Genomic DNA, 72,089 nt, shown 5'->3' on the forward strand with positions numbered 1-72,089 from the left:
ATCACCCTGTACCAGAATCAACTCCAAATGGACCAAAGACCTAGTAATCAAAGCAGACACCCTAAAAACATTACAGGACAGAATTGCACATACCATAGGTCTCCTTGGCAGAGGCTGAAATTTTTTTTTTTTTAAATTTAATTTTATTTGTGAACATACTGTCCAGAGGAGTTACAGTTACATGGGCAGGATAATGCGTACATTTCTTACCAAGCATTGCAGCCTCCTCCTTTGTATATCCTTCACATCCCTTCCCAGCCTCCCCCCTCCCCCCCTAATCCCAATCCTTTTCCTTCCCCGCCCCCCCCCCCCCCCGCACCAACGTTGTAAAGCTCGTTTCGGACATGACAACTTGTACTTCTCATTGTTGCAACAGGTCCACCTGTATCCTTAAACAACTGGTTTTTCCCCATCTCCTCCACAAGTTATACTGACATCAAATATAGTGAAAGCAGGGGTTATACTGTGGAGGAGGGACATACAAAGCAACAAAGAGATAATCTTATAAATGTGTTAGAAACACATGCATGAAAGAAAAAAACATTAAAATACACATCTAAGGGTTCATTTTCCTGACATCACATTATCTGACCTTTTCCGCTTGACTCATACATATACTAGATATTACAAATAAGGGAAACCATGGGACCTACGTTTCTTTGGGCCTGGCTTACTTCACTTAATATAATTTTTTCCAAGTTTTTCCATTTCCTAACAAATGGGGCAACGTCATTCTTTCTGATGGAGGCATAGAATTCCATTGTGTATATATACCACATTTTCTTGATCCATTCATCTACTGAGGGGCATCTGGGTTGGTTCCATATCTTAGCTATGGTAAATAATGCTGCAACAAACATAGTTGTGCTGGTAGCTTTAGTGTGCTCTTGTTTGTAAACATTAGGGTAAATGCCCAAAAGTGGGATTGCTGGGTCATAGGGGAGCTCTATGTGAAGTCTTTTGAGGAACCTCCATACTGCTTTCCAAAGTGGTTGAACAAGTTTACACTCTCACCAACAATGGAGTAAGGTTCCTTTCTGTCCACATCCCCTCCAGCATCTGTTGTTGTTAGAGTTCTTGATTTTTGCCGTTCTAACTGGAGTGAGGTGATATCTCAATGTTGTTTTGATTTGCATTTCTTTTATGGCTAGGGATGTTGAACATTTCTTCATGTGTCTATTGGCCATCCTTCTTTCTTCTTCAGAGAAGCTTCTCTTTAAGTCTTTCGCCCACTTACTTACTGGGCAGTTGTTTCTTTGAGGATTTGTTGTTGGGTGATTTAATTTTTTGAGTTCCAAGTATATTTTAGATATGAGACCCTTTTCCGTTGTATGGCTAGTAAAGATCTTCTCCCAGTCCGTGGGCTTTCTATTGATCTTGCTAGCTATGTCATTTGCCCTGCAGAAGCTCTGCAACCTTATACAATCCCATTTGTCCAACCTTTCTTTGATTTGTTGTGTTTCCGGGTCTCTATTCAGAAAATTTCGGCCTGAGTCAAGGAGACCCAGGGTTTCTCCTATTCCATCCTGTAATGTTTTCAGAGTGTCTGCTTTGAGTTCAAGGTCTTTGATCCATTTGGAGTTGATTCTGGTGCAGGGTGATATATAAGGATCTAGCTTTAGTTTTCTACATGTAGTTAACCAGTTTTGCCCGCACCATTTACTGAAGAGGCTGTCTGTCTTCCATTCTCTTGTTTTAGCTCCCTTATCGAATATTAGATGGCTATAGGTCTGTAGGTTCATTTCTGGGTTTTCAATTCTATTCCATTGGTCCTGAGGTCTGTTCTTATCCCAATACCAAGCTGTTTTGATTACTATGGCTTTATAGTAGAGTTTGAAATTTGGTATTGATATTCCTCCAGCAGTGTTCTTTCCGTTGAGGAGCGTTTTTGCTATTCGGGGTCTTTTATTGTTCCATATGAATTTTTGGATTGCCTCTTCTATTTCCTTGAAGAATGAGGGTGGAATTTTGATAGGTATTGTGTTGAATTTGTAGATAGCCTTGGGAAGTATTGCCATTTTCACGATGTTAATCTTTGCAATCCAGGAGCATGGGAGGTTTTGCCATTTTTTAAGTTCTGTGTTGATTTCCTTTTTCAAGATTTTAAAGTTTTCATCATAGAGGTCCTTCACTTCTTTAGTTAAGTTAATTCCTAGGTATTTTATTTTTTGTGGGGCTATTACAAATGGAGCTGCTTTCCTAATTTCAGCCACACTTTTCTCATTGTTGGCATACAGAAAAGCCATGGATTTTTGGGGGTTAATTTTATAACCTGCTACTTTGCCAAAGTTTTGAATCAGCTTGAGTAATTTGGGAGTGGAGTCGATGGGATTCTTTAAATACAAGATCATGTCATCTGCAAAGAGGGAGAGTTTGATTTCTTCTTTCCCTATTTGGATCCCCTTTATGTCTGCATCTTTTCTTATTGCTGTAGCTAGGCATTCTAATACTAGATTGAAGAGAAGTGGAGAGAGTGTGCATCCTTGTCTTGTTCCTGAGTTAAGAGGAAATGGCTTTAGTTTTTCACCATTGAGTATAATGCTGGCTGTAGGTTTGTCATATACAGCCTTTATTGTATTGAGGAATGTTCCATGGATTCCTAATTTTTCCAAAACCTTCATCATAAAGGGGTGTTGGATCTTGTCGAATGCTTTTTCTGCGTCTATTGAGATAACCATGTGGTTCTTATTCTTGCTCCTGTTGATGTGATGAATAATATTAATTGATTTGCGTATATTGAACCAGCTTTGCATCCCTGAAATGAATCCTGTTTGATCGTGGTGTATGATTTTTTGGATGAATTGTTGAAGTCGATTGGCCAAAATTTTGTTGAGAAGTTTTGCATCAATGTTCATCAAAGAAATGGGTCTATAGTTCTCTTTCTTTGATGAGTCCCTGCCTGGTTTTGGGATGAGGGTTATGATGGCTTCATAGAATGTGTTCGGTAGTGAGCTTTCTCTTTCAATTTCATTGAAGAGTTGGAGGAGTATTGGTGTGAGCTCTGCTTTGAAGGCCTTGTAAAATTCCGTTGTAAAACCATCTGGTCCTGGACTTTTCTTAGCTGAGAGGTCTCTTATTGCTGTTTCTATTTCAATGCTTGATATGGGCCTGTTAAGCTGGTTTAACTCATCTTGGTTTAGTTTTGGCATGTCAATATTTGCTAGGAAAAGGTCCATTTCTGTCAAGTTCTCAAACTTATTAGCATAAAGTTTTGAGAAGTATTCCCTTATAATGTTCTGAATCTTGGTTGTTTCCATGGTGATGTTTCCATTCTCATCTCTGAGTTTATTAATTTGGGTGTGTTCTCTTCTTTTTCTGATAAGATTTGCTAAGGGTCTTTCAATTTTGTTAAGTTTTTCGAAGAACCAACTCTTTGTTTTGTTGATTCTTTCTATAGTTTTTTTGGATTCTAATTCATTTAATTCTGATTTAATTTTGATTATTTCTTTCCGTTTACTGGATTGGGGTTTATCTTGCTGCTCTTTTTCAAGGAGGTTTAGATGTGTCATTAAATTGCTAGTTTCAGATCTCTCCAATTTGTTGATGTAGGAGCTCACAGCTATAAACTTGCCTCTGAGTACTGCCTTTGCTGTGTCCCAGAGGAGCTGGTAATTTGTGTGTTCATTTTTGTTGAATAGCATGAACATTTGAATTTCCTTTCTAATCTCTTCCATGACCCACTCTTGATTCAGCAGTGTGTTGTTCAGCCTCCATGTGATACAGGACTTTCTTTGGTGGCTTTTGGTGTTGAGTTCTAATTTTATTCCCTTGTGGTCAGAGAGAATGCAAGGTATAATTTCAATGTTTCTGAATTTAGACAAGTTTGCTTTGTTTCCTAAAATGTGGTCTATTTTAGAAAACGTTCCATGTGCTGCTGAGAAAAACGTGTATTCTGATGCTGCTGGGTGAAATATTCGGTAGATGTCTGTTAAGTCTAGTTGATCCATGCAGCTGTTTAGATCTGCGGTTTCTCTGTTGAGTTTTTGCCGAGTTGATCTATCTAGTGGGGAGAGTGGTGTGTTAAAATCCCCAACAATTAATGTCTTTGGATCTATATGGGATTTGAGGGAAAGTAGTGTTTCTTTGATAAATTTGGGTGCTCCATTGTTTGGCGAATAGATATTTAGAATTGTAATATCCTCCTGAAGGAGAGATCCTTTAATTAGTATGTAGCGACCTTCTTTATCTCTTCTCACGAATTTTAATGTGAAGTGTATTTTATCTGATATTAAGATTGCAACTCCCGCCTGGTTATGGGGGCCGTTTGCTTGGTAGATTTTGTTCCAGCCTTTAACATTGAAAATGTGTTTGTTTTTACGGGCAAGATGTGACTCCTGCAGGCAGCAGACAGATGGGTGTTGTTTTTTAATCCAACTAGACAGTCTATGTGGCTTAATTGGAGAGTTCACTCCGTTAACGTTAAGAGATAGGACTGAGAGGTATTTGGGAGTTCCTGCCATGTTATCCACCTTCTTGGGGGCTGCGAAAGCTGGGTTCTTCCTATGGTTCTTGGATTCTCAGTTTGGGTGCAGTTTCTTGGCCTTTGTTGCGGTCTTGTTGGTTTTCTATGTGTAGGACATCTTTAAGAATCTTTTGTAGGGCTGGATTGGTGGAGATGTATTGTTTCAATTTTTCTTTGCTATGGAAGGTTTTTATTTGGCCTTCAGTTATGAAGGAGAGTTTAGCTGGGTACAGTATTCTTGATTGATAGTTGTTTGTTTTTAGGGCATGGCATACATCATTCTAGGCTCTTCTTGCTTTGATTGTCTCTGCTGAGAAATCTGAGGTGATTCTAATTGGTTTCCCTTTATAGGTGATTAACCTTTTCTCCTTGACAGCTTTAAGGATCTTTTCCTTGGTCTGAGTTGATCCTGTATGGATTATAATGTGACGGTGGGATATCCTATACTGGTCTGGTCTATTTGGGGTTCTAAAAGCTTCTTGTATCTGAATAGGTCTATCTTTTTGTATGTTTGGGAAGTTCTCTGCTAGGATCCTGTTAAACAAATTTCCTAGACCATTAACTTCTGTTTCTAGGTGCTCCTCTACACCCATTATCCTTAGATTAGGCCTTCTGATGGTGTCTTCCAGGTGTTGGATAGATCTATCATACTTCTTGGACTTGTCTTGGATGGTTGTATGTTCTTTCTCTATAATATCTAGGCTGTCTTCAATCCCTGAGATTCGATCTTCTGCATGGTCTAACCTGCTGTCAAGACTCTCTACTTTGTTTTTATCTCTTTTCCTTCTAATTGGTCAACTTTGATGGCTTCAAGTTCTTTGTTGAAGCTCTGTTTTAGGTCTTGTATGAATTTCTTTACTTCCTTAATTTGGTGTTCAGTGTTTGTTCTCAAATCACTTAGTTGATTGGTTATGGTTTCTTTGGACTCCCATTCCTTCTGGTGGGTTCCATTCAGCATTCCCTTTGTGGTCTCCCTGACTTCCTTCAGCTCTTTGTTAGTGGATTCCATGAATGCCTTTAGTGATCTTTGTGTGTTCTCTACCTGGTCTCTCAATTTCTGAATTACTCTTTGATTAGCTTCCTCCCGTTTGTGGGATTCCTGCAGTTCTCTTTCCTCCCGTTCGTGGGATTCCTGCAGTTCTCTTTGAGTGTTCTCAGCCTGCTCACGCCATTCCTCCCTTTCTCTTTGAGTATTCTCAAGTTGTTCACGCAAATCCTGTATCAGTTTTTGAGTAGCTTCCTCACGCTTATGATATTCCTGTATAAACTTTTGGGATGCCTCCTCTCTCTCCCTATCACGCTCATACAGAGTCCTTTGTAAGTTGTCAAACTTCTCATTTATCATGTTTGCCACCAGTGTTTGTAGAGCTATTTTGGAACTCTCCTCTGGATTGTTCATTATCTGATCTGAGCCCTGATTATCAAGATTGGGAATTGAGATACCCAGATTTGCCATTTTTCTTGTGTTTATCCGGCTTACTCTGCCCATTTGAGATTAAAATAGCACCAGTTTTGTGCTAGAACACTATCTTAAGGCAACCATCAACCAACGTTTGCATTTATACAGTCAATAGTCTACAGATACAATCTAGTTCAACAGATACATCTATTCAACATCAAACAACTATATGTTAATGGGCTTCGAACCGCAGAGAGGAATTTGGAAAACCAGAAATTTTTAGGGTTAGGGAGAGATGTGGGTAAAAATTAGGTATAGATTGGTGTGGGGAGGCACAGGGAGAGTTAACTATGTCCTAATCTCAATGCAGGAAATAGGTTGGGTAGGATGCAAGTAGAGAGGGAGAGAAAAAGAAGAAAGGGAAAGGGAAATGAAAAGAGACCAGAAAAAAAATTAGAAACGTAAAAATTAATATAGTTATGGAGATTGAAAGACCATCTATTTAGGGAGGAATGTGAATATAATGAGAAAACAGGAGGGAGATAGAGGAGATGTGAAAAACTTAAAAAATGCTTAAAATATTATATAGGTATAAAGAGGTAGTACTGCTATTAAGGAATTTAAGTCTCAGAGGTTTTGGATTGAGTAATAAATTTGTGGATTAAGTGTGTACACAATGGGGGATAGGGTCTACTAGTTAACTATGGGTTTATCTGAGGATGTGCAGGACAAGAGTTAAGTCACATACAGAAGAACAAAAGAAAGGAAAAGGTGAAAAGGATAAGAAAGGGAAAAAAAAAAGATCAGAAGTTCAGTAGAGCTAGACAAAAAACAAAAAGATAATTAAGAAAGAAAGAAAAAGAGAGAGAAGACAAGAAAAGAAAGGAAAACGTACATTCACGTATTCCTAAAATAAAAATTATAAGAGGGAAAAAAAAGTTACTGGAAAACAATTATTTTTTCAAAAAAGGCAAAAATTAAAGATTAATTAAAGTTTTAGAAAAGGAAAAAAAAAATTTTATATATATAAGGTACCAAAAAAAAAAAAAAAAAGAAAAAAAAAGAAAAAAGAAAAGAAGAAAAAAAAGTTCTTTGATTTTTTTTTTTTGATTTTTTTGGGAGGGGTGGGAAGAATCCTGTATCTCCCTTTTGTCTGTACCCAGCATCTTGTTGGAGTCTCGGGTCAGCTTGCGGTCCTGTGGCTTGATTGGTTTCTTGAGTCAGTTTGTTCAAACAGGCAGAAAAATGCTCTGCTTTACCCAAGATTTTGAGATCCCCCTCCCAGGTTAGTTTAATGGGAGGGTGATCTGCTTTGAGAATCACAAAAGAGGGGTGATGAGGCTAGGTTCTGGTAGAGTTGAGGACTTTCAACAAACAGTAGCTTTTCCCTGGGGCTATTTTGTGAAAAATTCACAGAGCCCACCCTGGAGCCATTCTCAGGGTTTCTGTTTTTCAATTTATTGTGGGGGCTGCTAGAGGGAGGGGCAGCCTCTGGCTCTGGTTACCCAGTGAGGAAAGCCACTCCAATGGCTGGTGCCTGAGCTGGGTGACTTTTCCCTGGATGGAGCTGAGTCTGGCAGGTCACTTTGCCGTGAAGTTCTTGTGACCTGTTATATGACTCGTTTTATTCCAAGGCCTGAGTTGGAGCTAGCAGCTCCTCCAAGCTTTGTTGGTATCCAAGATGGAGATCACCGGTGCTGGGGGGGGAGGGGTGGCCTTCCCTCCTCTGCTCCCGGAGAAAGAGTGAGGATGTCGGGCTTCTACTCACGCCGAGTCTTGGATCCTGGGTCGTCTCTGGTCTGCAAACTGCAGGATGAAGATGTCCGCTCCTTGTCGGTTCTTGCTGGTGTTGAGTAGAATCCTCTCACCCGCTGCGTCTGGCTCCTTCGTCCCGCACTCTCTGTGTTAGCGCTCAGGTATGGCCACGGCTGCTGGCAGGCGCTCTCCTTGTCTTGGCTTCCCCTCTCTTGTCTAACTCTCTGTCCTGTGATGGCACACTTGGTGTGATTCTCTGGCTTAGGACTGTTCACTGGAACTCTAAACCTGCTTTCTATGCGAGAGCTTGTTCAGATTCCAGCTTCTCCTCCGCCATCTTCCCGGAACTCCTGAAATTTTCTTAATAGAGACCCAGAAACACAACAAATAAAGAAAGGTAGCACAAATGGGATTGCAAGAAATTGCAGACCTTCATGGCAAAGGACATAGCTAGCAAGATCAATAGAAAGCCCACGGATTGGGAGAAGATCTTCACTAGCCATACAACAGACAAGGATCTCATATCTAAAATATACCTGGAACTCAAAAAATTAACCCCTCAACAACAAATCCTCAAGGAAACAATGGCCCAATAAATAAGTGGACTAAAGACTTAAAGAGAAAGTTCTCTGAAGAGGAAAGTATGTCCAATAGACACATGAAGAAATGCTCATTCTCCCTAGCCATAAAAGAAATGCAAATCAAAACAACATTGAGATACCATCTCCTCCTAGTTAGAATGGGTATAATCAACAACTCTAATATCAACAGATGTTGGAGGCAATGTGGCCACAAGGGAACCGTATTGCATTGTTGGTAGGAGTGTAAACATATTCAACCACTTTGGAAAGTAGTATGAGGTTCCTCAAAAGACTCTATGTACAGTTCCCCTATGACCCAGCAATCCCACTTTTTGACATTTACCCAAATTATCGAAAATAAGACCATACTAAAGCTACCAGCACAACTATGTTTACTGCAGTATTATTTACCATAGATAAGATATGGAACTAACCCAGATGCCCCTCAGTCTATGAATGGATCAAAAAAAATGTGGTATATATACACAATGGAATTCTATGCCTCCATCAGAAAGAATGACATTGAAGCATTTGTTAGGAAATGGAGAGACTTGGAAAAATTATATTAGGTGAAGTAAGCCAGGCCCAAAGAAACAGAGGTCCATGGTTTCCCTTATTTGCAATTGCTAGTATATGTCTGATGCAAGTAGAAAGGGTCAGATAAGTTGATATTAGGTGAAATGAAACCCAAGATAAGGACTCAAATGGTTTTTCTTCCTTGCTATTTTTTTCTAGCATACTTATATTATGATTTCTTTGTAGCTTTTTATATCCCTTCCCCATGGTATAAGCACTCTTTTGATGTTGCTACAATTTGGGGAGGGGAAGGGAAAAATAAATTGTTCAAATAGAGAAACTGGTGGACCCATTGCAACAATGAGATATATAAGAGCTTATATCAAAAACGAACTTTACAACTTTGGGACGGAGGGGGGACCAGGAGGTGGGAGTGGGGGAGAGATGGGAAGGAATGATTAGAGGAAAAAAAAGGAGGAGGCATAACACTTGATAAGAAATGTACTCATTACACTGCTCATGTAATTGAAACCCCTCTGTACACATTTTCACAAATAAAAAATCATTAAATAATAAAAATCCATGTCAGATTTTTTTTTGTTGGTTGTGGGGTTGAATCTCTGGGCCTGCACACTGTCCCTCAGCTATTTAGCTCAAGGTTACCACTCTACCATTTGAGCCACAGTGCGGTTTCTAGTTTTCAGTTGGTTTATTGTAGATAAGAGTCTCACAGACTTTTCTGCCCAGGCTGGCTTTGAACCACTATCCCTAGATCTCAGTCTTCTGAATAGCTAGGATTATAGACATGAGCCACTAAAGCACATATCCAAGTCCATTAAAGAAAACATACTTATTGAAATTTCTGGCTTTTTCCAATAAGCAATCTTAATTTTTCAGCATTAGTTTATAACTATGAGTTATTTTTAGATGTAACTGTGAGTTTTTTAAATAGAATCAAATATAATTTTACTGTTATTTATTATCTCACAGAAATCCACTGTAATTGATTTCCCCAAAGTCCATTATTACAGACTATATTAATCACTATTATTATTACACTCTATATCACTATTATTACACGCTATATTACATATAGCGTGAAGTGAAAATAGTTTGGACTATTTCATATAAATTCGTAGATGCTTTTTTAGCATTATAAATTCGTATCTGTGATTTTAAATCAAGGAAAGAAGATTTTAGATTTAACATGAAATTTGAAAGTGTAGTGTGTCCCAATTAAACCAAAATTCTGAGTTCATACAGAAAAAAATTATTTTCTTTCCAATAAAGTCTTTGAAGTAATACTATTGGAAATAGTGAGGCAAAAGGAGGAAGAATTCAAATCATGTCAAACAATGTCCCTGTCATTCTGTTATCCCCTCCATGAAGAAGACCTGCCCATTCCTAGCTGTAACAAAATTTCGAGTGTCTATCTTAGAATTCTATTTGGAAATTTCTAAATCACTGAGTCTTTTTGTACTTTGTGTTATATGAAATAAAATATAGACACAAAAATTTGAAATAAAATGCACACATATGTTGAAGTCATCACAGCTGGAAAAACAACCAACAAAGTAGAAAGAAAGGGAAAAAATGAAAAGAATTACAAAATAGGACCAAAAGTTCCAAGGAGATTATTTTAAAAGCACACACACACATATACAGCTAAAATAAAAATTATGAGAGGAAAAAAAGGTTAATAGAAAACAATTGTTTAAATATAAAAATTTAAAAAAGCTTATAAAAAGAGTTCTTTGAATTTTGGCTTTTTTTGGTGGGGAGATGGAAAGATTATGTATCTCCCCTCTATCCATAACCAGTCTCGTGGTGGAGTCTCTGTTCTGCTTTTGGTGTTTGGTTTTCGTGTGGCTTGATTGGTTTCTTAAGTGAATTTGTTTGAGCAGGCAGAAAAATGCTCTACATTACCCACAATTTTGGGATCCTCCTCCCAGGCTAGTTCAGTGGGAGGGATATCTACTTAGAGTCACAAAAGAGGGAGATGGCTCTTTCCTCTAGTTTGGAGATGCTGTAATGAGGCTAGGATCTGGGTAGGGTTGAGGCCTTTCAGCTTACAGTGGCTTATCCCTGAGGGGCTAGCTCCTGAGACTCTCACAGAGCGCAGTCTGGAGCCATTCTTAGGATTTATGTTTACTGAGTTTCAACAGTTTGTCCAGGCTGCTGTAGGGAGTGTTAGCCTCTGGAACACTAAAACTGCTTTCTATGGGAGAGCTTGTTGAGTCTCCAGCTTCTCCTCCACCCTCTTCCTCTGAAACTTCACTCACTCTTTTAATGTGAAGTGTGGCTCCTATTTTTTATAAGCTGAATCAAGCAGAGGAATCCGTTTAAGATGTGAAAGAGCCTGTGAAAGAGTCTTTGACGTTGAAAATTGTCCTGGGTATGAATTTTTGGACAAATATCCCCATTCAAAGACGAATGATTTTTTTTTAGTGAGCTGGTAATGGGGTTTGAACTCCTGGCCTTGAGCTCTGGGCTTTAATTCTCAATGTTTGGACTATATCACCTATACACCTTCACTTCTTCCTTTTACCAAAAGTGAAAGAAAGAATCCCTTAGATTTATTTATTTGGAATAGCTTCGAATATCAATTGTCAAATTTGAAGCTAACCAGTAGCTAGGTGTAAGCCACTGGTTCTATTGTAGAACTAATTTCTCAAGAGTAAATAATCACAAAAAAGAGAAAAAAATTCAATTATTTATGTGTTGTCTGATAAGCCATATTACTTCCTACTAGAAGAGAAAAGAGAGCAAGTAAAGATGAATATGTAGGAGTGAGACACAAAGAAAGAAGGTAGGGGAGGGTAAGTGAGGAAAGGGAAAAGGAGGAGACGAGAGGAGTGGAGAGATGAGTAGAATTGTGTATTCCTCACTAAGGTACTGTTGGACAATCAGTGCCTTTGCATGTATGTAGCCAAAGATTTATATTTATGATAGTAGTAAGTTGAGATATAAAATAACAGTTTATAGGTAATATCCTGTTAGTGTGCTTCCTCCTGCACCAAGGGCACCACAGTTAGATTGTTACAGATAAGGCAAGAGTAAGCAGTTTTAGTGATTCTGAGAAACAATAATTGACATGCCAGGAATGCTCCTTTGTATGGTGAAGTCAAGCATCACTCTTGTGCCCTTCTCCAGTCTTCCTCTCAACAAGAATAGCAGAAAAAGAAGAAGAAGGAGATATCTGAGTAATGATCACCTCTCTGTTTTTTCTTCCTTTGGCCTCTCAAATAATAAAGCCCAAGGAGACTTAAAATGAAGTAGTGGGGAAAGTGGGGGGAGGGAAGATCAGTCTAGCTTAATGTGAAAGTTGTAAAATAATTGGGACATAAAACCATTGTAATTATTAATAAAAACTAACTCTCAATTTATTTGAAAATGTAAAAGACTACAGGACTCACTACATAGTGGAATCTGTATAATCAAACATACTCAATCGTCTATCATCAGAAATTGAAGACCGTTCCTAAACTTTCAATACTAGGTTAATTACCCTCGATATTCACTTAAACTGTGTGAATATGATGCAGAAAACATGACTTTAAATTTAGATTGCTGAAGTGATAAGCAATGGAAATTCATGATGTATAGCACAATGCGAAGAGCATGGAAATTATTTTCCTTCCATCTTCAGTGCGTAGGGAAGAATAAAAGCTCCAATTCTGAATTTAGGACTGAAGGTGAATAGTAAAGGAGACCTATTTCAGCCATTCAGAGATTAGTAATGTGGAGAAAATTCCTCATTTATGTAGGCCAAACATGGAAGTGAGGATGTGGCAATCCCAAAGCCAAATCCCAAAGTCAGAGATATTTAACAAAATACTATGAAGTTCAAACAAGACTTAAAAGGGAGAGTTGGGCTTAAGGGGAGTAGGGCATAAGAATGGAGAGGGAAATGGTGGACTAATACAATCATACATATGTGAGAATATAAGTAGGAAACTTGAAGGAATAGATGGGGTTGGCGTAAGGGAAGGAAGAAAAATAGAAAGTTTGACAATGATCCAGATGTATTGAAACACACATATACTCTATTCAACACTGACATGGTGAAGCGAAACTCCTTTGCACAACTAGCTAAAAATTAATTTTTTAAGTTTTAATATTAAGAGACCAGAAGCATAAATCTTTAGAAATAAATAAAAGGATAGCTTTGACATATTACTGAGGCTTGTGCTCCTTTCAATATGCAAAATTTAATGTGTCAAGCCTGTTGCAAATATAAATCTTATTTTGCCAATCCTTTTTGCAAATTGCTTAAAATATAGAGAACCAAATGCCACTATCCCTTCACTTTCAATAAAAAAATCTTATACACCTTTAGGTTTCTCAGGTGTTTATAAATATTTTAATGTAATGCATTGGAACTAATTTTATTCTACATTTAAGTTTAAATTTTAAATCACTTAATTCTTTTAAAATCCTCTCACTCGGGCATAGGTCTGGATAGATAACTGATGTGGGCAGAATCAGAATTATTCAGAAGGCTATAAAAGAATGTTTACCTAATTTTCTCTCTGCAGGATCATAGAATACAGACTGTCCTTATTAGGAAAATGGGAAAGGTATAGGACAGACTCAATAATCAATGGGAGATGATTGTTTATTAAGGAACAGCGAGAGGCATAGCCATTCCAAAGGGTTTGAAGGTTGTGTGAGGGATCTGGGACAGGATTTGTGTTTTTATAGGAGGTCTGAGCAAGGAGAGGTTATTGAAAAACCCCTAGGTCAAAAAGGTGGGGGCTTTTCAGTTGGGCCCACAATGGAATATTTACAGCTAGGCCTATGTGGATTGCCCTGCCTTCACTTCAAAGGAATTCACACATACCTGGAATTTTGCCTGGAATCTGTATTGGCCTAGGACAATAGGATGGGGTCAATACCTCATATTCCATCTTTAGATACCTAAAATGATAGGGCCAAGAGGGGAGAGGCTATTCTTCATATAGGATCTTTGGAAACAAAAAGAATTGGGCTGAGAGTGAAGTATCATTAAGTTATGAGAACAAAGCAGATTCCAATGGTTTTAAACCCTGGAGTATAAAAGGTGGAGGTCATTGTGGTCATTTCTGGCAAAGTCCTGCTGCCATGGGAATGTTGAGGAGTCATTGGGGCTGGGGCCTTCAGGTCCAGGTCTGTGCTGGGTCTAAGCCAAAGTCTCTGGTTGCCTGCAGTAATAGGATGGCCTTGACTTGGTCCCAGGTCTAAGTGAGGGCTGTTATCCTGTTAGAGAGAAAGTTGAAAATGCTGAGATCAGCCAAAAGGCTGACATGGTGGCAGGACTAGATACGAGTGACACAGGAAAACACACCCTGGACACAAGCCAGAAAAATTCCATTTGGATCATGAGTCGAAAACCAGTCAGAAGCCAGACCTGAATTGGAGTAGATAAGGGCCTGGTGAGAGAGCTTGATCATATCCTATAAATAGCAGGTAACAAAGGCAAGAATATAAATTCCTGTCCAGTTAGAAGTTACACAGATATGGACATTAGATGGACAAGCTTCTCAACTTGTTTCTATTGACCTCCTGGCTCTGGTTAATTCTGAAAGGGCAGGCACAAAGTGGCTGATGTGACATCATCTCCTCTTACTTTTTTCCACCTTGTCCGGTGGTCTAGGTGCTTGTGGGTGGGATATGGGCTTTGAACTCAAAGCGAGAGCATTTTCCCTGAGCACTTCTGCTCGAGGCTAGTGTCCTACAACTTTGAGTCGGAGGGCCATATTTAGTATTTTGATGGTTAATTTTTGAGCCAGCTTCCAGACTGCTCTTTGCTGGTTAGCTGGGAGATAGAGTATCTGAGGGATTTTTCTGCCGGGCTGGTTTGAACTGCAATCTTTGCCACAAAACCCTTTAATATTTCCAATTAAAGCAACAAGGAGATCAATGGGAACAAGCATAGCTTACATGCACCCTGTCAAGAATTGATCAACAAATACTTGCCAGAACACTGCAATGACACAACTCAATAGATGGGATGAGAGTTTCAGCATAGCTTGGATGCCTGTGAAACCTGAAAACCAAAGTTTACAAGAGGCTTTCCTGGCCTACATATGTTTCAATAGCAAAACAACATAGCTAGCTTTTTCAGGTCAGGCTGTGTAAGGTTTACAGAGAGTGTTCCACAAGAGTCTTAAATTTGTAAATATAAAGCAGTCTTATATCAAAAATCAGCTGTGTGTGATGGAGTCAGACAGGAGTCCAGTTTCCATAGTGGAGGCAGGATGGTCTAGGCAGGATCTGGGCTAGACTGCATCCCTCAGATGAATTCTCAAATCTCCTGGGAAGTTGCTTACATATTTATATACAGACCGTTTAAAGACACTTGACTTTAGATGGACATAGAGATTGACATGCTAGATTTAATGTAAATCAAAGCCAACAATTATATACCAACTTTATTCATAAGGTATCTTTTAAGGCATACTCATACCATGTGCTACATACTTGAAATTTCTGAGGACAGAAAGATGTGAAAAAAAATTTTTAACACAATTTTTACCTGTAGCAAATAGTTTAAAATGCCTACTCTCATTCTTTCAATGTAGTAACATACATTTCATATTCTTTCTGTCTCTTCAAACAAGCCTGAAATCACTATTTCACAGTAACACAAAGAGCAAAACAAAAATAATTTGATACAACAATCACAATCCTAAATTACCTGAAAAAATCAACAATATATGAAATAAATCTGAGGAAGAGGAAAAACAATGGCATAATAACAAAAAAACTACCCTAGTTCTCTCCAGTGAAACAGAGATTTAGGGTCCTACCAGGTACTCCACTTATAGAGGATCACATCAAGTCAGCTATAATTATATATAGATACACAATTCAAAAGAAGATTTTATATTGTCTTCACAAGAAAACAGAAATCTATGAAAAGTTGACCAGGCAGGCAGGTGATTGCTGTGACTGGGTTGGCTAATATATTGAAAAGCACAGCTGCAGTGTGGAAATAAAAATGCCACATGGGAAAAAAGTAGGAACAGTGACAGCCCATCAAAACACAGACACAATTCACCATAGCACTGACAGAACTGTCACTGGAACCACAAGTATTAACATCAGAACATCTCACCACACTAATTTCTATTCCTACACTTAATGGTCTAGACAAAAACCTAATTCCAGAAAAACAAATCGCAACCCAATATCAAATCAACACCTTGCAAATCAACCAAGAACATAGAGAATCACCTATTAATATCATAGATCCCTTAAAATAAATCCTCCAAATGGATGAGAACGATTCAGAAAAATACAAGAAAAGTGATGTCAAGGTAGTATAATTCACAGTAAATAACCAGGCACTAGAGTACCCAATCAAGAACACAGAAGATTGTTTTCAAAATACAATACAAATACTGCTAAACAATGTGATTAATGAAAAGATACAAAACCTCTACAAGGAAATTTGTGAAAAAGATGAGACCAACCAAAGATTAGTAAAATAATTCATGGAGACTACAAACAAAATGTTTAATAAATTCTGGAAGTCAAAGGAGTCCAAGGAAAAAATGGATGCCTACTTAAAAGATATAAGAGAATGGCTAGGAAGGTGGCTCAGTGGTAGAGCGCTTGCCTAGCATACATGAGGCTCTGGGTTCGATTCCTCAGCATCACAGAAGCAAAAAAGAAAAAAGCCAGAAGTGTCGCTGAGGCTCAAGTGGTAGAGTACTAGCCTTGAGCTGAAGAGCTGAGGGACAGTGCCTAGGCCCAGAGCTCAGGCCCCATGACCGGACCCCCCCCCCAAAAAAAATGATATAAGAGAAGACACATATGAAAAATCAACCCTCCCAACCCCCTCCACTCAAAGAAAGATGTAAAGAAAGTCCATACAAGACCTAAAACAAAGCTTTAATAAAGAGATAGAAGCTCTGAAAAATGACCAATTAGAAGACAGGGAAATCAAAAACAAAGTAGAAAGCATCCACAGCAAATAGATGACATAGAAGATAAACTCCAGAGTCAAAGACAGAATAGGTCTAATAGGAAACAGGAAATAATCACTTAGAACAAATCCAAGAAATAAGAAGTGATCTTGCCAGAACTTGAAGACTCAGAAAATCAAATTTGGGGGAGACAGGTTCAAGAAGGAGAAGAGCAGGAAACTAAATGCATGGGAAACCTATTACAGAATTCTAGCAGAGATCAGGCCAAACATCCAAAGAAGCTCATTCAGAGAAGAGAAGCTTTTAGAACACCAAACAGAGAATTCCAGAACAGAACAGCCCACCACCACATCATAATCCATTAGAAGATCATTAAAGGTCAAGAAAAGCATTTTTAAACCTGCCATAGTGAAAAGATTGATTATTTATAAAGGATATACAGTCATAATAAATATAGATTTCTTAGCTGATATGGTAAAAACAGAGCTTGGCATGATACATGTCAAACATAAAGGCAAACAACTACCAAACGTGAACTTGCTACCAAGCAAAAATCTCCTTTATGTTTAAAGGATATATAAAAATATTTCATGACGAAGAAAATTTGAAAAAAATGTATCTTCACCAAATCAGCAGTATAGAAGTTAATTAAATATATCTTACATAGAGAAGATCAAGAACAGTAACTGGTTATATACAATGCTCCCTACCAAAGAATAAGGTAAATATATTAAGAGTAGATGAGGCATAGCTGTTAAGAGCAGGTGTATAACATAGCAGGAATTATCAGATATTTCACAGTCTTACCTCTCAATATCACAGGACTTAAATTTCCAAATAGAAGACATAGATTAGATAGCAGCATTAAAAAGCAAGACACATCCATCTACTTCCTACAAGAGACACATTTTATTAACAAAAACAAACCCATACTCAAACTGAAAGATTGGAAGTAAAATTTTCAAGCAAATGGACACCATAAACAGACCACAGTCGAATTGCTAGCATAAGATAAAATAAAATTCAAACTGAAATTAGTAGGAATAGACATTACATATTAATAAATGCAACTCCATTAGCCATGAATCCTGGAGCACCCCACTTCATCAACCAAATACTACTTAACCTGAAAACAAATCTCAGCACATCATTGTCATCCACAGATGGCCTATTCAGGAAAAACTCAACCAACAAACTGAAGACCTAAAGAATTACATTGACAACCTAGCCCTAACAGACATCTACAGAATATATATCAGAATGTACATTTTTGACAGCAGTTCATGGAAGATTCTCCAAAATACAACATATCTTATTTCACACATAAATTCTGTCCAAATTGAAAGAAAAATTATTTGAATTCTCATATCTTGTCAGACCACAACAGAATAAACTTAGAATTACATAACTTAAGCAAAAAAATTCTCAAACCCATGAAGACAACCACACGTTGCTGAATGACCAGTCAGACACTGAAGAGATTAGAATAGAAATCTGGAATTTTGGGGAATTTAACAAAAAGGAAGTCACAAAATACCAGCTCCTCTGGGATACAGTAAATGCAGTACTTAGAGGAAAATTTATAGCTCTGAGTGCCTACATCAAGCAATTAGGGATATCTCAAATGAATATTTTATTATGTACCACAAGCTCCTTGAAAACAGGAACAATACAAAACCCAAAGCAGTAGACAGAAAAAAATAAAAAATTAAGTCAAAAATAACTAGAGACAAAATAAAACTTAAAAAGAATCAACAAAACAGAATTGTATCTTTCAATAACTTAACAGACTTGAGAGTCCCTTACCAAATATAAGAAGAGAAATTATATAGATAGATAAATAGAAAGCCAGCAGATAAAGATCTTTACTTGCTCTGCAACAGGTAATGGTTCTCAAATACATTTAAAGCCCCAAAAGTTAACCCCCCACCCAAAAAAAAACAAATCCTCACAGAAACAACAGCCCTGTTAATAAGAGGGATAAAGATTTAAAGAGGAACCTAATTGAAGAAGAAATATGAAGGCCAATAGACACATGAATGAATATGCAACATTTCTGGCCATAAAAATGCAAATCAAGGTAACGTTGAGATTCCACCCCACGCCAGTTTGAATGACCATTATGAAGAAAACTAATAATAACAGATGCTGGGCTTGTGGGGATGTGGCCAAAATGGAACATTAGTACACTATTGGTGGAAATTTAAACTTGTTCAAATAATCTGTGAAGAAGTACAGAGATTCCTCAATAGTGCTCACCTATGACGCAGCAATGATGGATCAAGAAAATTTTGTATATATTCACGACAAAACTCTATGCTTTCATCAGAATGAAGGACATTGCCCAATTTGTTAGTTAATGGAAAGACTAAAAACATGATAAGTTTAACAAGCCAGCCCAAAAGAAACATAAGAGTACATGTTTTTACTCATTTGGAAAAACTAGAATGTGTTTAGGATATTCTTAGGAAAGATCACAATAGCTCTAATAGCTATATGCATATCACCATATAAAATGATGCTTATAGGAATGCGTTCCAAAAATGGATACAAGATGATTGTATAGTGAACTGTTTTAAGTTATGTATATTTAGTTTTACCCTTTGGTATTCACTGTTTTTGATTTCTGTATCCTTTCTCTTATACATAAGTTAATATGATTTGGGGAAGGGAAGGAAAATCACAGAAATGGCGGGAAAAAGTTTAACCAAAGCAACAGTGCTATACACTAGACACTATGTTAGAAATGAACTTTACAACTTTGGGCGAGTGGGTTGTCGGGGTTGGAGGAAGCAGGAGAAAATAAGGAAAGGTAACACTGTTAAAAATGAACTCATTACTTATGTAAATGTAACCCACCCCTCAGTATATCACCTTCATAATATAAAATCCAAAATAGAATAAGAGAACTCACCCAAATAGAGAAAATTAGAGACAAAAATGAGATATCACAACAGAAATAAGCAAAATTGAGAACGTTATAAGAGCGTATTTGAAAACCTTATGCCAATCACCTGGAGAATCCTAGAGAAATTAATGCTTTCCTGTACTCGATCTGAACCAAGAAGTAACACACAAGAAGTAATGAAAATGAAATGTCAATAAACTACTTCCCATATCGGAAAAACTAGGACTCAATGAATGAACCATGAAATTAAGGCCTGCAAAGAACTTACAATACACAGATCTAACTCTTCAATGGAATAGAAAGGTAAATGGAATTATTAAACATTCTATGAAGCTAGAATTAGACTCATTCCCAAATCAGAGAGGAACTCACCAAAGAAAGAGAACTATAATTCTACCTCATCCCAGTTAGAATGGCCATTATCAAGAAAACTAACAATAGCGTAAGCTGGAGTGGATGTAGCCAAATGGGAACTCTATACGTTGATGGTGGGAGTTTCTTCAAAAGACTAAACATAGATCTCACATATGACCCAGTAATTCCCTTCATGGGCAGTAATCCAATAAATAACAAACAAGCTCACATTAAAGCTACCAGCATAACCATGTTCAGGGCCCAGGCCCAAAGTTAAGGACTGGAAAAAAATTACCACTGCTATTATTTGTTTTTGCAAAGATGAAACTTTTGACATAAGGTACCAATTCATTGTATTACAGTAGCTAGGATAGGACTTAAATGTAGTGGGTGATATAATGGCCTCTTTGTTGAATATCAGGAAAAGATGTAGGCAGTCCAAGAAAAGGGAGATTTTTTTTTGTTGTTATTGTTTGTCGAGGAGCTTGAAGTCTGGGCTTGGGCACTGTCCCTGAGCTCTTCAACACAAGGTGAGTGCACTACTTTTTGAGCCACAGTGCCACTTCTGGTTTTCTTGTAGTAAAATGGAGATAAGAGTCTCAGGGACTTTCCTGCCAATGCTGGCTTTGAACCACAATCCTCAGATCTCAGCTTCCTCAGTAGCTATGATTACAGCTGGGATCCACTGGCACCAGGCTAAAAATGGGGGATTTTTAGAAAATAAAATCCACCTGTTCACCTTTGTCTAAACCTCAGATATCACTATTAGAACACTTCACTCTCAACTTATTTCATCAGACATTTGTAAATTTTCTCTTTACCTTCATGTGAGAATACTGCAGTCAATATCAATTCAGCTATGAGACTGGATCAATTGTATGGTAATGGCTATCACATAAATCAAGAACTGTTACATCAAAACAAATGAAACCCTCATTTGGAAAGATATTTTTCTCTTTTTATTACAAATATGTACTTGATTATTCCTAATTTGATATTGGACCTCCTAACAGAGTGATGATATTTTCTTTCTCTTCAGCAATTGGCCTTTACTCACAAATGGTCAAATATTTAAGAATTCAAAGATTTCCATTGATAATTCATTAAGCTGACCTCTAAGAAAATGTGCATTTCTGGAATTTGGTCTGATGTCTTGTTCTCACAGACACACGCTTTTTATGATTTACTTGTTCTACAAGGAATTCTATTTTTAATCAATGAGTGTCCAATTTTAGTCTCTCTGATTAGTCTTTCAGACTCTCTCTCGAGTCTCATTTCAGTCTGCCTCATAAAATTATTTAGTTATCTGCTACATGACTCTGAGCTTCTGTTTTTTGCTTGACTTCATGTACGCTGTGATGGCAGCACTGCCTGGCTGTGCTTACTGGAATTTTGTTGTTGTTGTTGTTCTGTTTTGTTTTGTGGGTTTGTTGTTGGTTTTTTTGGTTTTAGTTTTAGTTTTTAAGAGATCTAGGATTACTATTCAATGTAATAGCTTCCCTGGGCCCTAGTGATTCCCTGGCTTAGAGTCAAGGCGTTTTTCTCCTAAGGGTACAAAGAATAGCTGACTAAATTGCTGTTTTAATTGTCACAAAATGAGGCAATCTGGCTTCCTTGCAAAGACATAAATGATCCTGTGTAACCACTTACAGAAATGATCTATCAAGGTGGCTTTTCAAGGTTGACTGTGAAAGATGTTCATTTCCAAGTCACCACCATAGAACAGATCATATCCCTTGGAGCATACTTTTGGAAGGAAGGTTCCCCTTTCTTCCTTCTCTTTTGATAGATCAAACCATAATATTCTGCAGTCGTGGTCAGCCTGGAGCACCTTTTCCCAAGAATATTCCGTCGTGTAAAAGAGGACTAACTATCAAAATAAAGGGGAAAATACTTGTCTACTACAGACTGATTCACCTGGCTTATATCTGTTGTTAATTTCATTACTTCAAACACATGGATAATTTATATTGGGATTAGACAAGTGGCAAAATATTAATGGAATAAACATTCAGTTTACCTTTATATATCCAATATTATACATTTAACCCCTTATGAAAAATTACATCAAATTGTAGAAACAATGTATACTCTGGCACACATACACCATCATCTACTCAGAAATTCAGTCTCTCTATAAATATTTATTTGGTTCAAAATAATAAAAAAATTAATTAATTAATATGACTTTAACTATCATCTGAAATACTCCTCGTTTATATAATTGTATATAAATTTAACGATGTCACCTAGAAAGGAATTTAACATGCAAGTAGAAATCAAATTTCTATAACTTAAGTGATATGAGAGGAGTCATACCCTCGTGTACTATGAGGCGTGAATTTTACTATAGTGATGAACCCTACCACCTAATACAAAGAGTCATGTGCAATAATTTATTATTTGATGTTAAGATGAACGCTAAGTGTAGGATACACTTTGAAATATTACATTAATTCACAGAAATGAAACAATAATGATATATTATTTGTTTAAATTTTAATGCTTCTCAATTTTTCAATTCATGAAATATATTATTAAAATTAGTTTCACTTTCTTCTTTTCTATAGCTACTAAAATTATATACTAAATATTCAATATTAAGAAATCAGTAATAAGTAACCTATTATTAAAATGATATACTATTAAACTATGATTTGAATTATAGTTCTAACAAATTGTGATGTAAAAAACATTTAATATAATTATGGGCAATATTTTTTAAACTTACCAGCTTGTTATTTGTTTCCTAATTGTGTCATTTGATATTCTTGATCCAAGTCATTCTTTTACCTTAATTGTTTAGTTTTCTATTTTATCTTTCTTGGTCTACTGATTGTGCATTTTGTTTTCCATTTTTAGTGACTGACATCTGAAAATCTGTATGCTAGTTTATTGCTTCCTATATTAAAGTAAAATTACTGCTCTCATAGCTGTTGTACTCTTCTTTGTATAGTATAGTATTTCTCCCACTCCCATCTCCTGTATTGCTGCTCTCATTTATTTTATTTTATTTTTAATTTAAATTTTATTGTCAAGGTAAAGTACAGAGGGGTTATAGTTATGTAAGTAAGGTAATGAATTCATTTCTTTTCTCACTTGTTATCTTTTCCCCCATTTTTCCCTCTTCCCTCCCAACACCACCCCCCCACCACCCTCAAGATTATGTCCAACATATTGTCTTGTGAATATCACTGTTGCATAGGTTGCCGTTTGTCTCACCATTTTGTTTTTTTCCCTTTCCTTTCCCTGGTTCAGATCAACATATTTACAATATCCAGGTATCAAATCAAATACAGTGACTACATGGGATAAACTATAGGTGGGGAAAACACAAAAGGATAAAAAGAAATCACATAACACATTAAGAACCACAACAACAAAAACATATCTTGGAGTTCACTTCACTTGGAATCACCTTATACAGTCATATGTACATAGCTATTGAACTATTCTGCTCATCTACTAAGATTATCCTTGATGTACAAAATAATGCTCTCCCTATTACCCAGTAATCCCACTTCTGGGCATTTACCCAAGTGACCACAAACAATGCCTCACTAAAGCTACCAACACAATTATGTTTATCACAGTATTATTTACCATAGCTAAGATATGGAATCAACCCAGTTGCCCCTCAGTAGATGAATGGATCAAAAAATGTGACACACACACGTACACACACACACACACACACACACACACACACATTCACACATACACATACACACACATGGAATACTATGCTTCCATGGGAAAGAATGATATCACCTCTTTTGAAAGAAAATGGAAAATCTTGGAAAAAATATAAGTGAAGTAAGCCAGACTTAATGCATCAAAGGTCCCCTGGTTTCCCTTATTTGTAATAGTTTACATCAAGGATAATCGCATGCATTTTAATTTGACATTTTGTTCTGTACTGAGCATACAACATTATTGCTATATTGTTTGTTAGTATTTCTGCAGGCAGGCATATTTAAAGAATTACGTTCATCTTATCCATTACTGAAGGAAGAACAACTAAAAGAGCAACCCCTACTAGGAAGAGCAGCTCCAACTTACGTAGCTTCATTCCTATGTAAGGCCAGTGTTGTCTCCTTTATCCTCATGTTGCACATTACAACTCTATACTTGGTCATCCCGTCTATCTACTACCTTCTACATTGTAAACTAAATGCCTCAGCAATTCTCATTTGCTTTACTTTTTAAAAAATTTCTCTCTTAATGTTTGAGGTTGGGGTGTGTGAGTGTGTGTGAGTGTGTGTGTGTGTGTGTGTGTGTGTGTGTGTGTGTGTGTGTGTATGTGGTTTTACAAAGATCAGAAGACAACGTTTTTCTTCATTTAGAATACATCTTTCAAGTCATTGTAAGTTGTGGCTAATGGGAGAAGTATTTTGCTATTTAAAAGATGAAACAGAAAAATATATTTGTCCATGTACCACAGTTGTTTTATTAGTCTGTAATTGAAAACTTAACTTCGATTTATATCTTGGCTGTTGTTGTGAATAATGTGAATAACAATGAAATACAGATATACTTAAGAGTTACTCATACAGAAATAATCATATGATTCGTGGGTCAGATGATATTTCAACTTTGTATTTCTTTAGAAAACTGCATACTACTTTCTACAATGAGAATACTAACCTGTATTTTGACCAAGAGTGAAGAAAATTTTATTTCTCTACACTCTCATCAACATTATTACCTTTAGAGTTTTTATAAAGGCAGGTTTTTACGATGTGCAATACCCCAGACTGGCCTTAAACTCAAATCCTCTTACTCCAACCTCCTAACTGCTTGGACTTACTAGCCTTTACCATCACACCTGGCTCCTTTGATGTTTTGATTAGTTTTAATAGTTATGAAGTAGTATCATAGTAATTTTGAATTGCATTTCTCTATAATGACTTCTGTTCACAAAGCATTAAGCCAACATGGAAGTGGTATTAAACCCAACTTTGTAAACCCACTGGTGATTTTCAGGGATTTTTGGAAAACAGGTCTATTCAGAACTTTTGTTAATCTCATCTTTAAACTCTCTATACAAAATCAATACTTAATAAAGTAGAAAGGAAAAAAATTAAATTCCTAACATTTTTCAATTTTTAATAACATGATATTGCTTAAATCGTTTTCTGTTTACACTTGAGACTATATAACTCAATTTAGTTGTACCTTTTACAAGGCTATACGTATTTTATTTATTTTATGTTGATTGCTCTTTCCAAAGCCTGCAAGTCTAACTTCCCGTAGCTTCTTTCAGTCTCATGTAGTTCAGATTTCAAACTGAAGAATAAATGGAAGGAAGCAAATAAAAAAATACATTTCCGGAGTTCCGGGAAGATGGCGGAGGAGAAGCTGGAATCTGAACAAGCTCTTGCATAGAAAGCAGTTTCAGAGTTCCAGTGAACAGTCCCAAGCCAGAGAATCACACCAAGTGTGCCATCACAGGACAGAGAGTCAGTCAAGAGAGGGGAATCCAAGCAGACACATCTGAGCGCTTGCTAGCAGCTGCCGCTGAGGCAGCAGGGTCACGGCGGCAACCACCGCCGGGGTCATACCTGAGACACAGTCTGGGATGAAGGAGCCAAACGCAGCAGACGAGCAGATTCTACTCAACACCAGCAAGAACCGACAAGGAGCGGACATCTTCATCCTGCACTTTGCAGACCAGAGACGACCCAGGATCCAAGACTCGGCGTGAGTAGAAGCCCAACGTCCTCACTCCTTCTCAGGGAGCAGAGGGGGGAAGGCCACCCCTCCCCTCCCAGCACCGATGATCTCCATCTTGGATACCGACAAAGCTCAGAGGAGCTGCTAGCTCCAGCTCAGGCCTTGGAATAAAACGAGTCATTTAGCAGGTCACAAGAACTTAACTGCGAAGTGACCTCACAGACTCAGTTCCATCCAGGGAAAAGTCACCCAGCTCAGGCGCCAGCCATTGGAGTGGCTCTCCTCACTGGGTAACCAGAGCCAGAGGCTGCCCTCCCTCTAGCAGCCACCACAATCAATTGAAAAACAGAAACCCTGAGAATTGCTCCAGGCTGGGTGCTGTGAGTTTTTTTTCACAAAATAGCCCCAAGGAAAAGCTACTGTTTGTTGAAAGGCCTCAACTCTACCCAGAACCTAGCCTCATCACTGCATCCCCCTCTTTTGTGATTCTCAAAGCAGATCACCCTCCCAGTAAACTAACCTGGGAGGGGGATCTCAAAATCTTGGGTAAAGCAGAGCAATTTTCTGCCTGTTCCAACAAACTGACTTAAGAAACCAATCAAGCCACAGGACCTCAAGCTGACCAGAGACTCCAACAACACTCTGGTTATAGACAAAAGGGAGATACAGGATTCTTCCCACCCCTCCCCCCAAAAAAATCAAAGAACTTTTTTATTTTTCTTCTTCTTTTCTTTTTTTTTGTTTTTTGTTACCTTATATATATAAAAAAAATTTTCCTTTTCTAAAACTTTTATTAATCTTTAATTTTTGCCTCTTCTGAAAAAATAATTGTTTTCCAGTAACTTTTTTTTTTCTCCTCTGATAATTTTTATTTTAGGAATACATGAATGTGTGTTTTCCTTTCTTTTCTTCTCTTCTTTCTCTTTTTCTTTCATTCTTAATTATCTTTTTGTTTTTTGTCTAGCCCTACTGAACTTCTGATCTTTTCTTCTCACTTTCCTATCCTTTCCACCTTTTCCTCTGTTTTGTTCTTCTTTATGTGACTTAACTCTTGTCCTGCACATCCTCAGATAAACAAGTAGTTAACTAGTAGACCCTATACCCCATTGTGTACACACTTAATCCACAAACTTACTACTCAATTCAAAACCTCTGAGACTTAAATTCATTAATAGCAGTACTACCTCTTTATATCTATATAATATTTTAAGTATTTTTTTTAAAGTTTTTCACATCTCCTCTATGTCCCTTCCTTTCTCTCAATATATTCACATTCCTCTCTAAAAAGATGGTCTTTTAATATTTCTAATAACATTAATTTTTCCGTTTCTATTTTTTTCTGTCTCTTTTCATTCCCCTTCCGCGTTCTTCTTTTTCTTTCTCTCTCTACTTGCATCCTACCCAACCTATTTCCCGCATTGTGATTAGGACATAGTTAACTCTCCCTGTGCCTACCCACAACGATCTATTCCTATTTTTTACCCACATCTCTCCCTAACCCTAATAATTTCTGGTTTTCCAAATTCTTCTCTGCAGGTCAAAGTCCTTTAACATATAGTTGTTTGATGTCGAATAGATGTATCTGTTAAACTAGATTGTATCTGTAGACTATTGATTGTACAAATGCAAACTTTGGTTGATGGTTGCCTTAAGATAGTGTTCTAGCACAAAACTGGTGCTATCTTCATCTCAAATGGGCAGAGTAAGCCGGAAAAACACAAGAAAAATGGCAAATTCGGGTATCTCAATTCCCAATCTTGATAATCAGGGGTTAGAGCAGATAATGAATAATCCAGAGGAGAGTTCCCAAATAGCTCTACAAACACTGCTGGCAAACATGATAAATGAAAAGTTTGACAACTTACAAAGGACTCTGTATGAGCGTGATAGGGAGAGAGAGGAGGCATCCCAGAAGTTTATACAGGAATATCATAAGCGTGAGGAAGCTACTCAAAAACTGATACAGGATTTGAGTGAACAACTTGAGAATACTCAAAGAGAAAGGGAGGAAAGGCGTGAGCAGGCTGAGAACACTCAAAGAGATCTGCAGGAATCCCACGAAAGGGAGGAAGCTAATCAAAGAGTAATACAGGAATTGAGAGACCAGGTAGAGAGCACACAAAGATCACTAAAGGCATTCATGGAATCCATTAACAAAGAGCTGAAGGAAGTCAGGGAGACCACAAAGGGAATGCTGAATGGAACCCAACAGAAGGAATGGGAGTCCAAAGAAACCATAACCAATCAACTAAGTGATTTGAGGACAAACACTGAACACCAAATTAAGGAAGTAAAGAAATTCATACAAGACCTAAAAGAGAGCTTCAACAAAGAACTGGAAGCCATCAAAGCTGACCAATTAGAAGGAAAAGAGATAAAAAACAAAGTAGAGAGCCCTGACAGCAGGTTAGACCATGCAGAAGATCGAATCTCAGGGATTGAAGACAGCCTAGATATTATGGAGGAAGAACATACAACCATCCAAGACAAGTCCAAGAAATATGATAGATCTATCCAACACCTGGAAGACACCATCAGAAGGCCTAATCTAACGATAATGGGTGTAGAGGAGCACCTAGAAACAGAAGTTAATGGTCTAGGAAATTTGTTTAACAGGATCCTGGCAGAGAACTTCCCAAACATGCAAAAAGATAGCCCTGTTCAGATACAAGAAGCCTTTAGAACCCCAAATAGACCAGACCAGAATAGGACATCCCACTGTCACATTATAATCCAAAAGCAGGATCAACTCAGAACTAGGAAAAGATCCTTAAAGCTGTCAAGGAGAAAAGGTTAATCACCTATAAAGGGAAACCAATTAGAATCACCTCAGATTTCTCAGCAGAGACAATCAAAGCAAGAAGAGCCTGGAATGATGTATGCCATGCCCTAAAAACAAACAACTATCAACCAAGAATACTGTACCCAGCTAAACTCTCCTTCATAACTGAAGGCCAAATAAAAACCTTCCATAGCAAAGAAAAATTGAAACAATACATCTCCACCAAACCAGCCCTACAAAAGATTCTTAAAGATGTCCTACACATAGAAAACCAACAAGACCGCAATAAAGGCCAAGAAACTGCAACCAAACTGAGAACCCAAGAACCATAGGAAGAACCCAGTTTTCGCAGCCCCCAAGAAGGTAGATAACATGGCAGGAATTCACAAATACCTCTCAGTCCTATCTCTTAACGTTAACGGACGGAACTTTCCAATTAAACGACATAGACTGTCTAGTTGGATTAAAAAACAAGACCCTTCTATCTGCTGCCTGCAGGAGTCACATCTTGCCCGTAAAAACAAACACATTTTCAATGTTAAAGGCTGGAACAAAAACTACCAAGCAAACGGAACCCATAAACAGGCGGGAGTTGCAATCCTAATATCAGATAAAATAGACTGCAAATTAAAATTCGTGAGAAGAGATAAAGAAGGTCACTACATACTAATTAAAGGATCTCTCCTTCAGGAGGATATTACAATTCTAAATATCTATTCGCCAAACAATGGAGCACCCAAATTTATCAAAGAAACACTACTTTCCCTCAAATCCCATATAGATCCAAAGACATTAATTGTTGGGGATTTTAACACACCACTCTCCCCACTAGATAGATCAACTAGGCAAAAACTCAACAGAGAAACCGCAGATCTTAACAGCTGCATAGATACACGTTTTTCTCAGCAGCACATGGAACGTTTTCTAAAATAGACCACATTTTAGGCCACAAAGCAAACTTGTCTAAATTCAGAAACATTGAAGTTATACCTTGCATTCTCTCTGACCACAAGGGAATAAAATTAGAACTCAACACCAAAAGCCACCAAAGAAAGTCCGGTATCACATGGAGGCTGAACTACACACTGCTGAATCATGAGTGGGTCATGGAAGAGATTAGAAAGGAAATTCAAATGTTCATGCTATTCAACAAAAATAAACACACAAATTACCAGCTCCTCTGGGACACAGCAAAGGCAGTACTCAGAGGCAAGTTTATAGCTCTGAGCTCCTACATCAACAAATTGGAGAAATCTGAAACTAACAATTTAATGACACTTCTAAATCTCCTTGGAAAAAAGCAGCAAGATAAACCCCAAGCCAGTAGACAGAAAGAAATAATCAAAATTAAATCAAAATTAAATGAAATAGAATCCAAAAAAAGTATAGAAAGAATCAACAAAACAAAGAGTTGGTTCTTTGAAAAACTTAACAAAATTGACAGACCCTTAGCAAATCTTATCAGAAAAAGAAGAGAACACACCCAAATTAATAAACTCAGAGATGAGAATGGAAACATCACCATGGAAACAACCAAGATTCAGAACATTATAAGGGAATACTTCTCAAAACTTTATGCTAATAAGATTGAGAACTTGACAGAAATGGACCTCTTCCTAGCAAATATTGACATGCCAAAACTAAACCAAGATGAGTTAAACTATCTTAACAGGCCCACATCAAGCGTTGAAATAGAAACAGCAATAAGAGACCTCCCAGCTAGAAAAGTCCAGGACCAGATGGTTTTACAGCGGAATTTTTCAAAGCCTTCAAAGCAGAGCTCACACCAATTCTCCGCCAACTCTTCAATGAAATTGAAAGAGAAAGCTCACTACCGAACACATTCTATGAAGCCATCATAACCCCCATCCCAAAACCAGGCAGGCACTCATCAAAGAAAGAGAACTATAGACCCATTTCTTTGATGAACTTAGATGCAAAACTTCTCAACAAAATTTTGGCCAACCGACTTCAACAATTCATCCAAAAAATCATACACCACGATCAAACAGGATTCATTTCAGTGATGCAAAGCTGGTTCAATATAGGCAAATCAATTAATATTATTCATCACATCAACAGGAGCAAGAATAAGAATCACATGGTTATCTTAATAGATGCAGAAAAAGCATTCGACAAGATCCAACACCCCTTTATGATGAAGGTTTTGGAAAAATTAGGAATCCATGGAACATTCCTCAATACAATAAAGGCTGTATATGACAAACCTACAGCCAGCATTATACTGAATGGTGAAAAACTAAAGCCATTTCCTCTTAACTCAGGAACAAGACAAGGATGCCCACTCTCTCCACTTCTCTTCAATCTAGTATTAGAATGCCTAGCTACAGCAATAAGAAAAGATGCAGACATAAAGGGGATCCAAATAAGGAAAGAAGAAATAAAACTCTCCCTTTTTGCAGATGACATGATCGTGTATTTAAAGAATCCCATAAACTCCACTCCCAAATTACTCAAGCTGATTCAAAACTTTGGCAAAGTAGCAGGTTATAAAATTAACCCCCAAAAATCAATGGCTTTTCTGTATGCCAACAAATAGAAAAGTGTGGCTGAAATTAGGAAAGCAACTCCATTTGTAATAGCCCCACAAAAAATAAAATACCTAGGAATTAACTTAACTAAAGAAGTGAAGGACCTCTATGATGAAAACTTTAAAATCTTGAAAAAGGAAATCAACACAGAACTTAAAATATGGCAAAACCTCCCATGCTCCTGGATTGGAAAGATTAACATCCTGAAAATGGCAATACTTCCCAAGGCTATCTACAAATTCAACGCAATACCTATCAAAATTCCACCCTCATTCTTCAAGGAAATAGAAGAGGCAATCCAAAAATTCATATGGAACAATAAAAGACCCCGAATAGCAAAAACGCTCCTCAACGGAAAGAACACTGCTGGAGGAATATCAATACCAAATTTCAAACTCTACTATAAAGCCATAGTAATCAAAACAGCTTGGTATTGGGATAAGAACAGACCTCAGGACCAATGGAATAGAATTGAAATCCCAGAAATGAACCTACAGACCTATAGCCATCTAATCTTCAATAAGGGAGCTAAAACAATAGAATTGAAGACAGACAGCCTCTTCAGTAAATGGTGCTGGCAAAGTTGGTTAACTACATGTAGAAAACTAAAACTAGATCCTTATATATCACCCTGCACCAGAATCAACTCCAAATGGATCAAAGACCTTAAACTCAAAGCAGACACTCTGAAAACATTACAGGATGGAATAGGCGAAACCCTAGGTCTCCTTGGCTCAGGCCGAAATTTTCTGAATAGAGACCCGGAAACACAACAAATCAAAGAAAGTTTGGACAAATGGGATTGCATAAGGTTGCAGAGCTTCTGCATGGCAAAGGACATAGCTAGCAAGATCAATAGAAAGCCCACGGATTGGGAGAAGATCTTTACTAGCCATACAACGGACAAGGGTCTCATATCTAAAATATACTTGGAACTCAAAAAATTAAATCACCCAACAACAAATCCTCAAAGAAACAACTGCCCAGTAAGTAAGTGGGCGAAAGACTTAAAGAGAAGCTTCTCTGAAGAAGAAAGAAGGATGGCCAATAGACACATGAAGAGATGTTCAACATCCCTAGCCATAAAAGAAATGCAAATCAAAACAACATTGAGGTATCACCTCACTCCAGTTAGAACAGCAAAAATCAAGAACTCTAACAAAAACAGATCCTGGAGGGGATGTGGACAGAAAACAACCTTACTTCATTGTTGGTGGGAATGTAAACTTGTTCAACGACGTTGGACAGCAGTATGAAGGTTCCTCAAAAGACTTCACATAGAACTCCACTATGACCCAGCAATCCCACTTTTGGGCATTTACCCTAATGTTAACAAAAAAGACCACACTAAAGCTACCAGCACAACTATGTTTATTGCAGCATTATTTACCATAGCTAAGATATGGAACCAACCCCGATGCCTCTCAGTAGATGAATGGATCAAGAAAATGTGGTATATATACACAATGGAATTCTATGCCTCCATCAGAAAGAATGACATTTCCCCATTTGTTAGGAAATGGAAAGGCTTGGAAAAAATTATATTAAGTGAAGTAAGCCAGGCCCAAAGAAACATAGGTCCCATGGTTTCCCTTATTTGCAATATCTAGTATAGGTATGAGTCAAGCGGAAAAAGTCAGAGAATGTGATGTTAGGAAAACGAACCCTCATATATGTATTTTAATGTTTTTGTTTCTTTCAGGCATGTGTTTCTAACGCATTTATAAGATTATTTCTTTGTTGCTTAGTATGTCCCTCCCCCACAGTGTAACCCCCGCTTTCACCATACTTGATGTCAGTATAACATGTGGAGGAGATGGGGACAAACAAGTCGTTTAAGGATTCAGGTGGACCTGTTGCAACAATGAGAAGTACAAAATGTCATGTCAAAACCAGCTTTACAATGTCGGTGTGGGGGGGGGAAGGGGGGTGTGATTTGGTGAGGGGTAGGGGGGGAGGCTGGGAAGGGAGGTCAAGGGTAAACAAAGGAGGAGGCTGCAATGCTTGGTAAGAAATGTATGCATTATCCTGCCCATGTAATTGTAACCCCTCTGTACAGTATGTTCTCAAATAAAATAAAATTAAATTAAAAAAAAATGCATTTCCTCTCATCTGATGATGCCTCTACAAGAGTGAGGAAAGAGTTCATCCTTCTTAGGACCTATGAAAATATATCAAAAAGAAAATTCATTCTGCTAGATTTTCCCTATCTTTACAATGTAACTTAAATGATGTAAAAACAATATACTGCTGAGATATGTTTATGTTTTATCAGGTTTGTACTTTTTTATATGGACTTAACCTCAATCTACAACATTACTTCATGATTCTGTCCCTGATATTTTTAAACTACCAAGACATAAGATAATCAACTTGATGTGCAGCATGAGAAGTTATCCATCTGGCTTCCTTCGAAGCAGAGCATGGTAAATAGATAACATTACATCTGGTTATTCACTACATGTAATGGTTTCTGTAATACTTATTGCGTTCTATTTAGTATTTTAAAAAACTGCTGGCTAAACTCAAAGCTCATTCATAGAATTTTATGTTAAGTATTTCACAAGTTTTATTTCTTAATTCTTAAGATAAAATTTGCTTTAATGCTAATGTTATTACCATTTTAATGTTGGGAAAAATTGTAATTAAAGGCACGAATTGTATGGCCCAAAAACACACAGTGAGGAAGGAAATGAGTTAAAGTTTCCAACAGTCTTTCAGCAATACAAAATGATAAGTAAAATCTCTCCATTCTCTTACACTCTCAATTCAATATTAATGTTATCCAAGAAATAATAGCATAGCAATGCCCATAGTTATTTTTTTCTGTTACATTTTGTCTTCAACCCAGATTGTTTTGGTGACATTGGCTTATCATGCACAGAACTGAGCGCATAAATTGTGGTCCAAGGAGGGGCAAATTGCTTCTGTTCCATAGTTCGTTTCCTTTTTAAAAAGTAATAAAACTATCATATATCATCACTTACAGTTTTTAAGAATCCCGAAGCGAAATGAATTCACATACAATCAGTACAAAATGCTTTAAAATTAGTAGATAATAAAACAGGCTCCCGTTAAGTAAATATTTTTCTACTTTTAAAATTAATTTTAAAGCCTTGTGCTGGATGGCCACACCTGTAATCCTGTCTACTTGGGATATCTACTCAGGAGCGCCAGATCTGTGGATAACAGTTGGAAGACAATCAGAGCAAAAAAAAAATGCATAAGATTATTTTTCAGAACTTTTAATGAACTACCAAAGAGCCAGGAATGGTGATGTAGCTTATATAGAACATCATCAATCTAGAGAGGAAATGCCTAGCAAGACCTTGAAGTCCTGAGTTCAAACTCTGAGCATGCCAACACAAATGCACGAGTACTCACATGTGCGCGGACGTGCACAGACACACACACACACACACACACACACACACACACACACACACACACACACACTTTTGCAAAATACTTTCATGTCAGTGTTTTGCATTAATTTCTTTGTTAACGATATTATATGGGGAAAATAAACTTTTCCTTCTCAGATCATTTTCATACATTTTTATTGGAAAAATACTGTACACAGGGGTCACATTTACATGAGAAAGGTAATGAGTACATTTCCTAAAAAGCATTGTTACCTCCTTCTTTATTTCCCCCCACGATCCTTTCTCTCTAACCTCCACAAGTAGCCTCTCCTCCCCGTCTCCCCCACCCTGCCTAAATATAAACTTCATTTTTCATCATAGTGTCTTGTGCATCTCATTGTTACAATTGATCAACCTGTATCCCTATTTAAACATTGTGTTTTTACCTTTCCCCTACCCAAATTAGAGAAGCATATATATAAGATATTGGTGCATCAACTTCAAATGCAGTGAAAACAGGTGTTATAAAGTGGGGGAGGAACATATAAAGAAACAAAAAAAATCACATCATACATTGTAAGTCCATTAAAAACAATAGCACGAAAGAAAAAAACCACTTGTGTCAATATCTTGGAGTACATTTCCCTTAACATCATCTTATCTAGTCATATGCACATAGCTTTTGACCTTTTTTATTTATCCCAGACATATATTAGTAACTGAAAATAAGGGAAAGCAGGGGTCCTATGTTTCTTTGGACTTGTCTTACTTCACTTAATAAGTTTTTTTCTAAGTCTTTCCATTTCCTAACAAATTGAGTGATGTCATTCTTTCAGATGGAGGCATAGAATGCATCTATCTATCTGTCTGTCTATCTATCTATCTATCTATCTATCTATCTATCTATCTATCTATCTATCTATCTATCTATCTATCACATTATCTTCCTCCATTCATCAATTGAGGGGAATCGGAATTGGTTCCATACCTTAGCTATCGTAAATAATGGTGCAGTAAACATAGTTGTGCTGTTAGTTTTATTGTGGTCTTGTTTGTGATCATTTGGGTGAATGCCCAAAAGTGGGATTGCTGGGTCATGGGGGGCTTTATGTGGAGCCTTTTGAGGAACCTCCATACTGCTTTCCAAAGTGGTTGAACAAGTTTACACTCCCACCAAGGATTCGGTAGGGTTCCCTTCTCTCAACATACCCTCCAGCACCTGTTGTAAAAATATGGAACACTTCAAAAATTTGCATGTCATCCTTGCACAGGGGCCATTCTAATCTTCTCTGTTCTGTTCCAATGTTAGTGTATTTCCTGCTGAATTGAGCACAGAACATTTTTTATATATGAAGTGTAATTCATTTTCTTTCTTTTTATTGTGAAAATACTGTACAGAGGAGCTACAATAACGTGGGCAAAATAATGAAGACCTTTCTTATCAAGCATTGTTGCCTCCTTTTTGTTTCCCCTTCCTCTCCCTTCCCAAACTCCCACTAGCTCTGACACCTGATCCTCTCCCCCATCAATGTTGTAAAGTTCGTTTTACGACATAACGACTTGTATATCTCATTGTTGCAATGGGTCCAACTGTATCCCAATTTAAATATTTTTTCCCTTCCCCTCCAAAAATTATACCAACGTAAAATACAGTGAAAGCAGGCGTTAAACTGTGGGGGAGGGACATACAAAGCAACATAGAAATCATCTTATAAATATATTAGAAACAATTGGATTAAAGAAAAATCATTTGAATACTTATCTTTGGGTATATTTCCCTAACATCAGCTTATCTGACCTATCCTGCTTGACTCAGACATATACTAGTTATTGCAAATAAGGGAAACCATGGGACCTCTGTTTCTTTGGGCCTGGCTTACTTAACATATTTTTTTCCAAGTCTTGTCATTTCCTAACAAATGGGACAATGTCATTCGTTCTGATGAAAGCAAAGCATTCCATTGTGTATATATACCACATTTTCTTGATCCATTCATCCACTGAAGGGCATCTGGGTTGGTTCTATATCTTAGCTATGGTAAATAATGCTGTGAAAACATCGTTTTTTGAGTTCTGGGCATATTTTAGATATGAGACCCTTGTCCGTTGTATGGCTAATGAAGATCTCCGAATCCGTGCGCTTTCTATTGATCTTGATAGCTATGTCCTTTGCCATGCAGAAGCTCTGCAATTTCATGCAATCCAATAAGTCCAACTTTTTTTGATTTGTTGTGTTTCTGAGTCTCTATTAAGAAAATTTTGGGATGTGCAAGGAGACTTAGATTTTCTCCTATTGCATCTTGTAATGTTTTCAGACTGTCTGTTTTAACTCTGAGGTGTTTGTTCCATTTGGAGTTGATTCTTGTGCAGGGTGATATATAAGGATCTAGCTTTAGTTTTCTACAAGTAGTTAACCAAATGTGCCAGCACCATTTACTGAAGAGGCTGTCTTTCTTCTATTCTATGTTTTAGATTCCTTATCGAATATTAGATGGCAAGGTCTGTAGGTACATTTCTGGGTTTTCAATTCTATTCCATTGGTCCCGAGGTTTGTTCTTGTGCCAGTTCCAAGCTGTTTTGTTTACTATGGCTTTGTAGTAGATTTTGGAATTTGATATTGATATTCCTCCAGCACTGTTCTTTCTGTTAAATATCGTTTTTTTCCACTCCATGTTTTTTATTGTTCCGTTTGAATTTTTGGATTGCCTGTTCTATTTCCTTGAAGAATGAATTTTGAATATTAATAGGTATCACATTGAATTTATAGATAGCCTTGGGAAGTATTGCCATTTTCAAGATGTTGATCTTTCCAATCACGGAGCATGGGTGTTTTTTGCCACTTTCTAAGTTCTGTTTTGATTTCTTTTTTTCTGGTTTTTTAAGTTTTCATCATAGAGGTCCTGCACTTCTTTGGTAAAGTTAATTCTTAGATATTTCATTTTTTGTGAGACTATTGTGAATGGAGTTACTTTGCTATTCAAGCCACTCTTTTCTCATTGTCGGCATACAAAAATACATTGATTTTTGAAGGTTAATTTTATACCCTGCTACTTTGCCAAAGTTTTGAATCAGCTTGAGTAATTTGGGAGTGGAGTCTATGGGATTCTTTAAATACAAATCATGTCATCTGCAAAGATGGAGAGTTTTACTTCTTCTTTCCCTATTTGGATCCCATTTATGTTAGCATCTTGTATTATTGCTGTAGCTAGGCATTCTAATACTAGATTGAAGAGCAGTTGAGAGAGTGGACATCCTTGTCTTATTCCTGATTTTAAAGGAATTGGCTTTAGTTTTTCACCATTGAGTATAATGGTGGCTGTAGGTTTGTCATATATAGCATTTATTGTATTGAAGAATGTTTCATGGATTCCTAATTTTTCCAGAACCTTCATCATAAAGGGGTGTTGGATCTTGTCAAATGCTTTTTCTGCATCTATTGAGATAACCATATGGTTCTTATCCTTGTTCTTATTGATGTGATGAATAATGTTAATTGATTTGTGAATATTGAACCAGCTTTGCATCCCTGAAATTGAATCCTGTTTGATCATGGTGTATAATTTATTGGAGTAATTGCTGAAGTCGATTTGCCAACATTTTGTTCAGAAGTTTTGCCTCAATATTCACCAAAGAAATGGGTCTATAGTTCTCTTTCTTTAATTAGTCCTTTCCTGGTTTTGGGATGAGGGTGATTATGGCTTCAATGAATGAGTTTGGTAGTGAACTTTCTCTTTCTATTTCATTGAAGAGTTGGAGGAGTATTGGTGTGAGCTCTGCTTTGAAGGCCTTGTAGAATTCTGCTCTAAAGCCATCTGGTCCTGGGCTTTTCTTAGATGGGAGGTCTCTTATGGCTGTTTTTATTTCAAGGCTTGATATGGGCCTGTTAAGATGGCATGACTCATCTTGTTTCAGTTTCTGCATGTCCATATTTGCTTGGAAAAGGCCTATTTCTGCCAAGTTTTCAAACTTATTAGCATAAAGTTTTGAGAAGTATTTCCTTATAATGATATGAATCGTGTTTGTTTCTGTGGTGATGTTTCCATTCTCTTCTCTGAGTTTATTTGGGCGTGTTCTCTTGTTTTTCTAATAAGATTTGCTAACCGTCTCTCAATTTTGTTAATTTTTTCGAAGAAACAACTCTTTGTTTTTTTATTTGTTCTATGTTGTTATTGGATTTTAATTCATGTAATTCTGATTATTTATTTCCATCTCCTGGATTGGAGTTTATCATGCTGCTCTTTTTCAAGGATGCTTGATGTCTCATTAAATTATTGGTTTTAGATCTCTACAGTTAGTTGATGTAGGAACTCAAATCTATAAACTTGTCTCTGAGTACTGCCTTTGCTCTCTCCCAGAGGAGCTGGGAGTTTGTGTGTTCATTTTTGTTGAATATCATAAACACTTGAATTTCATTTCTAACCTCTTCCATGACCCACTGGTGGATCAACAGTGTGTTATTCAGCCTCCACTTGTTACAGGAATTTCTTTGGTGGCTTTAGGTGTTGAGTTCAATTTTTTCCTTGTCATCTTGGAGAATGCAAGGTATAACTTCAATATTTCAATGTTTCTTTACAAGTTTGGTTTGTGACCTAAAATGTGTTCTATTTTGGAAAATGTTCTATGTGCTCTTGGGAAGAACTTGTATGCTGATGCTGCTGGGTGAAATATTCGGTAGATTTCTGTTAAATCTAGTTGATCTATGCAATTGTTAAGGTCTGCAGTTTCTCTGTTGAGTTTTTGCTGAGTTGATCTATCTAGTGTGATAAAGTCCTGAACAATTAATGCCTTTGGATATATGTGAGATTTGAGAGAAAGTATGATTTTCTGAAACTAGACAATTAATCAAAAAGTAAGTCGTGATATTTTAGAACCATGTAAGAATAAAGGCAAGATTGACATGACAAAAACAAAATAAGTCCAGATATTTGTTGTTCAAGAGATGTGTAGGAGGAGAAATTCAATTATTCTATACAAGCACCTGTCTTAATGGACACTGCAGCAAGTGGTAAGGTTTGTTAAAAAATTTAAATATATTTAATTTTGGGAATTTGCTTATATATGCCATAATTAGGACTGTTTGGCAGGTCATAAAACTTTTCTATAAAGTATTTAAGATTGATGGTAGCAGACATACTACTAAGTATGTTAATTTTCAGAAACTTTACTAATGAGAAGTTGCAAAGTCTTTGTGTAAAGAAGTCGAGTGAAGAGTTAAGACTTAGTTAACTACACAGTTTATGTTAAAACTTTAGGGATTCCTTACTTTATATTTTAGCAAGGAACAAATGATGATATAAGCCATATAAAAATCATGAGATGAGTCATAAATAGTCATCTTAGTGGGTAACATTAAAGACTACACATAGCCTATAAAACTCTTGTTGAACATCATAATCTTAGCCAGTTTTAAATATACAGGAATATGAGAAAATAGTAAAACCTAATATGTAGTACACCATCAAATACTGAAAACACTGGTAATTGTTTTGTTTTTTTTATTTTATTAATCATTAATATTTAATTATTGGCTTTCTTTATTTGTAGCATTGTTTCCCTTGTTGTAACATAATACAACTTTTTGTAAGTCGTCATCAGGAGATACTTTGAGAGGGTTACTGGGTTGGCAAAACCATTTTTTATAGATGCATGTGAATTTATAAAGAGGAAAATTAAGAACAAAATATGTATTAAAAAATCCTCAAGTAAAGTGTGAATCAGGAGTATTGATAAATGTCCACACCTAAAATCTTAGCCCTAGGCTGAAGCAGCAGTATTACAGAGTTGAAGCCACAAATGTGAGAGACTGTGTTTTGTTTTGTTTTATATTTTGATTTTGTTGATCATTGGGGTTGAACTCCGGGGCCTGGGTACTCTTCCTCAGCTCAAGGCTACTGCTATCACCTGAGCCACAGCGCCACTTTCATCTTTTTCTACTTATGTGGTGCTGAGGAATTAAACCCAGAACCTCATGCATGCAAGATAAGTAATCTCCCACTGAGCAACCTTCCCAGATCCTGAGAGACTGTGTTTTAAAAAATAATCTAAAAATTATTTGCTTTCTGCTTTGTGTTATAAAATGAAATATATGAATATGAATATATATCTATATCTATCTATCTATCTATAGTCTGATATGGTGCTTGAACTATTGGCTTGGGCACTGTCCTTATGATCTTCAGCTCAAGGCGACCCCTCTACCGCTTGAGCCACAGAGCCACTTTCAGTTTTCTAGTGGTTTATTGGAGATGAGAATCTCATGGACTTTCCTGCCTGGGCTGGCTTTGAACCACGATCCTCAAATCTCAGCCTCCTGAGTAGCTAGAATTTCAGGCAGGAGCCACAGGCACCCAGCTCTTTTTATATTTTTGTGAATTGTCATACTTCGAAATTTATATTAACTACGGCCACTTTATCCTTTTCAAAGTCATGAAATATCTCTGAGAGTTTGCTTCTGTGCAGATTGTTTTTGCATTTATAATTTCTTCTTAGTCATTTTTATTTTTTATCAAAATCACTTTACATTTTATGTTGATGTGTTATCATACATCAGATACCGACAAATGTACATTTAGGGTCTAAAGATAGCAGTATGAATATTCTCATACAACTCTTGCTTATCTGTTATGCACTTTCAGTATTATGATATTTTTCTGTCTTTTTTTTCTTTCTCATTCATTCTCTTTCTCTTTCTGGCTCCATGTCTTCTACTTAGAATTTCTGCTTGTCTACTATTGTACTTCAGGATCCACTGGTTTTGGGGGAACATGATAGGGACCATCAGTTATCCTTGCATTCTTCGAGAGTTGTAACAGTGATGTGATATTATTCTTTGCCATTCTAAATGACAAGAATTCCCTTTCACTTTTACTACTATTATAAATTTTATATATTTTATATAAAATATTATATTTTATCTCATAGGAATCATTGGGACAGATAAGATACTTTTAACCTGTGACCTAAATGTCCTTTTTCTTTTAAAAACATCATTTTTATTTTATTATCAGTAAGGAAATACATGTAATGAAAACAAATCTATCCTATGGAAATTAGACCGAAGTTGTTCACAGGGATGAAGAACAAGGTAATGGGGGAAGTAACTACAAAGGATGCCCATCATAGAGCACAGATTCTCATAGTAGTTTATCATGAACACTTTGTGAGAATGGCAAGGTGCTGGGAACTAGAGATTAAGTCACTGAACATTTCATATATATGCACTATATATATATATATATATTTGTATATGCATATATATATATGTATATGCCATTATATATGTACATATTTATGCTACTATATACACAAATACACACATACATTTACACATGAATACATGCACACCTGGAGAAAGACACATAGTCACAGCCAACACAAATTTCACTACTTGCTGAATATGCCTTAGATGGAATGCTTAGAACAAAATATGTTGAAGATGTATTTGTCTCTAAGAGTTCTTTTACCACTCCTCTTATCTCTTAAAACTGGTAGGTTTTGACAAATTGACTTGCAAAATTCAGTACAAGTGATAGCAAGTCAATCAGAAATCTCAGTAAGTAAAGGTCATATGCTGACTCCCTGATTCGCATGGAATGCTTGCTCTTGTAGACACTCTGAACAACCAAAGCAGCAGGAGAATATCCTTGTATAGAATAAAGTTATAAGGCTTTAAATGGCATCCTTCCTTGACCTCGTTTCCAACAGCTAGCATCATTTCCTAAGCACATGAGTGAGTCCTCAGAAGACTGGAGCTCAGGCCAACATTTAACCAACGCATGTGAAAAGTCCTATGTGAGAAATGTTGACTGAGGTCTTGCTGATTTCCTGACCAAGAAAATAAGAAAAAAAGTAAGTATTTTTAATGTATTAAAATTTGAAAATAATTTGTAACCTGTCAAAAATATGTAGAAAACAATTAAAGCAATTGACAAAAAATGATGTGCGTTTTATTTATGTGCTTTTGAACTTGGCGAGTGATTTTATTTCTGTCTACACAAGTAGAATCAGATTAAATCAAACCATTATTTCTTCATTTAAATAAATGGAAAAGATACAGATTGACCCATTGTAACAATGATATTGACAAGACACACTATCAGAGGGAGGGTGGAGGAGGGGTTGGGGAGATGTAAAGAGAAGGGGTGGGAGGGGAAAAACAAAGGAGGGCTTAAAAATATTCAATAAGAAATGGACTCATTTCCTTAATTATGTAACTGTGATCCCTCTGTATTGTATCTTTACAATAAAAATATATATTAAAAAGATACAAGGAAAACTTCTGTACTTATCTGAAGTTCTATTTATCACTCAATATCAGTAAGGTATTGGTTTTAGGACCACAGGCATATTAAAATTTTGGATACTCAAATTCTCTACATAGGGTTCCGGGAAGATGGCAGAGGAGAAGCTGGAATCTGAACAAGCTCTTGCATAGAAAACAGTTTCAGAGTTCCAGTGAACAGTCCCAAGCCAGAGAATCACACCAAGTGTGCCATCACAGGACAGAGAGTTAGCCAAGATAGGGGAAGCCAAGCAGACACATCTGAGCGTCTGCCAGCAGCTGCTGCGGCGGCGGCAGGGTCGCAGCGGCGACCGCAGCCGCGGCCATACCTGAGCGCTCACACAGAGAGTCCGGGACGAAGGAGCCAGACGCAGCAGGCGAGCGGATTCTACTCAACACCAGCAAGAACCGACAAGGAGCGGACAACTTCATCCTGCACTTTGCAGACCAGAGACGACCCAGGATCCAAGACTCGGCGTGAGTAGCCCCACTTCCTCACTCCTTCCCAGGGAGCAGAGGAGGGAAGGCCACCCCTCCCCCACCCCAGCACCGGTGATCTCCATCTTGGATACCGACAAAGCTCGGAGGAGCTGCTAGCTCCAGCTCAGGCCTTGGAATAAAACCAGTCATTTAGCAGGTCACAAGAACTTAACGGCGAAGTGACCTCACAGACTCAGTTCCATCCAGGGAAAAGTCACCCAGCTCAGGCGCCAGCCATTGGAGTGGCTCTCCTCACTGGGTAACCAGAGCCAGAGGCTGCCCGTCCCTCTAGCAGCCACCACAATCAATTGAAAAACAGAAACCCTGAGAATGGCTCCAGGCTGGGTGCTGTGATTTTTTTTCACAAAATAGCCCCAGGGAAAAGCTACTGTTTGTTGAAAGGCCTCAACTCTACCCAGAACCTAGCCTCATCACTGCATCGCCCTCTTTTGTGATTCTCAAAGCAGATCACCCTCCCAGTAAACTAACCTGGGAGGGGGAATCTCAAAATCTTGGGTAAAGCAGAGCATTTTTCTGCCTGTTCCAACAAACTGACTTAAGAAACCAATCAAGCCACAGGACCTCAAGCTGACCAGAGACTCCAACCACACTCTGGTTACAGACAAAAGGGAGATACAGGACTCTTCCCACCCATCCCCCCCCCCCAAAAAAAAAATCAAAGAACTTTTTTTTTTTCTTCTTCTTCTTTTCTTTTTTTTTTTGTTTTGTTTTTTTTTCTTCGTTTTTTGTTACCTTATATATATAAAAAAAATTTTTTGCTTTTCTAAAACTTTTATTAATCTTTAATTTTTGCCTCTTCTGAAAAAATAATTGTTTTCCATTAACTTTTTTTTTTTTCTTTTCTCCTCTTATAATTTTTATTTTTGGAATACGTGAATGTGTGTTTTCCTTTCTTTTATTGTCTTCTTTATCTTTTTCTTTCATTCTTAATTATCTTTTTGTTTTTTGTGTAGCTCTACTGAACTTCTGATCTTTTCTTCTCACTTTCCTATCCTTTCCATCTTTTCCTCTTTGTTCTTCTTTATGTGACTTAACTCTTGTCCTGCACATCCTCAGATAAACCCATAGTTAACCTGTAGACCCTACCCCCCATTGTGTACACACTTAACCCACAAACTTATTACTCAATTCAAAACCTCTGAGACTTAAATTCATTAATAGCAGTACTACCTCTTTATACCTATATAATATATTAAGCATTTTTTTAAAGTTTTCCACATCTCCTCTATGTCCCTCCCTTTCTCTCAATATATTCATATTCCTCTATAAATAGATGGTCTTTTAATCTCTAAAATAACATTAATTTTTACGTTTCTATTTTTTTTTCTGGTCTCTTTTCATTCCCCTTTCCCTTTCTTCTTTCTCTCTCTCTCTCTACTTGCATCCTACCCAACCTATTTCCTGCACTGTGATTAGGACATAGTTAACTCTCCCTGTGCCTCCCCACACCAATCTATTCCTATTTTTTACCCACATCTCTCCCTAACCCTAATAATTTCTGGTTTTCCAAATTCTTCTCTGCGGTTCGAAGTCCTTTAACATATAGTTGTTTGATGTCGAATAGATGTATCTGTTGAACTAGATTGTATCTGTAGACTATTGACTGTACAAATGCAAACTTTGGTTGATGGTTGCCTTAAGATAGTGTTCTAGCACAAAACTGGTGCTATCTTCATCTCAAATGGGCAGAGTAAGCCGGAAAAACACAAGAAAAATGGCAAATTCGGGTATCTCAATTCCCAATCTTGATAATCAGGGGTTAGAACAGATAATGAATAATCCAGAGGAGAGTTCCCAAACAGCTCTACAAACACTGCTGGCAAACATGATAAATGAAAAGTTTGACAATGTACAAAGGACTCTGTATGAGCGTGACAGGGAGAGAGAGGAGGCATCCCAGAAGTTTATACAGGAATATCATAAGCGTGAGGAAGCTACTCAAAAACTGATACAGGATTTGAGTGAACAACTTGAGAATACTCAAAGAGAAAGGGAGGAATGGTGTGAGCAGGCTGAGAACACTCAAAGAGATCTGCAGGAATCCCACGAACGGGAGGAAGCTAATCAAAGAGTAATACAGGAATTGAGAGACCAGGTAGAGAACACACAAAGATCACTAAAGGCATTCATGGAATCCATTAACAAAGAGCTGAAGGAAGTCAGGGAGACCACAAAGGGAATGCTGAATGGAACCCAACAGAAGGAATGGGAGCCCAAAGAAACCATAACCAATCAACTAAGTGATTTGAGGACAAACTCTGAACACCAAATTAAGGAAGTAAAGAAATTCATACAAGACCTAAAACAGAGCTTCAACAAAGAACTTGAAGCCATCAAAGCTGACCAACTAGAAGGAAAAGAGATAAAAAACAAAGTAGAGAGTCTTGACAGCAGATTAGACCATGCAGAAGATCGAATCTCAGGGATTGAAGACAGCCTAGATATTATAGAGAAAGAACATACAACCATCCAAGACAAGTCCAAGAAATATGGTAGATCTATCCAACACCTGGAAGACACCATCAGAAGGCCTAATCTAAGGATAATGGGTGTAGAGGAGCACCTAGAAACAGAAGTTAATGGTCAAGGAAATTTGTTTAACAGGATCCTAGCAGAGAACTTCCCAAACATGCAAAAAGATAGGCCTGTCCAGATACAAGAAGCCTTTAGAACCCCAAATAGACCAGACCAGAATAGGACATCCCACCGCCACATTATAATCCACACAGGATCAACTCAGAACAAGGAAAAGATCCTTAAAGCTGTCAGAGAGAAAAGGGTAATCACTTATAAAGGGAAACCAATTAGAATCACCTCAGATTTCTCAGCAGAGACAATCAAAGCAAGAAGAGCCTGGAACGATGTATGCCATGCCCTAAAAACAAACAACTATCAAACAAGAATACTGTACCCAGCTAAACTCTCCTTCATAACCGAAGGCCAAATAAAAACCTTCCATAGCAAAGAAAAATTGAAACAATACATCTCCACCAAACCAGCCCTACAAAAGGTTCTTAAAGATGTCCTACACATAGAAAACCAACAAGACCGCAATAAAGGCCAAGAAACTGCACCCAAACTGAGAATCCAAGAACCATAGGAAGAACCCAGTTTTCGCAGCCCCCAAAAAGGTAGATAACATGGCAGGAACTCCCAAATACCTCTCAGTCCTATCTCTTAATGTTAACGGACTGAACTCTCCAATTAAGCCACATAGACTGTCTAGTTGGATTAAAAAACAAAACCCTTCTATCTGCTGCCTGCAGGAGTCACATCTTGCCCATAAAAACACACATTTTCAATGTTAAAGGCTGGAACAAAATCTACCAAGCAAACGGACTGCATAAACAGGCGGGAGTTGCAATCCTAATATCAGATAAAATAGACTTCAAATTAAAATTCGTGAAAAGAGATAAAGAAGGTCACTACATACTAATTAAAGGATCTCTCCTTCAGGAGGATATTACAATTCTAAATATCTATTCACCAAACAATGGAGCACCCAAATTTATCAAAGAAACACTACTTTCCCTCAAATCCCATATAGATCCAAAGACATTAATAGTTGGGGATTTTAACACACCACTCTCCCCACTAGATAGATCAACTCGGCAAAAACTCAACAGAGAAACCACAGATCTAAACAGCTGCATAGATCAACTAGACTTAACAGACATTTACCGAACCTTTCACCCAGCAGAATCAGAATACACGTTTTTCTCAGCAGCACATGGAACGTTTTCTAAAATAGACCACATTTTAGGCCACAAAGCAAACTTGTCTAAATTCAGAAACATTGAAGTTATACCTTGCATTCTCTCTGACCACAAGGGAATAAAATTAGAAGTCAACACCAAAAGCCACCAAAGAAAGTCCGGTATCACATGGAGGCTGAACAACACACTGCTGAATCATGAGTGGGTCATGGAAGAGATTAGAAAGGAAATTCAAGTGTTCATGCTATTCAACAAAAATGAACACACAAATTACCAGCTCCTCTGGGACACAGCAAAGGCAGTACTCAGAGGCAAGTTTATAGCTCTGAGCTCCTACATCAACAAATTGGAGAGATCTGAAACTAGCAATTTAATGACGCATCTAAACCTTCTTGAAAAAGAGCAGCAAGATAAACCCCAATCCAGTAGACGGAAAGAAATAATCAAAATTAAATCAGAATTAAATGAATTAGAATCCAAAAAAACTATAGAAAGAATCAACAAAACAAAGAGTTGGTTCTTCGAAAAACTTAACAAAATTGACAGACCCTTAGCAAATCTTATCAGAAAAAGAAGAGAACACACCCAAATTAATAAACTCAGAGATGAGAATGGAAACATCACCACGGAAACAACCAAGATTCAGAACATTATAAGGAAATACTTCTCAAAACTGTATGCTAATAAGTTTGAGAACTTGACAGAAATGGACCTCTTCCTAGCAAATATTGACATGCCAAAACTAAACCAAGACGAGTTAAACTATCTTAACAGGCCCATATCAAGCATTGAAATAGAAACAGCAATAAGAGACCTCCCAGCTAAGAAAAGTCCAGGACCAGATAGTTTTACAGCGGAATTTTACAAGGCCTTCAAAGCAGAGCTCACACCAATTCTCCTCCAACTCTTCAATGAAATTGAAAGAGAAAGCTTACTACCGAACACATTCTATGAAGCCATCATAACCCTCATCCCAAAACCAGGCAGGGACTCATCAAAGAAAGAGAACTATAGACCCATTTCTTTGATGAACATTGATGCAAAACTTCTCAACAAAATTTTGGCCAACCGACTTCAACAATTCATCCAAAAAATCATACACCACGATCAAACAGGATTCATTTCAGGCATGCAAAGCTGGTTCAATATACGCAAGTCAATTAATATTATTCATCACATCAACAGGTGCAAGAATAAGAACCACAAGGTTATCTCAATAGATGCAGAAAAAGCATTCGACAAGATCCAACACCCCTTTATGATGAAGGTTTTGGAAAAATTAGGAATCCATGGAACATTCCACAGTACAATAAAGGCTGTATATGACAAACCTACAGCCAGCATTATACTCAATGGTGAAAAACTAAAGCCATTTCCTCTTAACTCAGGAACAAGACAAGGATGCACACTCTCTCCACTTCTCTTCAATCTAGTGTTAGAATGCCTAGCTACAGCCATAAGACAAGATGCAGACATAAAGGGGAACCAAATAGGGAAAGAAGAAATCAAACTCTCCCTCTTTGCAGATGACATGATCTTGTATTTAAAGAATCCCATAGACTCCACTCCCAAATTACTCAAGCTGATTCAAAACTTTGGCAAAGTAGCAGGTTATAAAATTAACCCCCAAAAATCCATGGCTTTTCTGTATGCCAACAATGAGAAAAGTGTGGCTGAAATTAGGAAAGCAACTCCATTTGTAATAGCCCAACAAAAAATAAAATACCTAGGAATTAACTTAACTAAAGAAGTGAAGGACCTCTATGATGAAAACTTTAAAATCTTGAAAAAGGAAATCAACACAGAACTTAAAAAATGGCAAAACCTCCCATGCTCCTGGATTGGAAAGATTAACATTGTGAAAATGGCAATACTTCCCAAGGCTATCTAGAAATTCAACGCAATACTTATCAAAATTCCACCCTCATTCTTCAAGGAAATAGAAGAGGCAATCCAAAAATTCATATGGAACAATAGAAGACCCCGAATAGCAAAAACGCTCCTCAACGGAAAGAACACTGCTGGAGGAATATCAATACCAAATTTCAAACTCTACTATAAAGCCATAGTAATCAAAACAGCTTGGTATTGGCATAAGAACAGACCTCAGGACCAATGGAATAGAATTGAAAACCCAGAAATGAACCTACAGACCTATAGCCATCTAATCTTCGATAAGGGAGCTAAAACAATAGAATGGAAGACAGACAGCCTCTTCAGTAAATGGTGCTGGCAAAACTGGTTAACTACATGTAGAAAACTAAAGCTAGATCCTTATATATCACCCTGCACCAGAATCAACTCCAAATAGATCAAAGACCTTGAACTCAAAGCAGACACTCTGAAAACATTACAGGATGGAATAGGAGAAACCCTGGGTCTCCTCGGCTCAGGCCGAAATTTTCTGAATAGAGACCCGGAAACACAACAAATCATAGAAAGTTTGGACAAATGGGATTGTATAAGGTTGCAGAGCTTCTGCAGGGCAAATGACATAGCTAGCAAGATCAATAGAAAGCCCACGGATTGGGAGAAGATCTTTACTAGCCATACAACGGACAAGGGTCTCATATCTAAAATATACTTGGAACTCAAAAAATTAAACCACCCAACAACAAATCCTCAAAGAAACAACTGCTCAATAAGTAAGTGGGCGAAAGACCTAAAGAGAAGCTTCTCTGAAGAAGAAAGAAGGATGGCCAATAGACACATGAAGAAATGTTCAACATCCCTAGCCATAAAAGAAATGCAAATCAAAACAACATTGAGATATCACCTCACTCCAGTTAGAACAGCAAAAATCAAGAACTCTAACAACAACAGATGCTGGAGGGGATGTGGACAGAAAGGAACCTTACTTCATTGTTGGTGGGAATGTAAACTTGTTCAACCACTTTGGAAAGCAGTATGGAGGTTCCTCAAAAGACTCCATATAGAGCTCCCCAATGACCCAGCAATCCCACTTTTGGGCATTTACCCAAATGACCACAAACAAGGCCACACTAAAGCTACCAGCACAACTATGTTTATTGCAGCATTATTTACCATAGCTAAGATATGGAACCAACCCAGATGCCCCTCAGTAGATGAATGGATCAAGAAGATGTGGTATATATACACAATGGAATTCTATGCCTCCATCAGAAAGAATGACATTGCCCCATTTGTTAGGAAATGGAAAGGCTTGGAAAAAATTATATTAAGTGAAGTAAGCCAGGCCCAAAGAAACATAGGTCCCATGGTTTCCCTTATTTGCAATATCTAGTATAGGTATGAGTCAAGCGGAAAAAGTCAGAGAATGCGATGTTAGGAAAACGAACCCTCAAATATGTATTTTAATGTTTTTGTTTCATTCATGCATGTGTTTCTAACGCATTTATAATATTATTTCTTTGTTGCTTTGTATGTCCCTCCCCCACAGTGTAACCCCCGCTTTCACTATATTTGATGTCAGTATAACATGTGGAGGAGACAGGGACAAACAAGTCGTTTAAGGATTCAGGTGGACCTGTTGCAACAATGAGAAGTACAAAATGTCATGTCAAAACCAGCTTTACAATGTCGGTGGGGGGGAGGGAGGGGGGGTATGATTGGGTGGGGGGGAGGGGGGAGGCTGGGAAGGGAGCTGAAGGGTAAACAAAGGAGGAGGCTGCAATGCTTGGTAAGAAATGTATGCATTTTCCTGCCCATGTAATTGTAACCCCTCTGTACAGTATGTTTTCAAATAAAATAAAATAAAACAAAATAAAATTCTCTACATAAACACAGTATATTATTTACATTAGAATCAGTCCACAACTTTAACTGGTTTTCCTACGAATTTATAGAATAGTGTAGCTAAGGAAAGATAAATAAATATTGCATTTTCTTATTGGATTACATATCCTTTCAAGTGTTGTCTAAAATTGGTCTACAATAAAATCATTCTCATTGATATCTTTCTCAAGATTGCAAATGTTTGTACTTTCAGCTGACCTTTCATAAAGCTCATACTTCAAACATAACTTTTTAGTTTGTTCATGCAATCATAGGACATAAACATATGGCATAAAATGTTAATTACCTTTATCTGCTGTCATTAATGTAGTATAACTAATACAATTAAGTATATATCGTGATGGAAAGAAGATTCTTCCTTCTAAATACATGCTTGCAGGCATGTACCCACGCACACACAAACGCACACACACACACACACACACACACACACACACACACATACAAACACATATATTTACCACTCTAACTCGAGTTAGGTTCCTGATATTGGGTCTCAGACAATGATCTAATAATCAAACTTTCTTGCCCAGACATAAAATACATTTATAGTTCCAAACATGCAAAAACACCTGATCATTAAAAAAGGAGAATATTTAACAGAACCACCCAGCTCCTGAGCTATCTATTCCCTGATTTCATTCATTCATGATGATGCATTTTTCATATCATATTTAAAAATATTTTTGTTTCTCTGATTAGCAAACAAAAATATGCTGTCATAAAATGCAAAATGTAGGTGAAATTACTTTTTCCTAAAGGTTATTCTATGGAGTTGACTCTTATTTGTTTCCTTATTCTAAATTAAATTTTCTTAACAACTTGAATTATTTTTTATGTTACTTCCAAGCCATTTGAAATATCAAAAAGAACGGGAAATTCACATACTCAAATCTATAAATTTTCCTCTGAGTATTACCTGTGTTGTTGTGTCACAGAGGAGGTATAATTTTGTGTGTTAACTTGCACTGAATTCCATAAATGCTGGAACTTCCCTCCATATTTCTTCAGTGACTCATTGATGATTTCGCAATGTGTTATTCAGTCTCTGTGAGTTTCGCAATTTTCTGTGATGCCTTTTGATGTTGAGATCTAATTTGGTCCCATCGTGGTCTGACAGGATACAAGGAATAACTTCATTTTTATTTTTGAATTTTACATATTTTCCTTGTGATCTACGATATGATCTATTTTGGACAACATTCCATGGGCTGCTGAGAGAAATATATATTGTGACTCTGCTAGGTAAAATATTCTGTAGATATCTGTTAGGTATAGCTTGTCAATGCAGTTATTTAGTTCTGAAGTTTTTTGCTAAGTTTTGACCTGGATGGCCTGTCCAGAGGTAAGAATGATGTGTTCAAGCAACCAACAATGTGTTTGGATGTATGTCAATTCGCATTTGTTTGATGAATTTGGGATCTCTAGGATTCAGGGCATTAATATTTAGAATTGTTATATCTCCAGATGGATAGTTCTCTTTATCAATATTTAATGTCCTTCTTTGTCTCTTTTTACTTTCATACCACTTGAACTTAAAACCTATTTTATCCAATATTAGTTTAGCTACTGAGGCCTGTTTACGAAGTCGATTTTTCATTTGTAAAGTTGATGTATAGAATTGTTACAATTACATAAGTCAGATAATGAGCACATTTCTTTTTGAACAGTGGCACGTCTTCCCTAATGTTCTCCCAGTTTTTCCCTTCCAACCTCCCTCCCCCACAAGTTGTATAGTTCATTTTCAATGTAGTGTCTATTGAGTTGCACTGCTGCATTTGTTGACTCTTTGTCCCACTATGTCTGTGTTCCCTATTGCCCTTTCCAAACTGACATATACGACCTAAGGTGTAGAAACAGAAAACAGCAACAGAAGGCAGAAGGGAAAAAGCAAAATAATAAATAAAACCTTACATATCCATTTCCTGGAGATCATTTGAATGTACATTATTTTATATGATAATATTGATATAGCTATTGAGCCTTTGTGATCCTCTCCAAAGGGCATCCTCCTTAGATCTTAGTATGTAAATGTTTAGAATCCTATATAATTTATCATGTCCAAGTGTAATGGTTTCTCCTTTACCTTCCAAGTGTGTTTACTTGTAGAATTAGAGGCACATTCTAATACAACAGAATGGAAGAAGAATATTTTTTTTTCTTTTTGCTTATGTGGTGCTGAGGAATCGAACCCAGGGCCTCATGCATGCTAGGCAAGTGCTCTACCACTGAGGCACCTGGAAGAAGATTATTACTACCTAAGCATCAGACAAGGGCTTTCAAACATAACCCATATTTAAAGATAAAAAATTAAACCCAACGAAAATAAACCCTAAAATATACAAGAACCCAGTTAATATATGGGATAAACACTTAAAGAGAAACTTCTCAGAAGAAAACTGACAAATAGACATATCTCTCTCCATAAAAGAAATGCAAATCCAAACAACACTGAGATTCATCTCACCCCTGTTACAATGTCTTTTGAAAAAATGAACAATTACAGATACTGAGATCTCTATCAAGAGATGTCGACCAAAGGAAACTCTATTAAACTGTTGGTAGGAATGTAATATTCTTCAAGCAGTTTGGGAAACACCATGGAAGTTGCTCACAAAACTGAATAGAGAGCTACTTATGATCCAGCAATTACATTTACAGGCATTTATCCAATAGAGTAGAAATAAAGCCACACTGAAGCTGCCAGCACAATCAAGTTAATTGTTGCATTATTTTCTGTAGCCAAAATATGGAATCAACCCACATGCCTCTCATTGTAAAAAGGGATCAAGAATTTATATATATATATATATATGTATATAAATTTATACATATTTTATTTTATTGAATCCTGTTTACAAGTGTGTATGTGTTTATATACATATATATATATATATATATACATACAAACATACAGCTATACATTCATAATGCACTTCTGTTCATCCATCAGAAAGAATAATAATTCCCCATTCTTAACGAAAGTGAAAGACAAAATATTAATGTTAAGTGAAATAAACTAGACCCAGAGAAACTTAGGTTACATGATTTTCCTCATTTGTGGTACAGAGAAATTGCCTATAAATGTAAAAGTAAACATACTGAATGGTATGCAAGGATGTACAAATGAATTATCTGAAGTGTCAGAGTCCATGGAGAGTGAAAATACAATAATTCTCTTAGACTAAGTCAAAGCCCAACAAATTAAATACCAGTAAATGTGTACAGGAGAGGAAAGTGGGGGAAAAGTGAGAGGGGTAGGAAATTGAAGGGAAAAATGATAGAATACAGGCAAGAATCCCTTGTATAGTTCCCAGAATTGGAATACACAAAGGAAAGGGTAGTGTGAAATGGAGTGAAGATTTTGAAATGGTAACACAATTCTAAGTGCACTGTACACATAAACTGCTTTGTTAAATGGCAAGTAATTCCATAACATAATATTGGGATACATAAGGATTGGGGTTGATTGGGAGATGTGGATGAGAATGTAAAAAGGGGTGATATTGGTCAAGATGCACTGTATGCATAAATTATTTCAGAGAATGGCAACTCCTTTGTACAAATAATTAAAGATAAAAGTATTCAAAAATTATGATAGTTGAATAGAGAATTGAACCTCAATTAAATTCACATTTAAAACTATTTTTAACCTGGTAGTTTGGAGAAAAAATTCAAATAATTACATATTATGAATTTTTTTTATCAGAATTTGTGAAATTAGAATCAAAACTACTTTGCTTCATGTCAGCCATTGGGCTGTTATAAGAGAATATTTCAAAGTGACTTAAAAAATCAGGAGTATATTATCCATACTCCAGAAGGTTGAATATTGATTATAAAAATGGTTATTCAAAGCAATTCCTTGATTTATGGGGCCTGCTTTCTGGTTCATTAAAATTTATTTGCTGGACTTTTACATGGCAGAGTAATTATATTGGGCTTCTTTTATCAAGATCATTATTGCAGGGTCATCTCTGAAAGGATGATTCTAATGTCACCAAACAAGAGAATAGATTTTCAACATGTGTATCCGGAAGGAGTTACATCGTCCAATACACTTTGCCACTTTTTCTTTAACTCAGTGTGGTGCGTCATTTGGACATTATTTCATAGAAGATAATAAGTTAAGGACAAGTTTATATCATGTGAATTATGTGAATGATTCTTCTTACAATGGGAGTAATTATAGTGATGGCAAAGTGAAGTATGATTGCTTAGTGGTTCTTGAATCACATCATAGGTAATCATTTATATGTGGTACAGCCTTTCTAAGGCCCTTCTGATGTGTTTGAATAATCTCCGATGAGTTATTTGCTGTCAGAAATATTCATTTGAGCCAACAAATTTAGATGTCCTTTGATTTTAATTCCGGTCTGTTATTAGGACTCCCACAGACATCACAATCAGAGGATGATAATTTCTCTGATAAAATACATAATAAAATTTATTATAATTAATATAACATGAAAACTGTAATATTAATAGCACTATAAATACTAGTACTCACTTTTTAAATATATTGACATCCTTTGGTTACATCAATTTTTTGAATAGTTAGAATTAAATGTAAATTGTTTGCAAATAGATATTTGATGATGCATAAAAAATGAGAAAAACATTTGTGTACATATTTACTACATATGCAAACAGATTCACCTGGTTATTTCTGACCCTTCATTTGTTGGTTTCATTCATGCATGGAGAACATGCAGATAAGTGAAAATTGCAAACTTGCATTTACTAAACGGTTAATTACATGCTGTTTATTTTGGGATAAAAAGCAGATTTTATAAATTAAATTGTTTCAAGTATAACATTTTACTACTATCTTAGATACCAATAACTTTCTATTCCTTTGAGGCATGAGCCCTCAGGATGTTGACCAAATTTCTTAGTTCATTTACACAATTAATATAAGTATGTATTTTCTCATCTATCGTTCATTTCACCACAGAATCTGTATTTATACTTTATGTCATACATGAATATCAATGCCTTTGGAAGATATTTATTAATTGGTGTATATTATTTGTAAAAGGCAATCTTATTGAAATATTTTACACACTCACATATTGATCAAAGGCCTGATTAACTTGTTTCTGACTTTCTCCATTCCCATTGCCCCTTATTTTTCAACTGTTTTCTGTGAACTTCTTTGTGCTATCTTCACACATGTCAAAATGTATTATAGTGTTGTTCACCCTCTGTCATTGAAAATTATACAATGCTGAACATAAAAGCAAAAATCTAAACAAATAGAGATATATCATTCTTGTGGATTGGATGATACAATTGAAAAAAGATATAAATTGTCCCCTCCCCTTTGTTTTGGTCATCCATTGGGCTTGAAATCTGGTACTGGGCACTCTCACTCAGCTCTTCAGTTTAAAGTGAGTTTTCTACTCATTGAGCAACTGTGTCACTACTGGTTTTCTGGTGGTTAATTTGACATAAGAGTCACATGGACATTCCTGTTTCAGCTGGCTTTGATCCACAATCCTCAGATCTCAGCCTCCTATGGAGCTAGGATCATAAGCATTAAGCAACACTGCCCAGATTCACAGTTTCATTTATAAGTTTATGACAATTTCTAAAAACACCTGACCAGCTATTTTTGGCTCACTGACAAAGAAAATAAACTGGAATATATTTCTCTATCCAATATTAAAACTGAAAGTGTAAAATTTTTATATTTGTAAGGGAAGATTATACAGCTCAATGGGTCTGTAGGGCACCAAATTAGATCCATATAAATATTATCAAGGGATATTTAATAAGGGGTAAAAGAAAACATTAGTGGAATTAAATTATCTTTAATAAGTGGTGATAAGGTAGACCATATTGGGGGGAATTAAAAAGTGAACATTGACTTAAACATAATTTATTCAAATGTTAACTTCAAGCAGGATTAAAATGTGGCATATAAAACAAAAAGAGTGATGTAAATGTAAAGCAAAGAAAGATGTCGACAATTTTGGAGATTAAGCACTCTTAAATTTGGCATTAAAATTACAGGAAAGGAAAACTTGATATAGCAGAACTCAATACAAGTGTAAAATAATTTGGTCTGTGAAAGCTCATATGCAAGTAGTGAATAGAAGTTGGAAGTTGGGGGCTCATGTATCTCATCCTAGCTATTTGGGAGGCTGTGATTTGCATATTGCTGTTTGAAGGCAGCCCACAAAAGAAACTCCCTGAGAATCTTACCTCTGATTAACAGGAAAAGCTATAAGTGGGGCATGACTCAAATGGTAAATTGTTAACAAATTGCAAGAAATCTCAGGGACCATGATTTCAAGCCCCAGGAGCATACATGCATGTACAAAAGTAATAGTAGTGATGATGATGATGATGATGATGATGATGATGATGATGATGATGATGATGATGATGATGATGATGATGATGTTGATTATGATGAAGGGTACCCATAGTCAAAGATAAAATATTTGCAAATCCTGTAGCTAAAGAATGTCTCAAATCTAGACTCTGTATAGGACTCTCAAAACAATGTTAAAAAGAACACCAAGTATAAACCACCAAAATACATGTTGTGAAAAATAAACACAAGAGAAGCATCATCAGTCATCAAATAAATGCACAATAAAACTAAAATGACATCATAAGTCATGTATGAATATTACTTCACATAATACAATAATGACCATACTAAACGCTACCAAGAAACAGAGAAACTGGATCCTGGCAGGAATGTCAAATGGGAAAGACACTCCTGAAAATGTTTTGACAGGTTCCTAGAATGAAGAATATGCAAATACCCACAGTATAGCACAGGAATTGAGCTCTTCAGGATTTGTCTCATAGAAATAAAATGTAACATTCACCCAAAGGCCAAAACACAGAGGATTATAGCAGCATTATGTACTCTAGTCGAAGAAATGGAAATCAATTCAAGCTTTCTTCAAGTGAGTGGGAAATGAATTGTGCAACATTCTCTAATAACAGAAACAAAAGGCAACTCGAGAGAATACAATATAATATTAAAGCATAAAATAACTTGGAATAATCTACCATAGATTTGAATTCAATCTTAAAAGCTTAGTTATTACATGATCAAGAAGTCAGAAAGAAAAAAATGTATTGTTTGCCAAGATGAAACAGGTTTGGGATGGGAGAATGAGAAGTAGTGGGTTTAATTATAAAAATGGAAGCATGAGACAGACTTATTTTTGGTAAAGAAACGTATCTGTAAATATGGTATATTCATATAGAGTTGATAAAAATTGTATTGGACTTAATATATTTAGAAAATAATTAAAATAACTGAAGTATTCATAAGGTACTTGTGAAATATTAGTGTCCCACTTGTGAGATCATACTAGAAATATTAAAATAAATTGGAAAAGTATTCAAAAGATTTCTCTGTGTTCTTCTAAGATCATAAAGATCCACACTAACCTCAATAAAACTTAATGAAATATAGAAAACAGAAGTTACATTGATAAATGGGGACCAAGCTTGAAATATACCTTGATAATTGGAAGGCAGAGATTTAAAAGACTGATATCAGAGCCAGTTCTGACAAAAGAAAATTCATGAGAAACTAAAAACAAAGAAAGCTAGATATAGGGTAATTTCCCTGTTATCTCACATTTGTGGAAGCCATAGGAAAGAGATCTTTGCTTAAGGGAGGCTTGGCCTAAAAAATAATATAAAGTGATTAAAGCCTTAGCAACGTCAAGCACCAGTAGTGCCAAAGGAAAAGAAAAGAAGACAACAGAAAAGGAAAGGAAAGGATAAAAAAGGCAACTATTTACTCTTCATTCTTGTAGTTTCATGTCATTGGGTACAAGACTTGAGAGTATTTTGGTTACTGTTTTTAGATTCAGGCCTCTCTAATATGAAAGTATTTATTTCAAGTAATTATTTTATTACTACTATTTATTAGCTTATTATTAGGCCTTCATGGAGATTGAACCCATGGCTTTGTACACACACACACACACACACACACACACACACACACACACACACACACACACACACACACACATATATATATATATATTAGTCTAGTTCTACAACTGAGCTGTACCTGCAGGTCTCTTGTATAGTTTTAGAAATTGTTTATGAATTCTTCAATAGTTATCTATTCTACTTTTCATCTTATCTTTTCTCTCCTACCTTTCCCCCTATGTATTTTTGTTTATGTGCTGAAATTTTTCCTCAATTTTATCTTCTAAACTTAGAATTTTGGTTTTAAGTTTACAGAGAAGTCGGTTATTTTTATGACATCTTTTTAAATGATATAGCAATATATGTATTTCACATGTATGATTGATTCTTAGAGTTCATTTCAATAGGAAACATTTATATGGTCATATACACAGAGCTACTGAGCCATTGTGATCCTCTACTAAGAATAGCTTCCCTTGTTCTTGCCATGTGAATGCTTAGAGTGGTGTTAGTTAAGCATGTCCAATTGTAATTATTTGTCTTTTACTATCTATTGGATTAACTTGTAGATATATGGACATGTCTAGTTATTACAAATGAGGGAAACCATGCAGCATATATTGAATTGGATCTGGCTTATTTCACTTAATGTCATTTTTTCCAGGCTCTCCATTTCTTCAAGAATGGGTAATGCCATTCTTTCCAATGAAAGCACAGAATTCCAACAATACAACAGAATTGAAGACCCAGAAATTGGCATATAATCTTTGATGAGGAAGCCGAAATGAAGGATGGAAGAAAAACAGCCTCTTCAAAAAAGAGTTCTGGTAGAATTGTGTGCACACAGAAAACTGAAGTTAGATCGTTATATATCCGTCTGCATCAGAATCGATTCCAAATGGATCAAAGACCTCAATGTAAGTCCAGATACTTTGAGATTGTTACAGGAAGAGTTAGGGGAAACAGGAGGGCTCCTTGGCACTGGTCAAAAATTCCGATGTAATTGTGGATAAATGGGATTACATCAAACCAAATCAATCATTGTACAGACTCAAAAGAAATGAAGACAAAAGAGATAGTGTAGCACAGATTTATTTGGATGCAAAACTATAGATGAAAGCCTCACCCAATACTAAATCCTCACTCCCTTTTCTATCTAGGTTAATTATAGTGGGTTGACATGAATACAAGAGTTTTCTGGTGGGGATTAGAACGAAAACAACTAATCCTAAGACAGAGGTAGCATGTGAAATGAATTGTAACTGGAGAAAGGAGGAATTAAGGTAGGGGGGTCTAGTTCAAAGTCTTGGCTTGGTACCAGCTAAGTAAGGTATATCTGCACAGGGAAGGGGAATAAAACAGGAATGGTTATAAACAAAAGCACTGGTCTGAAGCCTCAAATTAAGGACCCCAGTCTGTGTGGAATGATCTCTAACATGAGGTTTTATTTAAATTAACAAGCATGATTTTAGATGATTGCAGAGTGGGATGGTGCATAGTCACAGGAATGTCTGCTATGTCAGGTAATCCAATCTGCCCTTTCACATCACCCAATAGCCAGGTTTCAACGCAAATGACTACGAAGAGATTGTACAAATGAGACTGCGACTTTTCCCTCTCATGAATCAAAATTCTGTCAAATGATTTCTGTCTTCAAATTTGTTTATACATTTCTCATGATCTTTCCTACTATTTTGTCTTCATTATTGATATCCATAGAACGTTTTTGTTGTTATCTTGTGTGTATATGCCATTTTTAGGGCTTGAGCTAAATGTTTGATGGGCTCCCTTGTATTTTTTGCTCATGGCTGATGACACTCTATTCCTTGAGCCACTTCCTCATCTTCTCCTTCTTGCTGGATAACTGGAGATAAGTTTTCATATTTTTGTCTGTTTGGACTGACATTGAACCAAAATCTTTAGGTTTTAGCCTCCCGAGTTTCTAGGATTCTACACATAAACGGCTAACACCAACCTTTGCTTTACTGTTATTTTAAGTATGTGTTAGAAGAAAGTTGAAGTATATTTGTGTTAAGTGTGAAATTTTCAAATACAAGTTTGAATCATCTTGATATAATGTAACTGTTATCAATTTTAACAGCTAAATCAATTAATTTTGCACACTCCCACAGAAATATAATTGAAAACAAAAGACATAATTATTTTCTTAATACAAGTACTGGAACCATGATTTTTTTCACGTTACAATTCATGTTTTATATAATTTTGATTAGCAGACATCCATGAATAAAAGTAAATATATTAATTGTAAACCACAAGAAGCAAAGTGATTTTAGTTAAGAATAGATATTTCATTACAGTCAGAAACTATGTTTTTGAGAATTCTCACTAAAAATAGAAGTTACATGCAGAAATTAATGGATGTAGATTGATCATTACAGAACATATGAATGAATCTGAAATATGTAAAATATAAAATGTAAATATGTTAAAACATAATTATGTAGCCAGGTGCCTGTGGCTCATGCTTGTAACCCTAACTACTAAGGAGTATGAGAGCTGAAATCATGGTTCAAAACCAGCCTAGGCAGGAAAGTCTGTGAGATTCTAATCTCCAATTAGCCACCAGAAAACTGGCAGTGGTCCAAGTGGAAGAGCAGTAGTCTTGATCTGAAGAGCTGAGGGACAGTGTCCAGGCCCAGATTTCAAGCCCCACGACTGACAATAAACAGTGAGAAATAAACTATGCTTTAAAGTGTTAGCCAAGGCAAATGGTTTATTAGATATTTAGAGTCATGCTCAGACTTTGTGGTGGAAGCCAGAAAGAGAAAAAAAATCATGTTTTTATTCTTTCTTGAGCCACTCTAATTTACTTCATCTATTTCTGGAAGAATGAAATTCTTGATGTGAAGCCTTTTGCTTCATATCCACAATGTGTCATTCTTCCTTTATTAATAGGAGAATTTGGAGAAAGGATGAGAATTCACACTAGGAAAAGGAGAAGAGGAAAAGAGAAGGAGAACTCTAGATATTTTGTTCTTCCTCATCTCAATCACAAGGTTTGGATAATGATTGTGGATTTTAGATATATGCTCTAGAGTGATTAAAAACATAATGGAATTCTATGCCTTCATCAGAAAGAATGACATTGCCCCAATTGTTAGGAAATGGAAAGACTTGGAAAAAATTATATTAAGTGAAATAAGCCAGGCCCAAAGAAACATAGGTCCCATGGTTTCCCTTACTTACAATATCTAGTATATGTATGAGTCAAGTAGAAAAGGTAAGATAAGGTGATGCTAGGAAAATAAACCCTAAGATATGTATTCAAATGTTTTTTTTCTTTCATGCATTTGTTTCTAACGCATTTATAAGATTATTTCTTTGTTGCTTTGTATGTCCCCCCCACAGTATAACCCCTGCTTTCACTATATTTGATGTCGGTATAATTTGTGGAGGGGAAGGGGAAAAACAAGTCATTTAAATAAGGATACAGGTGGACCCGTTGCAACAATGAGAAGTACAAGTTGTCATGTCGAAAACGAACTTTACAACTTTGGTGGGGGGGAGGATAGGGTGGGTGGGGGAGGCTGGGAAGGGATGGGAAGGGGAAACAAAGGAGGAGGCTACAATGCTTGATAAGAAATGTACTCATTATTTTGCCCATCTAATTGTAACCCCTCTGTACAGTATTTTCACAATAAAAAATAAGTAAAAATTAAAAAAAGAAAAAAGATAACCCCACAAGTGATCACATGAAGAATGCTTATTTATAAAATATGTAATAGCATCAAACAGGAAATGTTATCTATTTGTTTAGTTCTTGTTTAGTATTTGTTAAATTCTGATGTGCTATCGTCAACTATCATAAAGGTATATAAGAATGCTAAGCAACTAACTTCTTTTTTTTGGGGGGGGTCCGGTTGTGGGGCCTGAACTCTGGGCCTGAACTCTCCCTCAGCTCTTCAGCTCAAGGCTAGCCCTCTACCACTTGAGCCACATCACCACTTCTGGCTTTTTTCTTTTCTTTTTTGCTTATGTGGTGCTGAGGAATCGAACCCAGGGCCTCATGCATGCACTGCAAGCACTCTACCGCTGCGCCACCTTCCCAGCCCCGCAACTAACTTCTTAATATCAAATTCTAATATTAGCTTAGTGCTGTCTGTTATATATATGTGGATGTATTTGAGTTTTGCCTCAATTTTACATGCTATATTCTTCCAGTATATAAGTTGAAAGAAGACTCCCTCTGGAAATATGCTATTTTTATAGCTAATTGAAAACAAGTCACCTGCTTGACACAGACAATGAGATATAAATCTTCCCCTAGAAATACCCTTTCACCATTTATTGTTTATATTTGTAACCTGAAGTAAGTCACATGACCTATCTTGACACTTCAGAGTAGAGATAAATCTCACCTACGGGAAGCTGAAGCAGGACATAAAGTAACATGCCAAGTTATGCAACACTTGACATAAGGAAGAAAAAGAAGGAAAATATAATACAATCAATCATACTTGCCATAACATGTCACTTCCGGAAGGAAGATATTGTTTACCTTTGTTTCTAAAAGTATTGAGATCTTCAAATCCTGCCTTTTATTCTTGGATAGTACAGGAATTAGAGAACATTTGCATACTGAGGCAGCAAAAAATCTCTAGAAAGCTGGAGTAAGCATTTTAATACTACATTTTTTTCTGCTAGGAAAGGAAATCATTTTATAGACAACACTTTATATTTTCTTACCTATTATCTTTTTTTCCAGAACTTGTTTTTGTTAATATATGTGACTATCCACTAGAATAAATGTCTTCATTTATCTGCATCTTGTGCAGAGAGCATAGGCAATTAGATGCAAGTGGAAGTTCATCAGTAGCACTTTTTAAAAATGCAAAAAAATGTGGATAGGGAACCAATATACATATTTTTCCACCATCACCTTCTACATCCTCCTTCTTCTTTCCCAGGACACACCCAATCTATAAAAAGGCTACGATATTTGACTCTTGACTTTGAAAGTGGAAGCAGAATACTATGGATGTTGGAGATGACTGTTAATAGTGTTTTCCATAATAATGTCACATACAACAGTCCTATGAGTCCTGCAGCTCGTAACACTATATTTCCTTAGTTATGTGATAGGAATGTCAGCCTTACTGGACTTAGTATTGTTTTCCACTTCCTTTTCTACCACCCGGTCTGAATTATAATATATAGTAAAAGAATGAAAAAGTAATGCCATCCTAAAAATTCCCATTGCAACTTTAGAACTTTGGCACAGGGCAGGGGGAGGAGGATTGGGGGGAATTTCATGGGCAGGGATGGTAAAGGGAAGCAAAGGATGAGGGAGCAATCCTTGATAATAAATGTACTCATTACCTTGCTCATGAAATTGTAACCCCTCTGTACAGTATTTTCACAATAAAAATAAACTTATGAATATAAAAAAGAAAGTCAATCAGATTGTAAAAAACAGTTTTGACAGAAGAGAAGGAATAAATCCAGATGGAAGGAATAAATAATAATAATAACTAACGCATACCAGAAAGTCTTCTAGGGAACCATTTTTGGTTATTGAAGAACTTGTTATCAACTAGGCTTATTCCTCATTGCCTTTAGAATTCTAAATCTCTTAGGCTATTTCTCTGTGTGATAAATGATATATCCTTCTATGCTGTTCTTTTATAGCTGATCTACTTTGTTTTCTAAAAATCTCTGTTTTTCTCTATTTTTATATGAACAATATCTGATACTATATTCACATACACAAACAGTGGAGGATGGCAATGTAAGAGTCTCATAGCTCATGAGTCATTAATGAAACAACATGGAAAAGGAGGACTTATTTGTTACTACCTCAATTTTTCTGAAAAGTTGCAATGTCATCTTTTGCTTCAAATTTCCATTCTTTGTCTTCATAGTGTCATTAAGTGCACTAAATGGACATATGAGCCAGACACTAGTGGCTCACGCCTGTAATACTAGCTACTCAGGAAGTTGAGACCATAAGATTGTGGTTCAATGTCAGCCTGGTCAGGAAAGCCCATGAGACTCTTATCTTCAATTAACCCCCAGAAACCAGGAAGTGGTGCTGAAGCTAAAGTGGTAGAGTATTCAATTTGAGCTGAATAGCTTAGGGACAGCTCCCAGGATGAACGTTCAAGTCCCACAACCAACTAAAATGTGCAAATATGACTTTGAATTTCCCCAAAAGGAACAACAAGGTCAACAGTACTCTTTCCAGGCAGAAAAAAATATAATTCTAAAATGATTCAGTGCACCTACTTTTGCTGAGTTATTTTTTACTGGACATATTCTCTTCTTTTAAAAATTGTCAAATATTAGCTTTATAATAAACTTCATCTAATATTTCTTGTTTCAAAAGAGAAGTCTTTAGAGTTGATGTCAGTTGGCTTTCTTACAATCTTAGTTCAAAGCCAACCCAGGAAGGAGAGTCTGTCAAACTCTTATCTGTAATTAAACACCAAAAAAGCCAGAAGTGGATTTTTGTCTCAAGCAGTGGAGTACAAGCATTGGGGCACGTGGACAAGAAAGACAACTGTTCAAGGACAGGGTCCAGCCTCTGAGTTCAAGCCCCACAACCAGCACAAACTAAACAAACAAACAGGCAAAAAAAACCCCACATATTTATTTGGGACCTTCCTTAAAACATTGGTTTGAAAAGAGGATCATTTTGTTGATCATACTTACTGGATCCTGCTTTTTGGAATCCTTATTACTATAGAGAACTCAGGAACATACTAAAGGAATGGACAACTGATTTCTGCAACAAGAGAATCATCTCAGGAGGGAAATATCCATGCACAAGACACTTTAAAACCACCATTTCTTTCTTTCTTTGCAGTAGAACACTTTTTTTGTTTGAGTGTTTTGTTTTTCACCTTTTTCTTTTTTGTTATTGTGAAAATACCGTACAGAAAGCTTACAATTACATGACCAACATAATGGGTACATTTCTTATCAAGCATTGTTGCCTCCTCCTTTGTTTCCCCTTTCCATCTCTTCCCCTTTCCTCCCCATCCCCATTGCCACACTCCCCCCTCCAATGTTGTAAAGTTTGTTTTCAACATAAATTCTGGTACATCTCATTGTTATTTCCATTTTTCCTATGCTGGCCTTTCTTTAGTAATACTTTCAACTAGAAATTTACAGAAAGGTTTTATATGAGTAAAGAGCAACCACACTCCAAGAAGTCAGGGATAGAATTTACTTCAAGCCTATTCTTTTCTTGTACAGTAAAAAGGACAGCACAAAATAATTGGAATTTGTCATTTCTCTATGTTCAATTCCTCTTTTGGATTCAGTTTCCACTTGCAGTAACAGTTCTTTCCACTTGCTTCCATTAACAATCTATAGTGCTTCTCCAGGTAAAATGAATGTTTTCTGGTCTCACTGAAATAGCTCAAGTATATTTTTGGACATGAGGTAACACGTGTTTCAGAAAAAAATTCGTAAGGAGAAATATGATATTTAAACGGCTTATAAAACATTATCTAAGTACATATGGTCATATAAGATGATGTTAAGTGAAAAGGACCCCAAGATAGGGACAAAACTTGTTTTCTTCATTCTTGCTATTGTTTTTAATGTATCTAACATATACTATGTGATTTTTTTTGTTTCTCTTCTATTTTCTTCCTCCACGGTATACCCCTGTTTTCACTGTATTTGATGTCATTGACCTGTACCTTGCATATAAATTTTTCTAATACGGAGAGGGGAAGGTAAATAACAAAATGCTGAAACATGGATACAGTATGACCCATTGTAACAATGAGATGAACAAGACACTATGTAGAAAATTTACAACTTGGGGAAGGGAGGGGGGAGTTGGGACTGTGAGAAGAAAAGGGATGGCAGGGGAAAAACAAAAGAGGAGGTAACAATGCTTGATAGATAATGTAATCAATAACTTACTTATGTAACTCTAACCCCACTGTACACTATTTTTTTAAAAGCGTGAAAAACCATTTCCTGGAGCACATTATGTTCAAATTTCATAAATGCTCTGTAAATTAAATCCAATTTTAAGTGGGAAGAAGGTTCTCAGAAATATATTTTGTGGGTGAGTGTGTGTGTTGTGCATTATTTCCCAAGGGTACATAAGTTAACAGTAGGAAAAACAATAGGAATCATAGGAGAAAGAGAAGCTCTGTGTTTAAGTATAATGGTTCAATCCACTTTAGAAGAATTTGCATGTAAGACAACTTTGAAACAATAATGCTAAGACCAGTATGTTGATTAATGGGAATGATATAGAGATACATTACTACTAAGTGGAACATGAAGGATGAAGCCACTCTCTTTCATCTACCAGCTCTAAATCATGGTAGCTAATCATGACAATTTGTAAAAAGAAGAATGGAAGAATAATTCTGGTTCCAACGAATGACGGATATAAGAGCATGGACTTAACTGGAAATAATATCATGTTGAGAGAGCAGGAATTATACTAGCAATGAACTGGTTGCTAAGATCACATTTCTTTTTTCCTTTTCCTATTTTTTTTGATGTTTGTGGGGCTTGAAGTCTGGGCCTGGGCAATGTTCCTCCACTGTTCAGCTCAAGTCTAGCTCTCTATCACTTGAGCCACAGCTCCAATTCCAGTATTCTGGTGGTTAATTGGAGATAAGTGCCTCAGAAACTTTGAATTGTAATCCTCAGATCTCAGCCTCCTGAGTAGCTATGATTAGGACTGCGTCACTGGCACCAGTCTTAAGATCACATTTCTAACAATGTACATTCAGGATATGTAATATGTATGTTCATCTAACTTTATATGAATTATTGTGTTAAAAATCTGTGCTACAGATTAGACTTTACACTTACAAAAATGTTTCTAGTTAAAAAGTTGATACTCCTGTAAAAATAAAACCTAAGAATTTAAAGAGGTCTGGGAAGTTCAGTTTGCATCCAGTCTGGGCAGAACAGTCTTTGAGACACTACCTATCATTAACCAGCCAAAAGCTGCATTGGAAGAATTACTCAAGTGATGGAGTACTAGTTATGAGCAAGATTGCTGAATAAGAGCTTGAGGTTTTTGCATACATACATACAAACATGCACATACAAACAGAAGCACTTATATGTGCAAACACATATATGCAACAACTCTCAGAATGTATAAAAATGTTAGAAAATGATAGAAAATTTGTCCTGAGGAAGACTACAACATGTGATAATTTTTAATGTTAGAAAGTCGTCAAGTAGGAGGCAACAATGCTTGATAAGAAATGTACTCATTACCTTGCCCGTGTAATTTTAACCCCTCTGTATGGTATTTTCACAATATAAAAAACTAAACATAAAAAAAGTCCTTAAGTGAACTTTCCCCAAAAAAGGTTAAGAATATTACATAGATAGGTCGCAGAGATAGTAAGAAAGTCAAGTTATCATAAGGGATCAGATCCATCCATGGAGGAATGAACCAGAGACCACTGCACTTGCATCTGATAATATTAATATTCTGTGTTAAATGTTAGAACATCTTTTTTAAATTGTACATAAACATTCTGAGCAGTCAGTCTAGTGGATAAGATCATCAGAGAAATTCAGAATTGCTAGTCTGTTTCTAGATTAAATAAACCATCTAACTATAGCAGGGCAATGTGATACAAGTATGGAATTCTAGCACTCAGACTAAGACAGGAGTGGAATTACAAAGTGATACCTTCCCTGGACCAGGTAGTATAATTTCGTGTCAATAAAACAAACCAAAGAAGAAGAACATAATACAGAGTTGGGAAGTTTGTCATTATGTTTTGAGAAGTCAAGTTTCCTATTGAAATGCAACTCATATATAATCCTCAGTTGTGTTTTAAATGCTCTCTTCATTACAGAATATTCCTAGATGGTTCATGATTTCGAACCAAAAATTTGAAAAAGTAAGTATCATTCTGTTGGATTCCAAAGAAATGATGAAGGATTACAAAATGTTAAGCATGGAGAAATAGAGAAGTTCCTCTAATGTAGGAATTTGTAGACCTGGCTAATTGGAATTTAGATTTAAAATAAATATTTTTGTTTGTAATTTCATATTCTATTGGATATTACAAAATTCATTTCAAGTAAAAGATTTAATTTGCAAATTCAGAAATAATTCTGGCATTCTATTTGCCTAGAATATTCTTTCAAGTGAGATATAATTAGAACTGAGTTAATAGATAATTCCAACAGTTCATATATAGTATGATAATGTGATAATCTAGACAGTGTTGCCAACAAATGGACGATACTAATTTATAAATTTAGAAAAAGAGCAATTTTTGAGACTTTAGTATAACATGGTATGAAGAGTGTAATTGTGTGACATCTTTTTTTTTCTACCTACACTTAACACAGGAAGAAATTTCCTTAATTACGTACCTTTGTATACAATGATAAAAAATGCTAGGTTTGGGATTTGTTTTTATTTTTTTGTTGTTGTTGTTTGGTTTGTCCTAGGGCTCATCCTCTGGGCCTGGGCACTATCCCTGAGCTTGTTTTTGCTCAAGGCTACTGCTCTTTCACTTGAACCTCAGTGCCACTTGTGTCTGGCTTTTCCTGGGAAGTTTATTGGAAATAAGAATCTAAGGTACCTTCCTGCCTCGGTGGGCTTTGAACCATAATTTTCAGATCTTAGCCTCCTGAATGTCTATGATAGATAAAAAAAATATATCTAAGTATATATAATATTTGCAAGTGTTCGGATTTCAAGAATACCACTGGGGAGAAAAGGAGATGCAGGAAAGTTTAGTGTAGCATTCCTTCCACCAAAGGAACAGCATCCCATTAGGAGAAGTGTAATACTTTTTCACAATAGTGATAAGCTAGTCATGATGTGAATTTAGGGATTTTAAGGTGTACCTTACATGTTGGAACCTGTTAGGATAGTTTGACTTTATGGCATAAAACCTTGGGATTGATTGTCATAGAAATAATACCTTACTTTGATGAACGAATGTGTGCTCTTGAGGAATTAATTATTATATATACTTCATAGTTTTATCTTCTACCAGAATGTGGCTATTTTTTCTGTTCTCTTTTAAATATGCAATGCCCCATTGGAAACTGCATCTATTGCAGGACTGAATAAAATGCAAATAGGTACTGTTTTGAATGTCTCTGGTATGGCATGTTCAGAATTTGAAAATGAATAAATAGTAGTCATAAGAATTTTGAAGAACACGTATATTCTATCCTCTTACGATTATTCAGTTTTAAAAGTTAGGAGTTTCCATAGAATTGAACTGTTTTCTGTTTAGTATGAGGTAGTATTAAAATAATGTTTTTTTCAAAATTATGGCAAATATATTGTGAAAATATTGTATACTTAGATAACATTCAAGTTGATGACCCTCTGATAAAGGGGTAATTAATTCAAATTAGAAGCCATATAGTGTTCATTTTCTAAAAAAGTTAATACACATAGAATGACATTTACTATAGCATTACAGTGAAATTATTTGTAGCTTATTTTTTAATTTAATTTTATTGTCAAGGTGATATATAGATGGGGTTGCAGTACTTGTAAGGTAGTGAGTACATAATATGTCAAACATTTTGCCCCTCCCTCATTTTTCTCACACTTTTCCCTCACCTCATACCCCTCAGAAGTTGTAATGTAAATTTCCAATATGTTGTCTTGTGAGTATTTCTATTGTATTGGTTTGTCCTTTGTCTCTCCATTTTGTTGTTCCTCTTCCTTTGCCAAATTAAGATAAATGTATATAAAATACACAGTATACTGAAATCAAATACAGCAGGGGATAAACCATAGGGGAAAACACAAAACAAAAAAGAAATCACATAGTACATTAAAAAGAACAACGACAAAGAAAAAACTCTGTTTCCATATCTAGGACCTCATTTTGCTCAGCATCATCTTATATGGTTATATATACATAGCTATTGATGCATTCTGCTCATCTGCTAGGACTATCCTAGACATTTCCTAGTTATTGCAAATGACAGAAATCATGGAATCTGTTTCTTTCTGTCTTGTTTATTTTACTTAGTAGGATTTTTGCAAGTCTTTCAATTTCCTTATGAATTAGAAGCATTGAATTCCACTGTGTACATATATATGTGTATGTATACATATATTTATATATATATATAAATATAAATATATATGTGTGTGTGTGTGTGTGTGTGTGTGTGTCTGTGTCTGTGTCTGTGTCTGTGTGTGTATATATCATATTTTGTCAATTCAGTCATCGACTGAGTGGCATATTGGTGTGAAACCTGATTGCATGTAAGTGTCACTTAGGGTCATTCAAACATGACAAATGCCACTTCTCCAGATGTTCTAAAATCACGATTTCTAAGTAAGATAGGATTTTATGGTAGTACAAGTGTTGAGATATCTGCATGAGTCTAATGTATATCTTGGACTGAATTAGGCAGAAAGAAATCCAATATCAAATAGGACAAAAATGGTAGTGAAGAATATTCCCTTGAGAAAAATATAGGAGGCTGCCAGAAGTATGAAGAAATTCAGATAATTTTGAAGAATTTAGAATTGCAAGTTCAAGTATGTCTCTTTAAATAAAAATTATGTAAGTGGAAGGGTGAAAGATGTTAGAGAGAAGAAAATAACTGACAGCAAATCATTGTCCCAACTTAGAGTACAAAAGAAATAATCTATAAATTCCAAGTAAAAAAGAGACCAATATAATATGTCCCACTTAATTTAGGTAAATGCAAAATATTTACTTGGCTTTTTCCTACTTTAATGCTTCAAAATAAAGAAGACATAAGAAAAGTTATGTGATTGTCATTACTTCAACCTGAACTCTAACTGTAATGAGCCCTCTTTTTCTCACTTTGCACTTGGAAAATAGTCCCTATGTTGATGATGTTTTGGCTAATTAGAGTCAGAGTTAGGGGCTTCTATTTGTAAAATTAACTCAGAATAATTTAAAAGTTTTCCTCACGGTATCCAACTACATTTTCTGAAGCTGTACTTTGAAAACACCATCATACCTGAGCACATTATTTGAATTCACACTTCAGCATTTCCTTGACACATTCGACTTTGTGCCTTCCTTCTTTTTTATACATTCTTTTTGAGTTTATAGTTGTCCTATTGCCATTTCATCTGTACAAACTTCTAAGAACATGGTTCAACTACCACTTATTGTTTGCACACACCCAGTCTATGTAAGAAGGTACTTTGTCCATGTTAAGCAATAGAGTAGTACTCACTCTCTGAGGAGAAAACTTCCACAGTATAACCCTATGTCCACATTAGAGGATGTAGAATGTAAAGCAGTTTGACACAAACAGTGATACTAGAATTGAAACGCTCCTTTGGGACATTTTTTGTAGCTCAATTTGCCTAGGAAAAATATAAATATCCACAAACTTTGAAGCCAATTAGTAACTAACCAAATTAAGACTAGATCATAGATGTTGTGTTGATACACGTCACCATTGTATTATTATTACATCAGAATAATTCCTTACTTGCAAATGTGTATGAGAAAATGAAAGAAAGGCATTAAAGCAAAATGTCTTACCTTTTTAAGCATTTAATCTTAGTGGGGAGGGTAATGTCTGAACTCTTCCTTTCAATAAAACTTGAAGTATATAAGAGCACTTCCTACATATAATAATTTCTGGCAGGTTGATTGACAGGGTTATTTCAGTATGGAGATATCTCT

At 36.3% G+C, this 72,089-nt stretch overlaps 1 non-coding gene across 1 annotated transcript; it reads right to left on the reverse strand.

Annotated features, from left to right (window-relative positions):
- Positions 1-35,489: 35,489 nt before the first annotated feature.
- Positions 35,490-35,600, reverse strand: LOC122114775. Its single transcript, XR_006148642.1, has one exon. It is a non-coding gene; the product is annotated as a U6 spliceosomal RNA (small nuclear RNA).
- Positions 35,601-72,089: the final 36,489 nt, after the last annotated feature.

Source organism: Dipodomys spectabilis, unplaced genomic scaffold, assembly GCF_019054845.1.
Source record: "Dipodomys spectabilis isolate Male_0828 unplaced genomic scaffold, ASM1905484v1 ptg000110l, whole genome shotgun sequence".
Classification (NCBI taxonomy): domain Eukaryota; kingdom Metazoa; phylum Chordata; class Mammalia; order Rodentia; family Heteromyidae; genus Dipodomys; species Dipodomys spectabilis.